Source organism: Triturus cristatus, chromosome 8, assembly GCF_964204655.1.
Source record: "Triturus cristatus chromosome 8, aTriCri1.1, whole genome shotgun sequence".
Classification (NCBI taxonomy): domain Eukaryota; kingdom Metazoa; phylum Chordata; class Amphibia; order Caudata; family Salamandridae; genus Triturus; species Triturus cristatus.
The window spans coordinates 369359142-369431230 of NC_140591.1; positions in this window are offsets into that span (position 1 = coordinate 369359142).

The window sequence follows — 72089 nt, forward strand, 5'->3', positions numbered from 1 at the left end:
CATTCATATGTATTCATTACAAATGAAAAGGCAGAGTCATGATGACCATCCCACATTTCAGTTCAGCCAGCCCACAATTATTTACCCAGCAAGGCTCAGATCCCTCATCAGATACCAGCAGACCCCAATAAACACGGGCACCTCCTGTTTGTAAAACAAGCCATAAAGCAGGAAGAGTCAGATGTGAAAGAGATTAGCCGGAGGCTTGTGTGGGATGAAAAGGCTTTATGGTGTGTCAAACCCTGATGCTAATCACAGGTGGCCGTAGGACGGGGAGCTCGTGGGACCGGACTGACCTGGGGCGGTGGAGCCAAATCGCATAGGTCACAGAGAAGTCAATAGAAGGCACGTGTTCTGAAGGCCTGTGCTTGTCCTTAATGTGCAGCCTATGTGAGGGCAACCATAAGATGGCTACCGCTCTAAAATGGAACCCACGAAGTCAATGTGTAATATCGTATACAAAGTGCATTTATCGATGAAACGTTATGCAAAACACTTGTACATACCGCATTGGCCATTCGCGGTTCGCTGATACCGAAATAGGCAGGGTAGGGCCATGCCTCCTACGTGGTCCCAAAATTTAAAGTACCACAGACCCTCCTTTTGCCCTTACATAGGCAATAACTACACTCATATTAATCCGAGTCCAGGTCTATATTCATAAGGTCATGGAGATGTTGCTGTAGCATCCTCCTATTACTTAGCTCGTCCCTCGATACAGGTTTCCTTACACATAATGTAGCACGGAGGCCACATATCGTGGGAGCACACTGTACACACAGACAGAACAGGAAAATAATGGCTAAGATCATTCCAATGACCATCAGAATCTTCCAACCCCAGGCAGATATCAGTTCCCAGAACCACCCCATCAGTGACCAATCTCCTTTATCCACGTGAATAGATTCAGATATTTTATGCAGTTTGGAGATGGCTTGATAAACTGTTGGAGCGTTATCTGGTATGAAAATGCAACAGCTAGATTGGATGACCTTACATACCCCACCACGGTCTGCAAGTATGACGTCTAGAACCATACGGTTCTGCAAAGTCATGAGGCGATCCGCTTGGAGCTCAGCTGTCAAATTACCAAGGGCACCAGCCGTTACATTAACAGTAGATTCAACCACACGAGTCAGTTGTCTCAGGTTCCTACTATTGACCATCGGTCCCCAAAACGGCAGGAAACCCAAAAAGAAGTCTCCCGCTTCCTGACCGGCAGTATCCTCCTGACTAAAAACGCCTCTCACAACTCTGGTCTTGTGATAATCAGAGGCAGCAGTAAATGTTGGCGGTAGCAAGTTTGCAATATAACATGTGCCCGAGAAATCAGGGGACAACCATGTATATGCTTGGTCATTGCAAACAAAATATGTACCCTTGGCAGCCAAAAACGCAGGGGAAAACTGTGATGGAAAAGTGTACGTTTCAGTACAGTCACTTTTCCCCAGTTGAGCTCTTGGATTCTGACCATTACCTTGTAAACAGAACCGACCTATGTAGGGTACGACCCAAATTGGGGATGAAATTTTCCGCTGCCTTTCACCCAGACTAATGCTATACCCCGTCGCGTTCCAACCTACATAAGCTCGCAATTCATCCTTGGGAATAGATGAGTATGCGTCGATATCTCTGCTCATATCAGCAACTCCTTTCATTAAGGCCTTATTGTTTGTGCTAGGTCTGATGGAACGCGGTTGTCGCGTGGAGTAGGCATCTAATGCAAAAAGAAACATGGTCTGGAATGCCCATGACGATCCATTATAGCTAAACGGCAGCACTAGATATGGGATACCCTTATTAATGGTATGTGGCATTAAACCACACACCCAGCAATTGGTTGTATTCATAACTAGTTGGTGCTGGTGCAGGAGTTGAATAAACGAGTTGTTTACGAACTCAGACCGTCTAGCTTGTTCGTGTTCAGGCAGAGGGTGGAAAGAGTGTAAGGAGACAGTAGGAGGAGGTATAGGCTGTACAGTGGGTGCAAATGGCACTTGAGAGGAGAAGAATACATAACCTACAGTAAACACCATCATACTAAATAGTATAAACAGACACAATAATAGAAAACGTTTGCTCTTCATTATTTTACATATTTTCGTCTTAAAGTTCATTTCCTCAGCGGGTCTCTCCATCTTGAAAAACTCCATCCTCTAATCGTGCCGCTCGCGGCGGGTGAGTATCTTCTGCTAAGGAGTACGCCTGTCAGTCCAGGGAACGCCCCAGACCAACCAGAACCATTGACCTAACATCTTCGGCCTGTACCCCGAAGTCTTGGCACCGCGACCCTGCAGCGGAACCCGGATGCTGGTTCGAAAAACAAAAATCAAAAAGTCCTTCAGATGGGAGAGCTATAATATCAAAAAATAGTAAGGGAAGGGAATTTTTATTTGTCCATAGGCCTTGGCCTCAAGTTATAGCGAATTCGGCCAGGTACTGTCTGGTCTTGAAACAAGAGTTCAGGCTCTGTGGTGTCTATTCGAATTGACGGTGGCACAGCTTCCTGCATAATATCGTCGCTTTCTCGTTCTGAAGTCGTTCCCTTTACACGTGCATCACTAAATGGCACAAAACGGGGGACAGTGTCAGTTTCAGAATCAGCGATACCCTCCTGGACCCACCGGTCATATGGTAGAGGCAAAGGGATCCGTTTGCAGTGGGCGCCGTGTATCCAATTCTTTTTCCCTCTCACTCGAACCGCTGATCTTGTCGATAGAAGCACGAGGTGAGGGCCGATCCAACGGGGCTCATCATTGTTCTTTCGTTGAAAATTTTTAATAAGCACCCACGAGCCAGGGTCGATAGGGTGTCCTGGAGCTTCAGAGGCCTGGGGCAGAGTATCGTGCACCTGTTGGTGTAAAACACGCAATTTAGCCGTCAATTCATACAGATAGTCAAGCAGTATTGGATGTTCGATTTCACTGAATTTTGTCGGTCTTGGCACACCCCATATGTTGGCTGGCCGGCCAAAAATGATCTCATAGGGACTAAGTCCCACTCGTGAATGCACAGTCATTCTTGTTGATAGGAGTGCTAAAGGCAGAGCGTCAGGCCATTTAAGACCGGAGCTCGCCTGGAGTTTGGCCAATTTAAGTTTCAGAGTGCCATTGTAGCACTCTACTAGCCCAGCTGATTGGGGGTGATTTGCAGCGTGGAACTTCTGTTTAATGCCTAGTCCCTCACATACTTCTTTCATCACTCGACCCACAAATTCACTCCCATTATCACTCCAGACCATTCTCGGCATTCCAAACCTAGGGAAAAATTCTTTGACAAGGGCTTTAGCTGTGGAAAAGGCAGTATTGTCTTTTAAAGGGTATGCTTCTATCCACTTTGAGAAGGCACAGACAACAACGAGTACATATTTTAAATTGTTGCACCTTTCCATGTGGATGAAATCTAGCTGCAAAACCTCGAACGGATACGTTGGAGGTGCAAAATGACCAGCTGGAGTTGGGGTTCCCCTACTAGGATTGTATTTCAGACACACCATGCAATTCTTGACCACATTCTCTGCACATTTGGGAATTCCAGCATTTTTCCATACTGGGGCCAACAACTTGCAAATCCCTTTTACACTAATATGGGCCATTCCATGAGCCATCGTCACCACTGCAAGCACATACGCATCGGGTAACAACCAACGCTGATGTTCTGACAAATCAACCCAACAACCTTTTTCATCCAATTTACCCATACTTTCTCTCCACTTGCTCAATTCTTTCTCTGTGGCTTCAGCTTGAAGGGACTTCACGCTCTCTATCGTGTCTTCACACATTCCAACATCACCAACCCATCTTGCAGGGCCTGCAACATACATTCGATTATTTACATTCTTTGCTGTTTCTTTCGCAACTTCATCAGCAAATGCATTACCACGACCAACATCATCTGTGACTTTCTTGTGTGCACTGCATTTTACAATCGCGACTTGTAGCGGCAAGGTCAGTGACTCAAGGAGATCATTCACCAACTGACCATTCTGAATTTTGGTTCCATGCGAAGTCAGGAATCCACGTTCTTTCCACAAGCGCCCAAAACTATGGGCCACGCCAAACGCATACTGACTATCGGTGTATATGTTCACCTTCATACCTTTCGACAACACACATGCTCTCGTAAGTGCAATTAGCTCTGCTGCTTGAGCCGAGTTATGTGGTATACGTGCGGTCTCAACAACCGTGTGCAAAGTCGTGACAGCATATGCAGCAGTCGTATCACCATTCGGAAGCTTGAAGCATGAACCATCCACCCATAAGGTACCATCACACTCAGTCAAGGCAGTATCTTTAAGATCCACTCTCCCTTTTGTTTCCTCTTCTGTTCTAAACAGACAATCATGCTGTTCAATCTCGTCTGTGTCTGCTGCAATCGGCAATAAAGTAGCTGGATTCAATGTGTTGCATCTTTTTATGTGTACATGACTCGCTAATAGTGTCAACTCATAACCTGACAATCGAGCACTAGTTAAGTGCTGTGTCTTGGTCCTGTTCAACAACGTGTCCACTACGTGTGGAACCATCACAATTAACGTGTTATTCATTACTAACCCAGCAGACTGTCGAATAGAGACAGCTGCTGCCGCTCTGGCTCTCAAACAACTTGGCAATGCTTTGGCCACCGAATCCAAAGTCGATGAAAAATACGCGCATGGGCGCTGTTTGTCTCCAAAAGACTGTGTCAACACTGACAATGCACAACCTTCCTTCTCGTGAACATACAATGTAAAAAGCTTGCTGTAGTCGGGAGTGCCCAACACAGGAGCTGAACATAATGCCTCATGCAATTCAGAAAAACTTTTCTGACACTCTTCAGACCATGGGACAAGATTCGGTGTATCTTTACATGTCAATGCTATTAAAGGTTTGGCCAGCAAAGAAAAACTCGGGATCCACTGCCTACAGTAGGAAGTAATACCCAAGAAAGCACGCACTTCTCTCTGTGTTCTTGGCACGCTCAATTTTGCAATGGCCTGAATTCTTTCTGGGGTCAGTTTCCTTCCCTCCTTCGAAAAGAGATGACCTAAGTAGGTCACTTCTTGTCGACAATATTGCAGTTTTGAGAGAGACACTTTGTGATGGAAGGCAGACAAATGACGCAACAATGACACCGTAGCTTCTTTATAAATCTCCTCAGTATCCGCGGCGATTAGTAAATCGTCAACATACTGGATAAGGGTGGCACCACTAGGTAAAACAATTGCATCAAGCTGTGCTTTTAAAGCTTGGCTGTATATTGATGGGCTTTCACAGTAGCCCAGAGGAGCGCGTTTAAAACGGAAGCTACGACCTCCTAAACTGAAGCCAAAAATGTCCCTGCTTTCCTCTGCAATTGGGATGCTAAAGAAAGCATTCTTTAAATCAATCACTGAGAACCAAGCAGCGGATGCTGGAATCATAGTTAACAAAGCAGTTATATCAGGGCCAACTGGAAACTGTGGCACAACAATCTTATTTACCTCTCTAAGATCGATCACAAATCTGTAAACAGGTGGCTGTGAGGGGTCAGTACGTTTTAAAACAGGCAAAACAGGGCTATTGCAAACGTTACCTCTTGTCTCTTCAATTACATCCTTTTCAATCAGATCATGGATAATCGCTAGCAACGCTTTTTTCGCCCTCATTAGAGATCGTGTACTGGGGAATGCGTGGCAATTTAACATTGGCTTTCAAAGTTACCACGTATGGCGGTATTTCCAAAAGGCCCACATCATTAAGACCAGAAGCCCAAAGAGCATCTGGAAGAGATGACAATTCAGCTGGCAGTTCATTCCTTGACAAACACATTGGAGAAACCACTTCCCTACCAAGTGTAAGTTGTACTCCAGAGGGGGAACAATATAATGTCGCATGTAATCTCTTTAACAAATCTAATCCTAACAGGTTCTCACCACAACCTGTCATTAGGATAAGGGGTGCTTTCAGTTCACAAGGTCCAACAGAAAGGGGCATAGGACTAGAGATTGGGTTCCTAACCGGGGCGCCAGAAAAACCTACTGAAACATTCGTGTCGCCAGACAAAGGTGCGCCAGGGAGTTTTGAATGCATAATTGAACTTTTTGCAGCACCAGTATCCAACAGAAAAGGTTCTGTCACACCCGCTGTAGTCACCTTGACATATGGTCCACTCTGATCCACTGGCACTGAAACAACTCCCTCTCTTTGTCTACGGCTATCCTAGTAATCATTACTTTCTACATTTTCATCCTCTGTATAATAGTCATTGTTATAGTACTGAGCTGTCCTACCAGTTGCATTTGCTTGCTGATCAAAACTATTAATCGTATTTTGAGATGGAAGAGGACGCGCGTTCTGGGGACCACTCCCGCGTCCCCTACCCCTAGGAGCTTGTCGACTACCTCTACCTCTGGTGCTAAAAGCGCCATTAGCGCGCTGTAACAGAATAGGACAACTATACTTGAAATGACCCTCTTCCTTGCAATATGAACATTGATTAGGGCCTACAGGAACGCGCGGTTGAGAATACTCGTACCTTTGCACGTTTCTCTGAAACTGTGGCGGTTGCTGATAATTACTCTGGCCACCACGTGGCGGGTAAGCTTGCTGTAACAGAACCTTCGTTTTTAATTCTTTCGTTTTCTTGTCTGCTTTATCTCTCTCATCCTTATCTCTATTTTCGTAATACTGTGCAGTAGCCAGTATTTGCACTGATGAGGAAACAGCCCAAGAACTCTCTGAATCTTTTAACTTCTTACACAACTCGGGAAGCAAATTATGCACAAATTTATCAACAAATAACCGTTGACCACCTTCAGTACTCATATCTTGACCACTGTGGTCAATAAATGTTTCTTCAAACCTTGTAAAGAAATCAGACACTGTTTCATCTTTCTTTTGTTTGCAAGCCGATAGTTTATCCCAATTCACACGCATCGCGGGCATTAAAGTTTTCATGTAGGTGATAATTCTACCAGGGAGTTCTGCTACTAGGGGCTCAGGTTTCGCACCACCAACTTGTCTAGTGTCTGCAGCAAAGATATTAGCCCATGTGTCACCTAGTTCTGCATCGTGATCTATATTACGAATTGATCCCCATAAAGGCTGTGGAACAACGTTTCCAAACAACATGTCTATGTCAGCTAGATTCATGATACATGATCCTGCCGTCTGTGACAACTCCTTATAATATCCTGCAGGGTTTTTACGGGGATCAGGCAATGTCTGTTTAAGCGCTATTACTTCAGATCGTTTCCAAGGGACATGTACCCAAACACGCTGGAAATGTGGTAGAACAGGTGGAACAGCATTCGCATCACCAGGTCTCCAAACTGGAGGAACCTCACGCATTGGATATTGTCGCACTTTTACCATTTTCCCTTCAGGGAATTCCTGTCCAAACAATGATTGCTGACAGTCCCCATTCCTGAAAGACAGCAGTGTCGCAACTGCTTTCCCAACATCAGAACCCACAATCGTACCTTTTCCAAATTCAAATCGTACTTGACACAACTCCTGCGGACTGGAGTCTAAATCATTCTCTTCCAACTCTTCACATAGGATTTCACACATTTTCTCAAAAACGTACCGCTGTTGTGGCGCTTCCCACTGATGAAAAACATTAACAACAGATTCTACATCATATCTAAAAGGATAAACAATCCATCTACGTGCCATGCTGTCTAATACTTCTCTCTCTTCGGAACCAGGCAACTGACTACGCAACTGCTTTTCGTTGTGAGCCAGGGATCACACTAGATAACCCAAGGAGAGGCGACACAAAACTAGTAACCGCACTAGTTATGCGTTGTCGTGCAGAAGGAGAATCTGACATAAGAACAGGGGAGAAAACAGAGGGAAGCACAGTAGGTGTAGATGCAGATGCAAGGACAGTATCGGGGAGAGCTCCAAGGGAGGCAATGGGTGGGGCAGGCAAAGTCGCAGAAGGCAAAGGGGATGCAGGCAGCAAAGTCGGCGGCCCTTGAGGGGGCTGCACCACAAGAGCAGGCGGCGGCTGAGGAGGAGCTGGCGGCTGCAGGAAAGCTTGCGGCGCATTAACTGGAGGCTGCACATTTACGAGCTGTGGAGGCGCTGTGGCATTTTGCGCATACGGGGGTGGCGAACTTAGCAAATGGGACATTAGGGAATCTTTCTCTTTCTCTTTTGACTCATCTTGTGGAAGGGGTGACAAAACTGGGTAACATTTATCGATCCCTAGTTTACGCTGTCTATGTAACTGCTCATTCATTTGTTCCTCCTCATTATCTTTAAATTGTACAACTGCTTGCATCATTGACATACCTTTTTTTCTCTTATTTCTTTTTGCTAGCTTAATTTCCTTCTGTTTGGCTTCCTTTCGCCATAGGCGGAAAGAATCAAACATCGCCGGCCGGGCTTTCTTTTTAAATAATTTAACTTCCAAATTGTCTAAGATATCTGTATCAAAACTACCATTTTGGGGCCATTTTGAAACACCGTCCTTTCTGGTGTATCGGATCCATACTTCATTATATGCAATGGGGCCCACGCCATATTTTACATAAAGCTCATAAGTTGGAGTTCCAATTGGAGGAACCGGACACGAATCCTCTAATTGGGAATCCCTTTTACAACCCAAACAAAACAAGTTTCCAAATATACTAGAACCAGGCATCTTTGCTCACTAGTCTAGTTTCAAACTTCAAAGGATTATCAAAACGCGATAGTCTCATGAATACACGAGTCCTTCGGCTTTGGCGCTTGCAAGCTCCAAATCAAAACGATCCCGAAGGGATACCAAAACTAAGAACCAAACTAAGAATTAGGAGACGCTCCACTTATACTTAACTGAGGTATCGATGACATCACCAGAAGACTCGGTTAATCGTTTCGCTCTACCAAATTATCAAGGGTCCAAAAACAGGGCGATAGTCAGGGCAGCAGTCCTTCGTAGCCGTCAGCAAGCGGGGAACCTCGCAGCAAAGACTTTCGGACCACGTCGACATGCAGGGGTCGATGAAGTGGCGGCCTTCCTCCAGAATTTCCACACGAAGCTCCTCACGAACCTCTGGCTTGGACCAGTACCGCTGAAATCGCCCCACGTTGGGCACCAACTGAAGTACTGAGGAATTTAGGACCCCAGCGGTGCCAGGGGTAGCACCCTATGACTTCGAGTTCTTCCTGTCTTGGACCACAGAAACACAGAGTCTTGTGGTGGCGTCAAGGATCGTTTTATTATTGACTGCAGCCAGTAACAGCAATCCTAGAAGTACACACGGGTATGTTCTCAGGAGACTGCTCAACATTACAAAACCAGTCTTCTCCTTAGATACAAAATATCATGCTTCAGGCACACATTCCTCGTTTTACGATATGGTCATCCATATGTATTCATTACAAACGAAAAGGCAGAGACATGATGACCATCCCACATTTCAGTTCAGCCAGCCCACAATTATTTACCCAGCAAGGCTCAGATCCCTCATCAGATACCAGCAGACCCCAATAAACACGGGCATCTCCTGTTTGTAAAACAAGCCATAAAGCAGGAAGAGTCAGATGTGAAAGAGATTAGCCGGAGGCTTGTGTGGGATGAAAAGGCTCTATGGTGTGTCAAACCCTGATGCTAATCACAGGTGGCTGTAGGACGGGGAGCTCGTGGGACCGGACTGACCTGGGGCGGTGGAGCCAAATCGCATAGGTCACAGAGAAGTCAATAGAAGGCACATGTGTTCTGAAGGCCTGTGCTTGTCCTTAATGTGCAGCCTATGTGAGGGCAACCATAAGATGGCTACCGCTCTAAAATGGAACCCACGAAGTCAATGTGTAATATCGTATACAAAGTGCATTTATCGATGAAACGTTATGCAAAACACTTGTACATACCGCATTGGCCATTCGCGGTTCGCTGATACCGAAATAGGCAGGGTAGGGCCATGCCTCCTACGTGGTCCCAAAATTTAAAGTACCACACGAGAGAAACTGCAGGCAGGAGGCGGCAAGGCAAGGCAGGCAGGAGCGGCAGCAGAGGGTGGAGCGACCAAGCCCTGAGGAGAGCAGAGCGGTCACAAGCTGAGGTCCCCTACGGTCCCCTTAACTAAGGAGCCGGGAGGGAGGAGCAGCTGGGTGGCGGGAGCGGGGCGGCGAATGGAGTCGCAAGGGGGCGGGGCCGCAGGGAGGCAGCGGCGGGAAATCCAAGGGTCTGCGGGCAGCGGGGATCCCAGGAGCTGCGGGCGGCGCTCGAGAGAAACTGCAGGCAGGAGGCGGCAAGGCAAGGCAGGCAGGAGCGGCAGCAGAGGGTGGAGCGACCAAGCCCTGAGGAGAGCTGAGCGGTCACAAGCTGAGGTCCCCTTAAGTAAGGAGCCGGGAGGGAGGAGCAGCTGGGTGGCGGGAGCGGGGTGGCGAATGGAGTCGCAGGGTGGCGGGGCCGCAGGGAGGCAGCGGCGGGAAATCCAAGGGTCTGCGGGCAGCGGGGATCCCAGGAGCTGCGGGCGGCGCTCAAGAGAAACTGCAGGCAGGAGGCGGCAAGGCAAGGCAGGCAGGAGCGGCAGCAGAGAGTGGAGCGACCAAGCCCTGAGGAGAGCTGAGCGGTCACAAGCTGAGGTCCCCTACGGTTCCCTTAAGTAAGGAGCCGGGAGGGAGGAGCAGCTGGGTGGCGGGAGCGGGGCGGCGAATGGAGTCGCAGGGGGGCGGGGCCGCAGGGAGGCAGCGGCGGGAAATCCAAGGGTCTGCGGGCAGCGAGGATCCCAGGAGCTGCGGGCGGCGCTCGAGAGAAACGGCAGGCAGGAGGTGGCAAGGCAAGGCAGGCAGGAGCGGCAGAAGAGGGTGGAGCGACCAAGCCCTGAGGAGAGCTGAGCAGTCACCCCCACACACACTTTAGCAGTGGTTAGCAGTGCTAAGGCCTACAAAAGTAAGATCAGCAAAAATGAAGGAGTAAAGCAAAACGTTTGGAGGAAGACCTCCCTGAGGCTGACAGATCTAACAAGAACAAAATCTGCATTATGCTTTTATTTTTGAAACTACAGCTATCATTATGCTCTGTGACCTGCCTTATACTTTGCCGCTGGCTCTGGCAGCAGGCATTGTGATGTCAGCACTCAACTGTAATGAGTTGTTACAGTTAAGTGGCTACGTCATGTTTTTTTGACAGACGACTAGGTGCGTCACAAGTCGCCTGTAGTAAGCAAATTAGAGACAGGCTTTTATATAGGGATTGCTGCTCCCTACTATTATAGTAGACAAACACATACACCATGATAACGACAGTACTACTTATACCAGGGGTCCCGCTCCTCCCCTCACAGACACACAGTACAACACCAATGTTACTCCCTGTACTAGAGTTAGAGTTCTCTATGTCCTCGAAATGCTTTTCTCAGTTACAAACTCAGACATATGGGCTGTGGTAATGCTTCTTTGCAGTGTACTCACAATTGTCTAATGTCTTATTGCAGATTCAATTCATTCTGCTTCCACATCTAGTACACTGCACATTTCTTTAAACCGTGTTTAGGGATGTGAGCATATGAGCACAAGACTCTGGCTGGTTCATCCTACTTCTGATTTGTTGGGGCTCACGAAACAAGCCTGCCATTCTGATGTATTATAATCCCTCAATTTTCCATTTTATTTTACTGTCCCCTTTTTCCTCACCCTTTGTCCCACCTCCTAACACAGTTTTCTTTATTTATGAACGCAAACATTGTCAACAACTTTTTCTGGTTCAGTCACTTGTCCATCTTTTGCTGATTCAGCAGCTTTTAGTCTAAATGTTCCTTCCTGGTCTTCATTTTGTTCTGCTCTCGATTTACACCGTCCTTCCCTTATCACACTTACTACAAATCTCCATAAACCTGTCGGTAGGACCCACCTGCATTTTGCTGAGCAGCGCGGCTCAGCAGCCTGGTGACCTTTCTCGGCAGGGATGATTTACTTCCTACATTAATCACACTTTGCTCTTGGATAAGGAATTTTATATTACATCCATCATCCCCTTCCTCATTCCTCACCACTAACAATGATGGCCCATAGAGTATAACATTTCATTTCAAGCAAGGGAAAGAATTGATAAAGCACAATTTTTGCAACCTACAAAAGATGGGGTATTTTGCAGTAATTTTCCCTTATTTAAGTTCTGTAGTTTGCAGGGCTCCAAAATTCGATTCATTCTTTATTCACAATTATTTTATACAGAGTTTTATATAGCATGAACTTGACCCGAATTGGGTATCATCAGAGCGCTTTACTTAGTACCAGTTGCATTACATGAGGACACATTCATTTTTGTTAGGCACCGGGAGATGAAGTGATTTTCCCGGAATCACAGGATGTTCAGCGTCATTGCCGAGACTTGAACCCAGTTCCACAGATTGACCGCCCTAGCCGTTAGGCCAATTGTAGAGCTTTTAACGTTCCCTTGTCTTCATTATATTAATTTCTAACGACGTTCCATTTGGTCTTTTCACTGTCTTTTGTCTGTTTATAAACTCTTCCTACATATATAGTTTTCAGATTTCCGAAATTCAAATTCAATTATTATCAATATTATTAATATTATTATATTAATTATTATTATTAGTACAAGTATTATTTTTTATTAATGAATTAGAGATGCGCAAATTTGAAAGTATAATGTGAAATGTAATAGGAAGATTTTGGAAACCGACAAGTGGCATTATTTATTATGTTAGCACTAAGGTGTAATTTGAATTGATTTATGCTGTATGCAAATGATAATGGTGATGAAGAAGACGATTAATAATGATACTTTTTAATAATATAATAATAATCATCATCATTATTTATATATATAGCATAAATCAATTCACATTACACCTTGGTGCTCACATAGCAGCACCGTAATTCATATCACTTTATAGCACCCTTATGCAATTTGGGAATCCACATAACTGAACTTACAGATGTAAATGCATGTTTGGTATTTACAGAATGGGACTATACACTTGTAATGGTATTTACTTACATATAATATTACCAAACTATCAGGCAGGTTTACCGTTTTTCACAATTGTTTTTCATGCAATTTCCTACCTGGTATTTGCTACTAAATTTATTCTTGGAAAGGGCAGAAGTAAAGTTCAGAAAGCAAAGAGATCAACCCATAATTGGCGATGGCATAGGCGAAGGGATTTATCCATGAATAAAATGTTGCCTGTGGAGAAAATAAAAATTGTAAATAACTGTAGCAATATATTTAAATGTGAAAATGTATATTTGCACAAGCACCATTACATGTTCGCTCACTAACCATCTCCCCTAATGTACCATCACAAAAAACGAAAATGGGCAACCAAAATAAGTGTAAACATGAGTCGACGAACAAGGTCGCGAAACAATTTCTGTGAAAAACAAGCATTTGCAATGCAATAGTTCTCGCATTTGAGAGGGTTTCAGCTATTGGCAATGTAAATGACAATGCCTTTTATTTAAGTGTTGGTTTAAAAAAAAAAAAGATACATTAAAGGCATTGTTATTTACAATGGCAATACCTTAAACTCTCGCAAATACGAGACCTATTAAGACGGGATTGATTTTGCAACACATTCGAGTGTTGCAAAGCATTTAACTTGTGCCCCTGCTGTAGCGCTCGCTGGGCAGTGGAAATGCGATTGTGCGTGCGCTACATTTTCATGTGTATTAGTGGCAAAGAAAGCGTGCGCCCATGTTAATGTAAAAGCGTGTGCCCATCAGCAGCGGTCCGTGGAGGGAGTTCCGTGGGGTGGAAAGGCGGGGAGGGGCAGGGTGGGGGGTACTAAACACCGGAATATGGATAATTGGAGGTAAGTAAACAATTAAATAAATAAAACAAATTTCGTAGCGTGCGCTGCACCGCATTTTGTGATGCAGGGCGCGCTACGAAATCCGCTGCTGGTGCCCATGTTGTTAATCTTAAAGTGGGCGCCTTGCTGAAACCTAAAGCTCGGCGCCCGGGGGCTGGACAGAGATGAGGGCTACGAGGGCCATTAGTGAGTTTGTGTTAATTTCGGGCAGGTCTTAACAGGCGTTGCAGGAAAGTCGTATCAGCAGTAGGAAAAAATAATTGAAGTAAATAGTGCTCACGGACTAAATAACACACCGTGTAACCACACAAGTAAAAAGTCCAGTCCTCATGGGAGGTTATAAATGATGGACAAGGCGTTGGTAAGGAGGGACTAACAAGCCTATTAAGGAATCGGAAGCAAGCCTTTAGAAAGGACAGTAAGAGGAGCCAATTAAAAAGATGGGCAGAGAGTGGGAGGAGCTTCAAGTCAGCACCAAAGTACAGCATGCCTCGCAGAGCCGCACATGCGCCACCCAGGCTCGACCTAAAAAGCAAAACACATTTCACTTTCCACAGGATGCATGTATTCTGGCCAGCAGCGGTCCGTGGAGGGAGGTCCGTGGGGCGGAAAGGCAGGGCGGGGGAGGGGCAGGGTGGGGGGTACTAAACACCGGAATATGGATAATTGGAGGTAAGTAAACAATTAAATAAATAAAACGAATTTCGTAGCGTGCGCTGCACCGCATTTTGTGATGCAGGGCGCGCTACGAAATTCGTTTTATTTATTTAATTGTTTACTTATCTCCAATTATCCATATTCCGGTGTTTAGTATCCCCCACCCTGCCCCTCCCCTGCCCCGCTGAAGAACCAGAACCATTTGGGCCTGGCGGCGCAGGGTACGCCTTAATCTCCTGGGTTCTCCTGCTCAGCTACACAGAGACACGGGACACTCTGTTAGGCGTTAGAGATCAGATTTATTAGCTGCAGCTAGTACAGTTATCCCAGAAGTACACAAGGTAGGTTCTTAGGAGACTGCCACTTCACTCCGTGGCGCACAATCTTATATACCACATAGGTGACATATACATTAACCAAATACACACCCAGAACATATCAGAAAGAGCCAATAAGAAAAGTTGGAAAACAGGACAGAACCAATAGAAAAGGTTTGAAAACAAAGTGTCAGATGACTCGAAACAACCGTGTTTGTCACCCCTCCCTCAAACTAATTCATTAACAGATTCGTAACTAACTTGCAGGTGGCGGGATACGTTTGTGTGTGTTGGAGGACAGTTGTGAAACGAGAAAATGCTAGCAGAGGACAGTGAAGGCCAGACGGTAAGATAAAGTCAGAAAAGAATAGTGTGAACCAACAGATAGTTGAGACGGGAATTAGATAAACCAGACAGGGATTAGTGTACTCGGCCAGTCCTAACACCAGCTTTGCAAATAGAGGCAGAAGGGTTATTCCAACACGAAGCTGCAGAAAAAGCAGAATAGACCTTGTTCGCCGTGCTGCCTGAGTGATGGCAACACAAAATGGCGGCGGAGCACAAAATGGCGGGTCGATTCGATCACGATCGGAAATCGAAGTTCCTCAGACCCTCCTTTTGCCAGAACTCAGGCAAGATAGACTCATGTTAATCTAAGTCAATGTCGATAGCCATGAGGTCCTCGACTGTTGCTGTAACATCATTCTTATGTTTTCTGTTCTTGGTGATTCGGGTTTAGGCATGCACATAGTAGCACAAAGGTCACAGATGGCGGGACCACAGTGCATACAAAGGCAACAAGAGAAAATAATGGTCAGAATTATTCCAAGGAATGTCAATGCTTTCCAACCACATTTGGACAGTAGTCCCCAAAACCACTCCGAAAAGGAGCATCATTAGGTATGAAAATACAGCAACTTGACCCGATCAATTTGCACACTCCACCACGATCTGCAAGAACAAAATCTAAGGCAACTCAATTTTGTAAGGTCATAAGACGGTCCGCCTGTAGTTCTGCCGTGATATTACTTAAGGCTCCTACAGTGATGTCTATTGTAGTCTCTACGACACGGACCAATTGCCTTATATTTCTGCTGTTGGCCATTGGACCCCAAAAAGGAAGAAATCCTTTGAGGAAATCTCCACCCTCTTGTCCTGCTGTGTCTTTCGAATCAATAATCCCTCTGCCATATCTGTTCCGATGATAGTTTGCAGAAGCGGTGTATGTAGGGGGAAGTAGGAAAGGGGAGGTCAGTGGCAGTGTCTCTCTACCCCGCTTGGTGCCAGGTATTACTTTCAGAGCAGAATTTTGCAGAGAGTTGTTGTATTTTATATCAGTGACTGCGATCTTTTAAAAACCATTTGCACTACATGACAAGATTTTAAACAAATGTTATTTTGCACGTTGTATTTCAATTGTAAACTACCTTATATATTCGCTTTTGATCGATCGATTCTCCTTAGACTTGTAAGGGGTACCAGGGCTGATTCCCGGTCTGTGCTTAGTGTCCAAGCCTGCCCGCCCCGGTCCGACTCGGTATCAAATACCGTTGAGCGGAGGGCGGGGCAAGTGAGAGCCAGACACGCCCAGTAATCTCGAGGCAGTCGAGCGGTTAGCGCTCTAGCACTAATTGGGAAGGACTATTTAGGCGGGAGGAGGCCTGTGCTCTCTGCGGTAAGGGGAGGTCAGTGGCAGTGTCTCCCTACCCCGCTTGGTGCCAGGTATTACTTTCAGAGCAGAATTTTGCAGAGAGTTGTTGTATTTTATATCAGTGACTGCGATCTTTTAAAAACCATTTGCACTACATGACAAGATTTTAAACAAATGTTATTTTGCACATTGTATTTCAATTGTAAACTACCTTATATATTTGCTTTTGATCGATCGATTCTCCTTAGACTTGTAAGGGGTACCAGGGCTGATTCCCGGTCTGTGCTTAGTGTCCAAGCCTGCCCGCCCCGGTCCGACTCGGTATCCAATACCGTTGAGCGGAGGGCGGGGCAGGTGAGAGCCAGACACGCCCAGTAATCTCGAGGCAGTGGAGCGGTTAGCGCTCTAGCACTAATTGGGAAGGACTATTTAGGCGGGAGGAGGCCTGTGCTCTCTGCGGTAAGGGGAGGTCAGTGGCAGTGTCTCCCTACCCCGCTTGGTGCCAGGTATTACTTTCAGAGCAGAATTTTGCAGAGAGTTGTTGTATTTTATATCAGTGACAGCGATCTTTTAAAAACCATTTGCACTGCATGACAAGATTTTAAACAAATGTTATTTTGCACGTTGCATTTCAATTGTAAACTACCTTATATATTCGCTTTTGATTGATCGATTCTCCTTAGACTTGTAAGGGGTACCAGGGCTGATTCCCGGTCTGTGCTTAGTGTCCAAGCCTGCCCGCCCCAGTCTGACTCGGTATCCAATACCGTTGAGCGGGGCAGGTGAGAGCCAGACACGCCCAGTAATCTCGAGGCAGTCGAGCGGTTAGCGCTCTAGCACTAATTGGGAAGGACTATTTAGCCGGTCGTCGGCCCAAGCGCGCAGCAGTGGCGCGCAGAGGGGCGCCCTCGACAGCGCCAAAGACTAGCCTAAGACCAGCTCGTCTGCGCCAGTCCGCGACAGGACGGGGCAAGGGGCAATGGGACCAACCATCATCGACTCACGATCTTCCCTATCTACAAGAAGAACCTATTCAGCCCAGGTACTACGTAAACTATGTGGGGAACTAATGCAAGACTGTGTAACGGGAGGGAGTCTCATAGTGGAAGGCCCATTTTCCTGCCGCCATTGTCGAACTGAGTTTACTACACAGAGTCATGAAGCGTGCATTAAAGAGGGTAATATTACTTATATTCCCTCTGTCAATGTCAGTAAGAACATAACCAAAATACCTAGGGGAAGGAAGAATTTACTCTGTAATATTAGGTCGCTACCCAATCATACCTCAGAGGTATGGGACCTAATCTCCTCCAATGAACCAGATCTATGTTTCCTCACGGAAACCTGGCTCAAACCTCACTCAACCCCGGCCATTGCTGTAGCAATTCCTACGGGCTATAAAATAATCAGGCTGGACCGCCCCACGAAAATAGGAGGCGGGATTGCTATTATTCATAAGCAAGAAATTAATTGTCTGGTTCTAACTGAACTAAGTACTCCGGATATTGAATTAATGATTTTCAAATCTTTTTCTTCTCCCAAAAATATACAGATGGGTGCGTTGGTTTATTGCCCTCCGGGCCCGTGTATGAATTTTTCTAATACACTACTTGAGATCCTTGCTCCATATATCAGTAATGATAGACACTTCCTATTGGTTGGAGATTTTAATATACATAGTGAACAGAAAGACTGCAAGGAGGCACAGTCTATACTAAACAACCTATCTATACTTGGGCTAACACAGCTAAATTCAGGGTCAACGCACAACGCAGGACACACCTTAGATCTGATATTTGCCAACTTTCCCACAGTTACTTGCTTACCCCCCACCCAAGTCAGCTGAACTGACCATTTCATTATTGAATTTTATACCTCTCATTCCAAGCATACTCCTTACAGACAGACTTCCATTTCTAGTAAACGACGCCAATGGCACAAGTCAATCAAGAAGTCTTTAAAGAGAACTTCATAGAGCCCTCTATTACCATATCGGAGAACATGGAAAGTGCTCTAAGGAAGTTTGAAAAAGCAACTGGGTTGGCTATAGATAACATAGCCCCTTTAAAAACATTTAAACCCTGTCCCGTAAATAAACAAGAAATTTGGTTCTCTGATGACCTCAGAGTTTTAAAACAAGCAGCAAGGAAGCTGGAGAAAAAATGGAGAACCTCCCACTTAGTGAAGGACAGGAGTCTCTACTGGGAAGCATTATCTACTTATCATAAAGCTATTCGTAATGCGAGAAAAACTTACATTGCATCCCAGATTACTGCTGCAGGGAATTCTCCCAGGGTTCTGTATCAGGTACTCCAATCATTTGTTAAACCTGTAGCCTGTGAAAGCTCTGAGCTGGTGTCTCGACAGCTCTGTGATAGTATATCTTCGTTTTTTTCTAACAAAATAGATACTATCTGCGAGAAAATAGTTGCCTCGAATAATGCCTTGACTACTGACACAGCTCTTATTTTTTAAGATTTGGAACATAATCCTAATACACATACTTTAGACACCTTTCCTCCCATTACCCCCAAGGATCTATTAGCACTGACTACGCAGATTAAGAGTGGCAGCCCGGATGATAAAATTCCAGCCAGATTAATGCCTATTTTACTAGAAACATTATGCCCTATGATTGAACAACTTGTCAATCTATCTCTTAATACGAGCTCCGTCCCCAGAGAATGGAAGCGTGCGTTAGTAAGGCCTATTAGGAAAAACACTGCTACCCCATGGACTGAACTGGCGAACCTTAGGCGCATCTCACTGCTACCTTTTCTGGGAAAGTTGACGGAAAAATATGTTAACAGGCTCCTATCTAGCTTTATCGAAACTGCTGGTGGCCTGGACTACTCTCAATCTGGGTTCAGGCCAAAACACAGCACTGAGTCCACCCTTTTGTCTGTTATGGATGATTTGCATATGTTTCAGGACAAAGGCCACTCTGTGATCTTAGTGTTATTAGATCTGTCGGCAGCGTTCGACACGTGTCACACAACATCCTTATTAACCGGTTGTCGAACGTAGGAATTAAGGACAAAGCCCTTGCTTGGCTGAGGAGCTTCCTTTCCGATCGTACACAGACTGTCACCATGGGTACATACTGTTCTACGGAGGTAGAAATCACGAAAGGGGTGCCACAAGGCTCCAGTTTGAGCCCAACACTCTTTAACATCTACGTGGCACCCCTGGCAAGAGTGATGCGTAAATTTGGTTTCATCCCCGTGTCATATGCTGATGACACGCAGCTCCTCTTCCCATTTAAAACCCTTACCACGGAATTAAGGAGTTCCTTCTCTGCAGGCATGAAGGCTGTAGCACAATGGATGTCCACTAACTTCCTACAGTGTAACGTCAGTAAAACTGAAGTTATGCTGTTCGGAGAAGCTAATATATTGTGGACTCCTGAGTGGTGGCCACCTGATCTTGGCATAGTACCAGAGCCCAAACAGGTCGTTAAAAACCTGGGGATTCGCCTTGATCAGGATCTGTCACTAAAACAACATACCAACAACGTTGCAGGCATATACTTCCACACCATCAGCCTATTACGTAAGGTCTTCCTCTTGCTGCCGGACCATTTCAGAAAAATTTTAGTGCAAGCCCTTATCCTGAGTCGGATCGACTATTGTAATGGCCTGCTGCTCTCTGCCAATGAGGGAGTGTTGACTAGACTCCAGGTTATACAGAATGCGGCAGCTCGCCTGGTCCTTAATGCCCCTCCTAGAACAGCATCTAAGCCTCTACTGGATAAACTACATTGGCTCCCAATCCGTCAAAGGATAAAATTCAAAATATGCTGTCTGATTCAGAAGAGCATAAATGGACAAGGTCCCTCTTACCTGGAAAAGAAATGTATTCCCTACACTCCTTCCAGATTGCTCAGATCCAGTAGTGGACATCTGCTGGTAGTACCACGTGCCAAGAAAGCTAGGCACGGGAGCAAAGCTCTATCTGTGGTGGGACCTACATTGTGGAATAGTCTCCCTTTGACTCTTCGACTATGCTCTGAACATCTGACATTTAGGAAACAACTCAAAACTCTGCTGTTTAAAAATAAGATTTAGTTCAGCTCTCTCTCGTTCTGCTGGAGGGAAGGACCAACTGGCCCAAAAGCGCAGAGATACTCCTGTTGGAGTCGATTCTAGCGCTATACAAACTTACAAATAAATAAATAAATAAATAAAGCTATATAGCAGGTACCAGAAAAACCCGTTGGTACCCACGTGTAAGGCCTATTTTGGCAGATAAAATACGTGCCTTGAGATGGCACTAGAGGAGGCGAGTTCTGAGAGGAATAAACGTATGTGTGGGAACAGTTATTTCTTTGTATGGTGTCAGAAGAGCGATCATTTATTTGCAGACAAAGTTTCCCTGATGAGGAATAGTCCAAATTGGTGGAGATTTTCTTTGTTTAAACTTATCACTAAGGCTAGTGACATAATGGGTGACGTTCCAGTTGTATACGCTTTTTTTTCATCAACGGAAATCTTACTATTTTCCATGATTTTAGCCATAGCTACCATTCCCTTAATTAATGAGCTATGACTAAAATCCGGACCACCAATATATGAACTAATGGATCGTTTGAACTTGCTTTGGTAGGCATTGGAGAAAATGACAAGATAAGCCCAAGCAGAACCCTCATAAGAGAACGGGAGAACTAAATATGGCATTCCTTTCTCTGTGGTATGTGGCATAAGTCCACACACCCAACAGTCAGTCGTATTGACCACTAACTCGTTTTGATGTAATAACTGGACAAAGGAATTGTTATAATATTCAGTTCTTCTAATGAGTTCATGTTGAGGAAGGGTATGAAATAGATGTGGAGAGACAGTAGAAGAAGACGAAGAGGTAGAAGGAGAGACAACTTTTTGCTACAGAGCATAAATAATCCAACCTATAAACGCCAAAACAATACACAATAATATAATAACACATACGGTTATATTAAAACGACTGTACATTAATTTACAGGGTTCTTTCTTCATTTCATCCTTTCTCTCTCTTTTGCCTAGTGTAGTTTCCATCTTTCTAATGGATGCTTACGGCAATCTTCCTCGATCACTCAATTATGATTATCTGCCGTCCTATGACACTGCAAGTCCTGCAGGCCTATTGCCACTACTCAGGTCACAATCAAGACTCCTACCGTGACCCTGCAACCGGGACAGAATACTACACAAGAGAGAGAAAAATCTTAAGTGTTCTTTGGTCTAGGTCTCAAAATATAATGTTCTTTATTTGGTACAGTCTGGTCTCGGAACAATGTTCGTGGATTTGTCGTATCCAAGCGACGATGTGGTGTTATTGCTTCCTGCAGAATGTCGTCGTCCTCTTTCTAAGACAGTGTCCCATTCAGGCGTGCATCACTAAATGGCACGAATCGTGGAACCTTCTCACTTTTAGAGTCACCAATGCCCCTACGCACCTATTGATCGTAAGGTAAAGGCAAAGGCACTTTCTTACAGTGCACGCCGTGAATCCAATTTTTCTTTCCTTCGACTTTGACTGCTGTTCTCATTGTCAAAAGCACCAAACAAGGCTCTCTCCACCTGGGCTCCAAATTTCTTGGTCTTTGGAAATTCTTGGTGCAGACCCAGTCACCTGGTCGGTTGGAATGACCTGGGTCTGTGGAAGCCTCCGGTAAAGCACTCTGAACCTATTGATGGTGAACACGCAATTTAGTCGTAAGATCATGCAAGTAGTCAATTAACATTGGATATGGCACGTCTGAGTATTTCTTAGGGCGAGGGACTCCCCATACATTAGCCGGGCGTCCAAAAACCACTTCGTAAGGGCTAAGTCCCAAACGAGAGTGTACTGCAGTTCTGGTGGACAGAAGAGCCAATGGTAAGGCATCGGGCCAATTGAGTCCTGTACTAGCCTGAACTTTTGCTAGTTTTAACTTTAATGTACCGTTGTAGCATTCTACTAAACCTGCTGACTGTGGATGATTTACCGCATGAAACTTTTGCTTGATACCAAGACCTGCACAAACTTTTTGCATGACTTGGCCCACAAATTCGCTCCCATTGTCACTCCAGACAATGCGCGGCAAACCAAACCTGGGGAAAAATTATTTTAGTAAAGCTTTAGCTGTGGATAAGGCTGTGTTGTCTTTTAAAGGGTATGCTTCTATCCATCTTGAAAAGGCGCATACTACCACCAGAACGTATTTGAGATTGTTGCATCGTTCCATGTGTATGTAATCGATCTGCAACACCTCAAATGGATATGTCGGAGGAGCAAAATGACCCGCTGGAGTTGGGGTTCCCTTTCCTGGATTGTACATTAGACAAACAATACAATGTTTCACTACATTGTCTGCGTATTTTGGGATTCCTTCATTTTGCCACACTGGAGCCAGAAGTTTGCATATACCTTTTGCACTTAAGTGGGCTGGACCATGCGCCATAGTAACCACTGGGCGTACATAGGCATCTGGTAACAGCCAACATTGGTGTTCAGATAATTCCACCCAACAACCCATTTCATCTAACATTCCCGTACTTTCTTTCCACCTACTTAATTCCTTCTCTGTAGCCTCTTCTTGAATCGATTTTACACTTTCTACTGTATTCTCATACATTCCTCTCTCTCTGACCCAATTCGCAGGACCTGCCACATACATTCGACTTGTAACATCTCTCGCTGTCTTTTTCGCTACTTCATCTGCAAATGCATTTCCTCGGCCAACAACATCTGTAATCTTTTTGTGCACACTACACTTCACAATCGCTATTTGGGTGGGTAAGGTAAGTGATTCAAGAAGATCAGTCACTAACTGACCATGTTGTATTTTAGTGCCATGTGAAGTGAGGTATCCCCTTTCCTTCCAAAGACGCCCAAATTTGAACGCTACACCAAAGGCATATTGACGGTCGGTGTATACGTTCACTCTTTTCCCTTTTGACAATACACATGCTCTCGTTAAAGCTATCAGTTCTGATGCTTGGGCTGAATTGTGTCTGATGCGTGCTGTTTCCACAACTGTATGTAAAGTAGTTACAGCATAGGCTGAAACTGTATCTCCATTAGGCATTTTAAAACAAGAACCATCTACCCATAGAGTTCCATCCGGATTCTCTAGCGGTGTGTCTTTCAAATCAATTCTTCCTTTTGTCTCTTCCTCAGTACGAAAGAAACAATCATGTTGCTCATCAACACTTTTCTCATCTGGAAGGGGCAACAGAGTAGCTGGATTTCGGGTATTTCATCGTTTGATGTGTACGTGACTAGTCAAAAGCGTCAGCTCGTATCCAGTTAGACGAGCACTCGTAAGATGCTGCGTTTTCGTTTTGTTTAGTAAGGTATCCACTGCATGTGGTACCATGACAATGAGAGTGTTATCCAACACCACTCCAGCAGACTGTCGAATAGAAATTGCTGCTGTTGCTGTCGCTTTGAGACAACTAGGCAATGCTTTAGCTACTGGGTCTAACGTAGCCAAAAAATAGGCACATGGCCGCTGTTTGTCTCCAAATTGCTGTGTTAGAACTGACAACGCACAACCCTCTCTCTCATGAACATAGAGCGTAAAAGGCTTACTGTAATCAGGAGTACCCAATACAGGAGCAGAACACAGAGCAGTACGTAAGTCAGTAAAACTCCTTTGGCACTCATCAGTCCAAGGAAGGGGCTGAGGTGTATCTTTCAAAGTTAATGCCAGCAAATGCTTGGCTAGCAGAGAGAAGTTATCGATCCACTGCCTACAGTAAGAGGTAATACCCAGAAAGGCACATACCTCCCTTTGTGTGGATGGCACAGACATTTGCATAATCGCCTGAATTCGTTCTGGTGTTAATCGTCGTCCCTCCTTTGATTGGAGATGACCCAAGTAGGTAACCTCTCCACGGACATATTGTAGTTTGGAAGGTGAAACCTTATGATTCAGATTAAACAAATGGCGTAACAATGCAACAGTGACATTTTTGCAAATATCTTCTGAATCAGCAGCGATCAACAAGTCATCCATGTATTGTATAAGAGCAGCACCAGACGGCAAATAAAAAGTATCAAGATGACATTTTAAAGCTTGGCTGTAAATGGAGGGACTTTCACAATAGCCCTGAGGTGCGCGCTTAAACCGGAAGCTTCGGCCTCCAAGAGAGAAGCCAAAAATGTCCCTACTCTCTTCTGCAATAGGAATACTAAAGAAGGCATTCTTTAGATCAATAACAGAGAACCAAGTTGCTGTGGAAGGTATCATTGTCAACAGAGCAGTGATATCTGGAACAACAGGAAATTGTGGTACAACAATTTTGTTTACCTCTCAAAGATCAATTACGAAACGATATACAGGTGGCTTAGAAGGATCAGTGCGTTTAAGAACAGGAAGAATAGGACTATTGCATGTGTTTCCTCTTGTTTCTTCAACCACACCCTTCTGGATCAAATCATGAATGATTTCCAAAAGCGCTTTTTCACCTTCAGTGGAAATTCTATACTGCGGGATACGCGGCAATTCAACATTGGGCTTAAGAGTGACAACATAAGGTGGAATTTCGAGACAGCCCACATCATTCGGACCCATGGCCCAAAGCGCTACTGGAAGAGAAAGCAATTCAGGTGGAAACTGATCTTTGGACAAATACATTGGAGAAATCAGTCTCTGTCCTAGAGTAGATGTACACCAGAAGGAGAACAATATATCGTAGCATGCATTCTTTTCAATAGGTCCAAACCCAACAGATTCTCACCGCAACCATTCGTCAAAAGAAGTGGAGCTTCCAAATCATAAGGGCCAATTGAAATAGGCAAAGGGCAAGAAACCGGATTACGAACAGGGACGCCAGAAAATCCTACAGAAACATTCGTTAAGCCAGACAAAGGTGCCCCAGGGAGTTTAGAATGAATGATAGAACTTCTCATCGCCCCAGTATCTAGAAGAAATGGCTCTAAAACACCCATTGTAGTGACGTTAACATAAGGACCACTCTGGTCTACTGGAACCGACACAACTCCCTTACTTTGTCCATGGCTGTCCTAGTTGGCATGAAGACTTTCATTTCCATTTTCAATATAATGATCTTCATTGTAGTACTGAGTAGACCTAACATTTTGCTGATCAAAGTAGTTCATGGAATTGGGAGAAGGAAGGGCACGCTGTTCTTGAGTCAACACACCTCTACCTCTGTTTGCTGACTGGAGGCCACCACGACCTCGTGGAGCAGATAATGCTCCATTGCGCTGCAATAAAACTGGACAATTATTCTTAAAATGACCTTCTTCTCTACAATAGACACATTGATTAGGTCCCAACAAAGGTCGCAGAATGTATGGCTCAGGTTTTTGATACAACCTCTGAAACTGCGGAGGCTGTTGAAATTGAGGCTGAGCATGGCGAGGAGGATAGGCTTGTTGCAAGAGAACCTTCATTTTTAATTCTTTCGTCTTTTTCTCTTGCTTTTCTTTTTCTTCTTTATCTCTGTTTTCGTAATATTGTGCAGTAGCCAATATCTGGGCAGAAGAAGAGACAGCCCATGAACTCTCAGAATCTTTCAATTTGTGTGACAGCTCGGGAAGCAAATTAAATACGAATTTGTCCACAAATAATCGCTATCCACCCACTGTAGCCATATCTTGACCACTGGCACTGTATCAAAAAAATGGAAACATTATTAGTGATATTGCTTATGACGCATGCACTGCTGATGGAGCGGGGTCACTTAAATGATGAAGTTAATTTTGTGACCTGTATGCGTGAATCATCAGTTGCGCTATAATGGAAGCCGCAAATATTTTTGGGTTGACCATCTAAATTTAGCGCTCTGAAGTGATGTGATGGCGCTATGTGAAACAATGAATCAAGTTGCAGGAGCGTACACAGCATATACTGTCAAACACTGGAAGCAACCCGTTTCAACAATCTTATTTTTCCTTGCTCTACAAATTTTTCATTCCTCAAAAACGTGGGGCTTCCGCATGGTACCTAAACAGATCCCTGGCTCAGGAAATGGATTTCTGCTGCTGGCAGGCGCAGCTCCCCACTGTGACCCCTCGATGGCCTACTTCCTTTACCTGCAGTGGTGGAAAGTCCAGAGGGTGGAAGTCTAGTAGGGTAGCAAGAATGGAGTGGCACCCGGACTCGGGAAATAGATTTATGCCGATTGCAGATGCAGGGCCCCACTGTGACCCCTTCAAACCCCAAGTCCTTTACCTACAGTGGCGGGAAGGTCGCCCAGCAAGAGACAGCAAAGGGCCAGGCCCGACAGGAAGAGAGGGGGGAGCCGGGCTCCGGGGGCATCAGGCGGTGCTGTGGAGGGAAGGACCAGTAACACAGACTTCAAGTGGCCGGCGGACAACGAGTCAACAAAAAGTACACGTACCGTGTAACAACTAAGTAAAGGTGCCAGTAGCCATGGGAGGATACAAATGACAAAATGGCTGTACTAAGGCGGGACTAACAAGACTCATAATGAATCAGGAGACAGCATTTACAAAGGACAAACACACAAGCCAATGAATAATAAGGGTGGGGGAGTGGGAGGGGCTTCTCTCCGTACTGAACTACCACAGATCTTCACAGAGCAGTGCTTGTTGCACGCTGGCTCACACTCGACCTAAAAATAGCCCTCACACACGAGTTTCAACATGGTTCATCGTCGAGTGTTCCCACATCCGGAACAAATATTGGTGTTTGGATGGACTATACTACTATGTGGGAACAAGGGTTTTTGTTATGTGTTCGCCAGCACCAGCAGAGCTAAAATATTCTTGGGCAATGAACCTTGCACAATTGTATTCAGGGCTCCTCTGACAGAATTAAAAGTTAGCAACTGTGATGCTACGTGGGATATATTTACCTTACATCTTTGGCGACATATTTGGTCCGATTTTATGTGCCCTAGGGGGTCAACGGCCTCCAACAAGACGTAAAGGTCTCTGGATGTATACTGTGTTCATAAATTAGAGAACTTTGGTGTTTGGATAAACAACACAAAACATAGATATGTCTAAACAAACACAACAGATAGAAAATGGAGTATATGACTCACTTAGTATAATTATTTGTCACAAGTTTTCTCTGTAGGTTCAATATAAACAATGAGCAGAGATAAGATATAATGGTCAAAGAGAGGCGTTCCCAGAGAGGGAAATAAATCATACACTATGTGTATTTATCAAAGTAAACTGTGAGGCTCTACACGCAAGGTGTGACACATAGTATAGGTGGTTTGCTCTAATTAACTATTATCTTGATGCTTACACTATTAAATAAGGGCTATTTTCTGAATATAGGGATTATAGAGAAATGTGTGCACATTCTGCAGAAAATAATAACACATATGGTTAGGTTTATAACCACAGTGATACGGCTGTATCAGATTCTGCTAAAAATGCTGACTAAATTAATTGAACATTGAAGACTTCAAACCCTAACTCACAGTCCCTTGGATTCACCTTGGACACCAACATCAATCTCAAGGAAATATTTGCAAAAAACACAAAGATTGCCGTGTACCAGCTCTCTCTTCTAAAAAAAAGTCAAACTTCTGAACTTCTGTTTGAGCTCTCATAATCTTTCTTTTCGATGGCAGACATGCCCTACTCTAGGGCCGCCCAGACTCCACATTGACGCTCATTAGGGGCATTCGGATGCAGCAAAATGTCTCATCTAGGTCCTGAAAAAATATAATCACATCACCCCCACCATAATGGAACTCTATTGGCTTCTCTTACCAACTATTATCATCTTCAAAACTATTCCCGGAAAATTCAAATTTTGCTTGAATAATCAGAGTAATTTTGTTAATTTTGCTTTACTCTTATGATGCAAAATTACCAAAATATACACAATTACACATATTTACATAATTTGGGGCACAAATGCCTACCCAATAGCACAGAAACAGAGCGTGAGTGGCTGATTGCTGCTGTTGTGTATGTTCTATTCCGTTTAGTGCTATTTACTAAGCTTAAAATATTCAGCTGTTTTATTTTGTACACAAGGGTGCATTTTTCTCTGATAAAATAGGGCATAATGCATGGTTACACTCCTTTGTAATTTCACATAGTCTTCCATAATTTTGCTATATTTTTACATAATTACTCTACAGAAATAAAAATAAGACAACCGTCCTTCTCCAGCCATAAACATAGGACCTGTATCAGTCAGTCCATCTGAAATTAATACATATTGTTTTAAAAATACACATTTTCCCAAGTTTGTAATGAAAAACAATATTTTTTGCATATACATTTGCATAAAGTTATTCATACACATTTTCATGAATATCGATGATAAAATTTGTTTGCATAAAGTTTTTGTGTTTTAAATCAATCTTTATTCTTTTCTATTTTTATGCATTCAAAAATGCTGTAGATATATTATTTTCATTTATTCAACAGTATTGTTTATATATGGATACATACAGTTTTATAATTTAAAGTTTTCTCACATTTTGTTACATTTATTTATGCTATTGGTCTGCATTTATTTTGTAGCGTGTATTCATTGTTTTTGAGTACCAGCAAATCTGCAAGTTAGTGGTTCCTGTTTGCTATCCTCTTTTAAATGTGGTAGGGATGTGGTATATTGTTAGTAAGGTTAATATTAGTATATTTATATATATTCTTTTAGCTTACAGCTATTTTGGATCTTTTCTGTAGTTGTTGGAGATGCTTGTTCTAGGCCTAATTCTGTTTATTTGTATATTCAGTTCTATTATTAGAAACTGTCTTATATTTTTAGGTATTCTGACTTGCTTGTTAGCATGTATGTTTGTTCTTAGGGTATGTTTTTCTGTGTTTTCTTTCACAGATTTATTTTAAGTCAAAATTCTTTTGAACTATTCCCTGTTTTTTAACTTTTCTTTGAGTGTTTTTTGTGTTTTTAGTGCTTTTCAAGTTTGGGATGGCTTCCATGGATTTTATTTGATCATAATGGATGGATTATACTCTTTATTTGTATTTTGATACTGTTTTGGAATTATGCATTGTTGAAGGATTTTACCATGTTATGGACATTGTATTGTCAACAGAGGACTTCAGTCACAAAATCATTAGTAATTCCATTTTTTACATTATATATTTGTTGGGTAGAAATTTTTTATTGTATTTTGTTTGTTCGTGTTTTGCTATTTTTTAATTATGTATATAGTATTGTGTTATATTATTTACTGCTTTTCAGCTATATGTGTTAATTGTATTGTATGTCCATTGTATTTGGTGAAAATGTTGGTATAAATAATAATTACTGTAATTATTCTTATTCTGAAATCATGTTTCTTTTTGTTTTAGATTTTTGTTCAGAGTGGTACATTGCTTATATTTATTTATTTATAACATTGAGTTGTTGTATTGCTGTTTAATTTATTTAAGTCATGTTTTAGTCTGATTTATTTTCTGTGGCCTATTTAGACCTTGTGCTCACTCCCCTCAAGTCCTAGCTTGCATTTCAGTGAAGTTTGGAGGGAGATTGTGTTCACTTACACTTTCAACAATATCTTCTTCATGGTTGCTCTGCCGTAACAAGCACTGGAATACTATTTAGTGCTTTTCCAATGCATCATTTTCATAATAGTGTTTTCTTTGCTGTAGGTGTACCCCTTTAACTTAATGTCAAGTGGAATGTCATTAAGTACACTGAAGTGAAGGAGAGTGTTGTGTATTATAGTGTCATAAGGTGTAGTCTCGTAGAATGTAGTAGAGTAAAGTGGAGGGGAGTGGGGTAGCGTACAGTGGACTAAAGTGTCATAGAGTGCAGTGGAGTGTTGTATAGTATATTAGCGTGGAGTGCACTAGAGTGGAACGACTTGGCACAGAGTCGGCTAAACTGTTATAAACTGGAGTGCTGTCTTGTACAGTACAGTGGAGTGATGTGTCGTAGAGTGTTGGAAAGTGTTGTGGAGTGGAGTAGAGTGTTGTACATTGGAGTGCAGGCCCATATAGTGGAGAAGTGGAATACAATGTGGTATAGTGACACAGATAGTAGTTGAGACCTGTAGGGGGCATTATATTGAGTGGAGTGGAGTGTGGTACAGTGGAGTGGTGTATATTGGAGTGTTGTACAGTTCCATAGAGTAGATTAAAGTGTTGTGCAGTGGATTACAGTGGAGTGGAGTGGCACAGTGTAGAGTAGAGTAGTGTGTTGTAGAGTAGAGTGGAATGGAATGGAATTGAGTAGAGTGGAATTCTGTAGCATTCAGTGAAGTGTTTTATGGTACAGCAGAGTGGACTGACACTTTGTAGAGTTTCAGAAAGTGTCATAGATTGGACTAGAGTAGAGTACAAGAGAGTGGATTACAGTGGTGAACAGCGGTAAGGAGTAGAATAGAGTGCAGTGCAGTATGGTAGAGTGGAGTGGCATACACTGTTGTAGAACTGAGTGGCATGGAGGAGCGTACAGCTGAGTGGCATTGAGTGAAGTTGTGGAGTATAGCAGAGTAGACTGCAGTAGTGTCTGCAGTAGTGTCTCATGGAGTAGAGTACTGTTAAACGGGATGGAACACCATATAGAGAGTTGGGTAAAGTGCCATAGAGTGGAGTAGAGTAACATAGACTGGTATGGCGTAAATTAGAATCGATCTCATTGACAGGAGTACATTTTTGTACAGTGGAGTGCTGTAGAGTAGAGTGCAGAGAGGTAGAGTGGAGGGGCACAGCCAGTCATTGAATGGATTAGAGTGTTGATGAATGGAGTACAGTGGAGTGGCATGGAGTTGAGTAGAGTGGAGTGATGTACACTAGAATAGCGTAGAGTGGAAGTGGCACAGATTGGAGTAGCGTACAGTGGAGTGGTGTAGAGTGGAGTGGCATGGAATAGAAGAACACACAATAGAGTGCCATACAATGGAATAGCATTGAGTAGAGTGGGGTCAAGTGGAATTACATACAGTGGAATAGTGCCATAGAGTGGAGTAGTGTACAGTGGAGTGATATTGACTTGAGTGGCGTAGACTGGAGTGGAATACATGGGTATAACATGCAGTTTAGTGATGTAAAGTGGAGTGGCATAGAGTGGAGTGGGGTAGATTTGAGTGGCATACAGTGGAATAGTGTACAACTGAGTGGTGTACAGGGGAATGGCATAGAGTGGAGTGGCATACAGTGGAATAGTGTGCAGTAGAGAAGCGCATACTGAAATAGTGTAGAATAGATTAGCGCAGACTGGATTGGTTAGACTGGAGTGGCATAGAGTAAAGTGGTATAGACTTGAATAGCATACAGTGGAGTGGCATAGAGTGGAGTGGCATACAGCAGAGTAGTGGAATAACATGCAGAGGAGTGGCATACAGTGGAGTGGGGTACAGTGGAGTGGTGTATATTCAAATAGTGTACCAGTGAGTGGCATTGATTGTAGTTGCATACAGTGGTAAAGCATATAGTAAAGTGGTATAAAATGGAGTGGGGCACAGTTGTGTGCCGTAGCATTGAGGGGAATACCTTGGAGTGGTGTTGAATGGAATAGCACAGAGTGGAGTGTTGTACAGTGGAGCAGTGTAGAGTGGAGTGGCATACAGTGAAATAGCGGACAATGGAGTGGCGAAGGGTGGAGTGGGGTCAAGTTGAAGAACCAGAACCTTATGGGCCTGGCGGCGCAGGGTACGCCTTAATCTCCGGGGTTCACCTGCTCAGCTACACAGAGACACGGGACACTCTGTCAGGCGTTAAAAGATCGGATTTATTAGCTGCAGCTAGTACAGTTATCCCAGAAGTACACGAGGTAGGTTGTCAGGAGACTGCCACTTCATTCCGTGGCACACAATCTTATATAGTACATATGTGAAATATACATTAACCAAAAACACACCCAAAACACATAAAAATGAGCCTATAAGAAAGGTTGGAAAACAGAACAGAACCAATAGGAAAGGTTTGAAAATAAAGTATCAAGTAACTCGAGGAAGCCTCTCCTCCAACTGTGTTTGTCACCCCTCCCCACGAACTAATTCATGAACAGGTTTTTAACCGACTCGCAGGTGGCGAGATACGTTTGTGTGTTTTGGAGGACATTTGAGAAACGAGAGAATGCTAGCAGAGGACAGCGAAGGCCAGACGATAAGATAAAGTCAGAAGAGAATAGTGTGAACCAACAGATAGTTGAGTCGGGGATTAGGAAAACCAGACGGGGATTAGTGTACTCGGCCAGTCCTAACATCAGCTTTGCAAATAGAGGCAGAAGGCTTATTTTGACACGATGCTGCAGGAAAAACAGAAAAGACTTTGTTCGCCGTGCTGCCTGAGTGACGGCAACACAAAATGGCGGCGGAGCACAAAATGGAGGGTCGATTCGATCACGATCGAAAATCGAATTTTCTCAGACCCTCCTTTTGCCAGAACTCAGGCAAGATACATAGACTCACGTTAATCTGAGTCAATGTCGATGGCCATGAGGTCATCGAGCTGTTGCTGTAGCATCATTCTAATATTCTCTGTTCTTTGTGATTTGGGTTTAGGGATGCACATAGTAGCACAAAGGTCGCAGATGGCGGGAACACAGTGCATGCAAAGGCAACAAGAGAAAATGATGGTCAAAACTACTCCAAGGAATGTCAATGCCTTCCAACCCCATTTGGACAGTAGTCCCCAGAACCACTCCAATAATGACCAATCTCCTTCGTCCTGATGAATCGACTCAGAGATTATATGTAACTTAGAGATAGCTTGGTAGACTGTCGGAGCGTCATCAGGTATGAAAATACAGCAACTTGACCCGATCAATTTGCACACTCCACCACGATCCGCAATAACAAAGTCTAAGGCAACTCGGTTTTGTAAGGTCATAAGACGATCCGCCTGTAGTTCTGCCGTGATATTACTTAAGGCTCCTACAGTGATGTCTATAGTGGATTCCACGACACAAACCAGTTGCCTTATATTTCTGCTGTTGGCCATTGGACCCCAAATAGGAAGAAATCCTTTGAGGAAATCTCCTCCCTCTTGTCCTGCTGTGTCTTTAGAATCAATAATCCCTCTGCCATATCTATTTTGATGATAATTTGCAGAAGCGGTGTATGTAGGGGGAAGAAGGAAAGCTATATAACAGGTACCAGAAAAACCAGTTGGCAACCACGTGTAAGCCCTATCGTGGCAGATAAAATACGTGCCTTGAGATGGTACTAGAGGCGGCGAGTTCTGAGAGGAGTAGACGTATGTGTGGGAACAGTTGTTTCTTTGTATGGTGTCAGAAGACTGACCATTTATTTGCAGACAGAAATTTCCCTGATGAGGAATAGTCCAAATCGGTGGAGATTTTCCTTGTTTAACCTTATCACTAAGGCTAGTGACATAATGGGTGACGTTCCAGTTGGTGTACGCTTTTCTTTCGTCAATGGAAATCTTACTATTCTCCATGATTTTAGCCATAGCTACCATTCCTTTTATCAATGAACTATGACTAAAATCCAGACCACCAATATATGAACTAACGGATCGTCTGAATTTGCTTTGATAGGCATTGGAGAAGATAACAAAATAAACCCAAGCAGAACCCTCATAAGAAAATGGAAGAACTAAATACGGCATTCCTTTTTCTGTGGTATGTGGCATAAGTCCACACACCCAACAGTCAGTTGTATTGATCACTAATTGGTGTTGATGTAATAACTGGACAAATGAATTGTTGTAATATTCAGTTCATGTTGAGGAAGGGTATGAAATAGATGTGGAGAGACAGTAGAAGAAGACGAAGAGGTAGAAGGAGAGACAACTTTTTGCTGCAGAGCATAAATAATCCAACTTATACACGCCAAAAGGATACACAATAATATAATAATACATAAGGCTATACTAAAACGACTGTACATTAATCTACAGGATTCTTTTTTTATTTTATCCTTTCTCTCTCTTTTGCCTAATGTAGTTTCCATCTTTCTAAATGGATGCTCACGGTAATCTTCCTCAATCACTTAATTATGATTATCTGCCGTCCTATCACACTGCAAGTCCTGCAGGCCTATTGCCACTACTCAGGTCACAACCAAGACTCCTAGCGTGACCCTGCAACCGGGATAGAATACTACATAGGAGAGAGAAAATTTTAAGTGTTCTTTAGTCTAGGTCTTAGGTTATAATGTTCTTTATCAGGTGCAGTTTGGTCTTGGAACAATGTTCGCGGATTTGTCGTATTCAAGCGACGATGTGGTGTTATCGCTTCCTGAAGAATGTCGTCGTCCTCTTTCTCAGACAATGTTCCATTCAGGCGTGCATCACTAAAAGGTACAAATCGTGGAACCTTCTCACTCTCAGAGTCACCAATGCCCCTACGCACCCATTGATCGAAGGGTAGAGGCAAAGGCACTTTCTTACAATGCACGCCGTGAATCCAATTTTTCTTTCCTTCAACTTTTACTGCTGTTCTCGTTACCAAGAGAACCAACCGAGGCTCCCTCCACCGGGGCTCCAAATTTTTCGTCCTTTGGAAATTCTTCATGCAAACCCAGTCACCTGGTCGGATAGAATGACCTGGGTCTGTAGAAGCCTCCAGCAAAGCACTCTGAACCTGTTGATGAAGAACACGCAATTTAGATGTAAGTTCATGCAAGTAATCAATCAACATTGGATATGGCAAGTCTGAGTATTTCTTAGGGCGAGGGACTCCCCATATATTAGCTGGGCGCCCAAAAACCACCTCGTAAGGGCTAAGTCCCAAACGAGAGTGTACAGCAGTTCTGGTGGACAGAAGAGCCAGTGGTAAAGCATCGGGCCAATTAAGTCCTGTACTAGCCTGCACTTTCGCTAGTTTGAGTTTTAAAGTTCCATTGTAGCATTCCACTAAACCCGCTGACTGTGGATGGTTTGCCGCATGGAACTTTTGTTTGATACCAAGACCTGCACAAACTTTTTGCATGACTTGGCCCACAAATTCGCTCCCATTGTCACTCCAGACAATGCGCGGCAAACCAAACCTGGGGAAAAATTATTTTAGTAGAACTTTGGCTGTGGATAAGGCTGTATTATCTTTTAGACTGTATGCTTCTATCCACCTAGAAAAGGCGCATACTACCACCAGAACATATTTGAGGTTGTTGCATCGTTCCATATGAATGTAATCGATCTGCAACACCTCAAATGGATATGTCGGAGTACCAAAGTAACCCGCTGGAGTTGGGGTTCCCTTTACCGGATTGTACATCAAACAAACAATACAATGTTTCACTACATTGTCTGCACACTTTGGGATTCCTTCATTTTGCCACACTGGAGCCAGAAGCTTGCATATACCTTTCGCACTTAAGTGGGCTGGACCCTGCGCCATTGTAACTACTGGGAGTACATAGGCATCCGGTAACAGCCAACGTTGGTGTTCAGATAATTCCACCCAACATCCCATCTCATCTAACATTCCCGTACTTTCTTTCCACTTGCTCAATTCTTTCTCTGTAGCCTCTTTCTGAATCGATCTTACACTTTCTACTGTATCCTCATACATTCCTCTTTCTCTGACCCAATTTGCAGGGCCCGCAACATACATGTGACTTGTAGCATCTCTAGCTGTTCTTTTCACTACCTCATCTGCAAATGCATTTCCTCGACCAACATCATCTGTAATCTTCTTGTGTGCACTACACTTCACAATTGCTATTTGGGTGGGCAAAGCAAGTGACTCAAGAAGATCAGTCACCAACTGACCATGTTGTATTTTAGTGCCATGTGAAGTAAGGAATCCCCTTTCTTTCCACAAACGCCCAAAATTGAACGCTACACCAAAAGCGTATTGACTGTCGGTGTACACGTTCACTCTTTTTCCTTTTGTCAACACACATGCTCTCGTTAAAGCTTTCAGTTCTGCTGCTTGAGCTGAATTGTGTCTGATACGTGCTGTTTCCACAACTGTATGTAAAGTAGTAACAGCATAGGCTGAAACTGTATCTCCATTAGGGAGCTTAAAACAAGAACCATCCATCCATAGAATTCCATCCGGATTCTCTAACGGCGTATCTTTTAAGTCAATTCTTCCTTTTGTCACTTCCTCAGTACGGAGGAAACAATCATGTTGCTCCTGAACACCTTTCTCCTCTGGAAGGGGCAACGGAGTAGCTGGATTTAAGGTATTACATCGTTTGATATGTACGTGACTAGTCAAAAGCGTCAGCTCGTATCCAGTTAAACGAGCACTCGTAAGATGCTGCGTTTTCGTTCTGTTTAGCAAAGTATCTACTGCATGTGGCACCATGACAATGAGAGTATTATCTAGCACCACTTCAGCAGACTGTCGAATAGAAATTGCTGCTGCTGCTGTCGCTTTGAGACAACTAGGCAATGCTTTAGCCTCTGGATCTAACGTAGCTGAAAAATAGGCACATGGCCGCTGTTTGTCTCGAAATCCCTGTGTTAAAACTGACAACGCACAACCCTCTCTCTCATGGACATAGAGCGTAAAAGGCTTACTGTAATCAGGAGTAGCTAGTACAGGAGCGGTACACAGAGCAGCACGTAAATCAGTAAAACTCCTCTGACACTCGTCAGTCCATGGAAGGGGCTGAGGTGTATCTTTCAAAGTGAGTGCCAACAGAGGTTTAGCTAACAAAGAAAAGTTTGGAATCCACTGCCTACAATAAGAAGTAAAACCCAGAAAGGCACGTACCTCCCTTTGTGTCGATGGCACAGACATTTGCGCAATCGCCTGAATTCGTTCTGGGGTTAATCGTCGTCCCTCCTTTGATAAGAGATGACCCAAATAGGTAACCTCTCGACGAACATATTGTAGTTTGGAAGGTGAAACCTTATGATTCAGATTAAACAAATGGCGTAACAATGCAACAGTCACATTTTTGCAAATATCTTCTGAATCAGCAGCGATTAACAAGTCGTCCATGTACTGAATAAGAGCAGCACCAGACGGCAAATAAAAAGTATCAAGATGACATTTTAAAGCTTGACTATAAATAGAGGGACTTTCACAATAGCCCTGAGGTGCGCGCTTGACCCGGAAGCTTCGGCCTCCAAGAGAGAAGCCAAAAATATCCCTACTCTCTTCTGCAATGGGAATACTAAAGAAGGCATGCTTTAGATCGATAACAGAAAACCAAGTCGCTGTGGAAGGTATCCTTGTCAACAGAGCAGTGATATCTGGGACAACAGGAAACTGTGGTACAACAATTTTGTTTACCTCCCGAAGATCAATTACGAAACGATATACAGGTGGCTGAGAAGGATCAGTGCGTTTAAGAACAGGAAGAATAGGACTATTGCATATGTTTCCTCTCGTTTCTTCAACCACACCCTTCTGAATCAAATCATGAATGATTTCCAAAAGCGCTTTTTCACCTTCAGTGGAAATTCTATACTGCGGAATTCGTGGCAATTCAACATTAGGCTTGAGAGTGACAACATAAGGTGGAATCTCAAGACAGCCCACATCGTTCGGACCCGTGGCCCAAAGCGTTGCCGGAAGAGAAAGCAATTCAGGTGGAAACTGATCTTTGGACAAATACATTGGAGAAGTCAGTTTCTGTCCTAAAGTAAGATGTACACCAGAAGGAGAACAATATATCGTAGCATGCATTCTTTTCAATAAGTCCAAACCCAACAGATTCTCACCGCAACCATTCATCAAAAGAAGCGGAGCTTCCAAATCATAAGGGCCAATTGAAATAGGCAAAGGGCAAGAAACCGGATTACGAACAGGGGCGCCAGAAAATCCTACAGATACATTCATTAAGCCAGACAAAGGTGACCCAGGGAGTTTAGAATGAATGATAGAACTTTTCATCGCCCCAGTATCTAGAAGAAATGGCTCTAAAACACCCATTGTAGTGACATTAACATAAGGTCCATTCTGATCTACTGGAACCGACACAACTCCCTTACTTTGTCCAAGGCTGTCCTAGTTAGCATGAAGACTTTCATTCTCGCCTTCAATATAATGGTCTTCATTGTAGTACTGTGTAGACCTAACATTTTGCTGATCAAAGTAATTCACGGAATTAGGAAGAGGAAAGGCACGCTGTTCTTGAGTCAACACACCTCGACCTCTACCTCTATTTGCTGACTGGAGGCCACCACGACCTCGTGGAGCAGATAATGCTCAACTACGCTACAATAAAACCGGACAACTATTCTTAAAATGACCTTCTTCTCTACAATAGGCACATTGATTAGGACCTAACAAAGGTCGCGGAATATATGGCTCAGGTTTTTGATACAACCTCTGAAACTGCGGAGGCTGTTGAAACTGAGGCTGAACATAGGGAGGAGGACAAGCTTGTTGCAAGAGAACCTTCGTTTTTAATTCCTTCGTCTTTTCCTCTTGCTTTTCTTTTTCTTCTTTATCTCTGTTCTCATAATATTGTGCAGTAGCCAATATCTGGGCAGAAGAAGAAACAGCCCATGGACGTTCAGAATCTTTTAATTTATGTGACAGCTCGGGAAGCAAATTAAATACAAATTTGTCCACAAATAATCGCTGCCCCCCCTCTGTAGCCATATCTTGACCACTGTGATCAATAAATGTCTCCTCAAAACGAGTAAAGAAATCAGAGACACTTTCATATTTCTTTTGTTTGCATGCCGCTAATTTATCCCAATTAACTCTCAAGGCGGGCATCATCATTTTCATTAATGTAATAATCCTACCAGGGAGTTCTGAAATCAAAGCATCAGGCTTCGCACCACCCACTTGGTCTCTATCTGCGGCAATAATAGTATTCCAATCAGCACCTAATTCCTGTGCGTGATTCTCCTTACGAATCCTAGCCCATGATGTTTGTGGGACTACATTTCCCATCAACATATCAATATCAGCTAGATTCATGATGCAAGCATCAACCGTCTGTGATAATTCTTTATAATAACCCGCAGGGTTTTTACGAGGATCCGGTAGAGTCTGTTTAAGTGCTAAAACTTCAGATCTCTTCCAGGGGACATGTACCCATATACGTTGAAAATGAGCGGGAATAACTGGATTATTACCTTGAGCTGCAACCCTTCCTTCCATACTGGAGGAACCTCTCTCATGGGATAATTTTTCAGTGTCAGTCTAACCGACGGATCGGAATCAAGGAAAGTCTGAGAGGACAATAAGTTTCTAAAGGAAATAAGTGTCCTTACAGCGTTTTCAAACATGGAACCCACAATAAGTCCTTTATCAAAGTCAGCCTGAACGTCTAACAGACCCTGTGGAACCGAATTCAAATTCACATCCTCCCATTCTTTAATGAGAGTATCAAACATTACATTGAAAACATATCTTTGCGTAGGCGCATTCCATTGTGAGAAGGTAGGCATAATATCGGGCACACTGTACTGGGGACCCCTTTTGATCCATTTACGTGCGAGAGAGTCCAAATTTTCTCGTTCTTCGGCAGCTGGAAATTGACTACGAGATTGTCTTCGAGCAAAAGCCGGAGATACATTTAAAGCTTCAAAGAAAGGCGATAGAATACCAGAGACAGTGTCTGTGAGTCGCCTACGCACAGACGGAGAATTGGACATGAGGATAGGGGACAAGGTATTAGGCGAACTAACAGAAGGAGAACCGGTAATTGCAGGAGGAGCAGAAGTCAAAGAAGGTCGACGATCAGGAGATGAAGGCAAAGAAGTCGAAGTTAAAGGCAAAACTGGTAGAGGCGGTAATACTGGAAGGGTCAAATGCGGAAGAGCCGGAACAGGCGGAGGTACTGCTGGCGGCTGAACAGGCTGTAACAACTGGGGTGCATTGGCACCTTGTGCATAGGGCGGAGGCAATCTCAATAAATGAGACATTAGGGAATCTTCTTCTAAATCTTTCTTGTTATCGGAAGGGGAAACAGGCAACACCGGATAGCATTTATCTATCGCCATACGATGCTGTCTCTCTGAAATTTCCATCGCATTATCAATTTTATCATCTTTAAATTGTTGGGCAGCCTGTATAATTGTCATACCCTGTGTTTTCCTATCTCGTTTTGTTTGCTTAATTTCTCTCTGTTTGGCTTCCTTACGCCAAAGGTGGAAAGAGTCAAACATTGCCGGCCGGGCTTTTCTTTTGAATAAACTGCTTCTAAATTATCTAGCACATCAGACTCAAAACTACCATTTTCTGGCCATTTTAAAACACCATCTTTCTTCGTGTATCGGGTCCATGCCTCGTTAAAGGCAATGGGGCCAATACCATGTTTTAAATAGAGCTCATATGTGGGAGTTCCAACCGAGGAATCGGACAAGAGTCCTCAAGCCGCGAATCCCTATTACAACCAAAGCAACAAAGGTTTCCAAACTTAGTCAGACCAGGCATCTCGTGATTTCACCGGACTGTTCACAAACTTCAAGGGGGTAAAACTCAGTTTACGCAGCACAAATGCACTTACCCCTCGGCTTCGGCTATTGCAATAGTCGAATCTAAGGACCAAAGAAACAAAGAAACAAAGGACCAAAATTGTGGGAGCGACCCACCAAACACTTAACTAAGGATGTCTTCTCACGCCAACAGAGGCCCGCCTATCGTCTCGCCTTACCATACATCACCAAAGGAAGGGCCAAGGCAGGGCAGCAGTCAGGGCAGCAGTCGTCAGTAGCCGTCAGGAAGGAGTAACCACGCTGAAAAAGACCTTCGGACCACTTTCGACATACAGGGGTCTCTTGACGTGGCTCGCGAATCCTCCAGAATTTTCTTGCGGGGCTCCTCACGACCTTCAGGCAGAACCACTACCACTGAAGCCGCCCTACGTTGGGCGCCAGTTGAAGAACCAGAACCTTATGGGCCTGGCGGCACAGGGTACGCCTTAATCTCCGGGGTTCACCTGCTCAGCTACACAGAGACACGGACACTCTGTCAGGCGTTAAAAGATCAGATTTATTAGCTGCAGCTAGTACAGTTATCCCAGAAGTACACGAGGTAGGTTGTCAGGAGACTGCCACTTCATTCCGTGGTGCACAATCTTATATAGTACATATGTGAAATATACATTAACCAAAAACACACCCAAAACACATAAAAAGGAGCTAATAAGAAAGGTTGGAAAACAGAACAGAACCAATAGGAAAGGTTTGAAAATAAAGTATCAAGTAACTCGAGGAAGCCTCTCCTCCAACTGTGTTTCTCACCCCTCCCCACGAACTAATTCATTAACAGGTTTGTAACCGACTCGCAGGTGGCGAGATACGTTTGTGTGTTTTGGAGGACAGTTGTGAAACGAGAGAATGCTAACAGAGGACAGCGAAGGCCAGACGATAAGATAAAGTCAGAAGAGAATAGTGTGAACCAACAGATTGTTGAGTCAGGGATTAGGAAAACCAGACGGGGATTAGTGTACTCGGCCAGTCCTAACATCAGCTTTGCAAATAGAGGCAGAAGGCTTATTTCGACACGATGCTGCAGGAAAAACAGAAAAGACTTTGTTCGCCGTGCTGCCTGAGTGAGGGCAACACAAAATGGCGGCGGAGCACAAAATGGAGGGTCGATTCGATCTCGATCGAAAATCGCATTTTCTCAAAGTGGAGTGGGTTAGAGTGTAATAGCGTGCAGTGGAGTAGCGTAGAGTGGAGTGGCATACAGTAGAGTGGGCTATATTGAAGTAGCGTACAGTGGATTAGTGTAGAGTGGAGTGGCACAGAGTGGAGTGGGGTAGAGTGGAACAGGGTATAGTGGAGTGGTGGATAGTGGAATGGCATAGACTGGAGAAGTATAGAGTGGAATAGTTTAGAGTGGAGAGGTGTAGAGTGGAGGAGCGTACAGTTGAATAGCATAGAGTGGAGTAGCGTAGAGGGGAGTGGGGAAGGGTAAAGTGGTGTAGAGTGGAGTGGTGTAGAGTGAAGTGACTTTCAGTAGTGTATAGTGGAGTGGCGTACAATGGAGTGGTGGATATTGAAGTGACATAGAGTGGAATAGCATAGAGTTTGGTGGCAAACAGTGGAGTTGCGTATAGTGGAATAGCGAAGAGTGGAGTGGTGTGCAGTGAGGTGGCATAGAGCGGAGTGTGGTACAGTAGAGTAGCATACAGTGGAACAGCATACAGTGGAGAGGCAAAGAGTGGAGTGATGTAGAGTGGAATGGCGGAGTGGTGTATAGTGTAAGAGTGTAGAGGGGAGTGTCGCAGAGTGGAGCGTCTTAGATTGGAGTAGCATATAGTGGAGTGGCGTAGACTAGAGTGGCATAGCATGGAGATGTGTACAGTTAAATACCAAACAGTGCAGTGGTGTAAACTAGGGTGGCATAGAGTGGAGCACTGTACAGTGGAGTGTTGTAGAGTTGTGTTACGTACAGTGGACTAGACAAAAGTGGTGTAGCACAGAGTGAAGGGACGTACATTGGAGTGACATGGACTGGAGTGTTGTGGAATGGAGTAGCATTGACCGTAATAGCATACAGTGGCACAGAGTGGTGTGGGGTAGAGTGGAGTGACGTACAGTGAATTATGAGGCCGCTGTGCATGGAAGCAAAGTAATCAGCATTAGGTCCAGGCCCCACTGGACTAAACGCCGATAACAACACCACAATACAGCAGTTTAATAACTGGATTCTGGGAGCAGCAGACAAGGTTGCACCAGTAAAACTAGTAAAAATACAGAAAGGAAGCTATCCTCCCCGTGGTATACTACTGAACTCAAAAGCTTAAAGATTGTTTGCAGAAAGGCGGAGCGCCTCTGGAGGATCAACTATGATAACTCAAAGAAAACATTATACAATCTTGCAATTTGTGAATATAAGGAGGCAATAGTGGCGGCCCAAAAATACTTTTTTTCAGTTAAAATTAAGGAGGCGGGTAATGTCAGGAACCCAAGATTACAGATAGGGTTAATTGCGCATCGAAGACTCAAAGTTTGTACACCCCGAGCAATGGAAGGTACATGGGTGGAGCTGACTGGGAAATGGCGCCAGAAAAGGCCACCAGAACCAAGTAGCTGTTAGCGTTCTAGTGTTTGGGAGAGAACGCGCTGGAATCCTAGGTGAGGCTCGCGCTGCCTAGGAACTGCGCACTTCACCAAGAATTCTAGAGAGTCAGGTGGGCATTCCAGTGGTGCGCTGACTAGAAGTTTTTTCAGCTTTCGCTCGAAGGCCTTTCAGAATCTTCCCTGAAGGGCTTTCGGAAGTCAGTAGATACAAGTTCGAAATCCGAGTTTCATGAAGTAAAGTGACTTTTGAGGAGAACAGCAAATCTTAGTTTGTGAAGATTTCGCATCGAGTCGTCAAGGAGAAGAAGCAGCGTCAGCAGGAGCATCTGAAGGAAGAACAAGAAAAATGAAGCTAAGTTAACGAGTGTATATTTGTCACGTCAGAGAACTGAAGTAAATTACTGAAGGTAATAGAGTCTAGAACTTACTGTGAGGAAAGTGGCTTACTGTAGTTCTTCACAGAGGTAACGAGGAGTAGCGACAAGTCCTGAAAAAATCGAAGAAAGAATTGCGATATAGGTTAGAACTCTTGAGCAACTACAAATAATAGAACAAGATAAAACCATACTTACCACAGAAATAAGTCGTCGAACAGTAGCTAAGTACAGAGAATAAAATACCACCACGAAAAGAGAAGAAAGCATTAAACACACAGATGAATAATTACCAATAGGAAAAGACCTCAAACTCAGTAAGTAGAATACCAAATTAAAATAGATAACATCTAATTTAATAGGAAGCAGAAGTTCTTAACAGGTAAATGTAACTATATTACAGGTGTGCAAAAAAAGAAAGAAAAAGGAAGCTGTGAATTAAGGCAGATACAAAGGAAGATAAAAATAGGAAAGTAAGTAAGAGGCTCAGAGAGAAAGATTTATATGAGGCAGATAAACCTTGGGTTCTAGCTATTTCCTTTTAATTGCAGACGAAGAATATAGTGAAGGAAATTAAAGCACACACAGAAAAGAAATAGAAGAGAAGCAGAGTTCTGAAATTGGCATGGTAAGGAAATAAGGCAATAGGGGTTAAGAGATAAAAGAGGTTGAGAACTAAAAGTTTACGATAACAATAACTCTTGTCTACAGGTTATCTCTTCAGCAAAAGAAGTCTGCTGGACGGACTCCTGAAGGAAGCCGCAGAACAGTCTCTTCTCTCTTTTGTTATTTTATCCACTTTCCCCCTTCCCCCCAGATAGCCACTCTAGAGACTTGTCACACTAAGCTCTGGATTGCTGTCGGGGTGGATTTGGGAACTAGCATCTCTGTTCCTGTGTAAGTTTGAGTACCGTAATTAGAGTCTGACAGAGTGAAGTGCCCACGTTGCATTTAACACCCAAACAGAGATGGCTGAGGGAATAGACGTACAAGGTTTAGGAACAATATTAGATACCATACAAAAAGAGTTAAGTGCAGTCCGAGAAGAAAACCAGAACCTCAGATTAGAAGTAGTAAATTCTAGAAAAGAAACCGCAGAATTGGCGCAAAGACTTAGACAACCTTTTGGTTCAGGGTCGGACGCTCAAGCTTCATTGACAGAAGGGACTAATAGGATGACAACTCAGGTGATTCACTCCCTCTCACCTGTCATTCCATTAGCGGCACCCGAGCGTTTTAGCGGGGATCCGCAGAAGGCTCAAATATTCATTACGCAGTGCTCATTACATTTCATGTGCCGCCCTTCCATTTTTCCAGATGGTCTTTGCCTCTGATTTCAAAAGACGATCCCATATTGCGGAATTATGAGAACTTCAAAGAAGAATTCCTTCGAATATTTGACAGAAGGCGGATATCCCAAGCCGTAGACAACGAACTACTGGACCTGAAACAGGGCGACCGCGATGTGGTCTCTTATTTAGCTCAATTCAATAAACTAGTGGTGGAAACCAACTGGCCGAGAGTAACAGAGCAGCGGTGTTTTATCGAGGTTTAAGAGATGAGCTAAAAGATGCATTGGCCGGAATACCCAATAGACCCACAGAAATCTCCGCGTTGGTGGATTTAGTGCTGGAAATCGATTTCCGTCATGGGGAAAGATAAGGTGAAAAAAGGAAAGATTTCAAGTCAGTGATTCCACGATTTGATCGAGTAAGGTCGGAAGGAGGACGAAGCAATGAAGGTCAGCAGGGCATCGAACCAATGCAGATTGGTACAATACGGGGTCCTCTTTCCAAAGAAGAGAAGGAAAAGAGAAGAACCAATAACCTATGCATGTACTGTGGATCGGGAGGTCATTTTGTACGTGCGTGTCCAAAGAAACCCAAGGGAAGTTTCAAGCCGAAGGAAAACTAAAGGCACCATCTGTTGGAGGAGTTGAACAGGTGGATGCGATTTTCGATCAGACTCCAAAAGAACATAGGTTGGCCAATACTCTACAGTCTGCAGCACCACATTTAACTTTATCAATGGAAATCAGGTTTCGACACGTGACGCTGAAGGAAGTCTCAGTGATGATCGACTCAGGAGCCACCGGAAACTTTTGCGATCTAAAGTTTGCGAGCAAGGTGGGAATCGAAGCCATCAAAAAGTTAAAAGCAGAGCCCGTTAGGGCAGTGGATGGAACCAACCTGTCCTCTGGTCCAATAATCAGTCACACAGAATTAATTCATCTGATCTCGAATGACAGGCATGAGGAGAAGATCCAGTTTAACTTGATCGATGCCCCCCAATTCCAGTTGATCCTTGGGTTTCCCTGGCTTACTGAACATAATCCAACAATCAACTGGAGTACCAGAGCCATTAAGATGGAATCAGATTATTGTTTGGGAAATTGTTTCAAGGGCCAGCTGCAGGAGCAAGAGGTGAATCCTGCACATTCATTGTGTCAGACGGGAGGATCAATTTGTGTAATCCATATGCAAGACATACCAGGGGAATATCGAGATTTTGAAGACGTATTCAATGAAGTGGAGGCAGAACAATTACCACCCCACAGACCTTATGATTGTAAGATTGAGATAGAACCCGGTTCAAATCTACCTTGCAGCCGTGTGTATGCCCTTACGGAAAAGGAACACCATCACCTAAAAGAGTATTTAGATAAGTATCTAGCAAACGGCTTCATTCGTCCCTCACAGTCCCCAGTCTCCTCGCCCCTATTTTTTGTGCCAAAGAAACAAGGAGATTTGAGGACCTGCATCGACTACAGAGCCATCAATAGGATTACAAAAAAGAACCGCTATCCATTGCCGCTAATATCTGTTTTGCTAGATCAAGTGAAAGGAGCAACAATTTACACGAAGTTGGATCTGAGGGGAGCGTATCATCTGGTGAGAATGAAGGAGGGCGATGAGTGGAAGACAGCTTTCAGAACGAGGTTCGGCCTATTTGAATATCAGGTTATGCCCTATGGGCTATGTAACGCTCCCGCAGCCTTTCAACACTTCATTAATGATGTATTGAAGGAATTCATCGACCAGTGTGCACTGGTGTACATCGATGACATCCTTATCTACTCAGAGAACAAGGAAGAACATCAGGATCAGGTTAGAAGGGTCTTACAGAAGCTGAGAGAAAACAGACTGTTTGTAAAGCTAGAGAAGTGTGCCTTCAGTGTCCCTCAGGTTGAATATTTGGGCTTTGTAATTTCACCAACAGGCATTCTTATGGACCGCAAGAAGATCGAAGCGGTGATAAATTGGAAGTCCCCCGAGAGCGTCAAAGAAGTACAAAGCTTTATTGGTTTTGCCAATTTTTACCGGAGATTCATTGGTGAATTTTCACATAAGATTTTGCCACTCACCCGTCTATTGAAAAAAGGGGTCAAATTTGAATGGACAACTGAAGCTGAAGAAGCCTTCCAATCCCTAAAGAGAAGTTTTACGTCAGCCCCAATCCTACAACATGCAGATCCGACTGAACCATTTTATGTGGAGATCGATGCCTCAGATCAGGCAGTGGGAGGAATTTTGTCCCAACGAAGCAAGCAAACGGGGCAGCTGCATCCAGTCGCTTATAGGTCAAGAAAATTAACTCCGGCAGAAATAAACTATACCATCACAGAGAAGGAGCTATTGGCCATAAAAGACGCATTCAAAGATTGGAGACATCATTTAATGGGGGCACAGCATCAAGTCACAGTATATACAGACCATAGAAATTTAAAATTTCTAAAAACAGCCAGAACCTTAACGCCAAGACAATTGCGATGGTCGCTCTACTTTGCTGATTACGATTTCGTCATTACTTATCGACCAGGGGCCCAGAACAGAAAAGCAGATGCCTTGTCTAGGATAGACACAGAAAATCAAAAGACACCTCTAGGAAATCAATCCATTATCCCAAGTGAGAAGATTATTGGAGCAATCACTTCAGTTGATCTTGAACAGGGTATCACTGACGCAATGGATGAAAAGACCTTGAAAGAGTGGGCGAAGGAGGAAGGAAGAGAAGTTCGTAACCAGTTGCCCTACTTCCAAGGAGCTCTGTATATTCCCACTAAAGAGTTGCAGCAACAGATTATCAAGGAATGCCATGATGCAAAGTTGGCAGGACATAAGGGAGAGGCAAAGACCAGAGAACTGATCCAGCGACACTACTGGTGGCCTGAAATGTCGAAGAGTATTGAGCAATATGTTAAGACTTGTGAGATCTGTGCTCAGGGAAAATCCGAAAGGCAGGCCCCAAAAGGTTTACTTATGCCCTTACCCACTCCACCTTATCCTTGGCACACAGTTACATTGGACCTCATAACTGACTTACCCCTTAGTCAGGGCTACAATACCATCTTAGTGGTAGTAGATTCCCTTTCTAAAATGGCTCATTTTACAGCTTTAAAGGGAGTGCCAACAGCTAAGCAGTTGGCGACTCATTTTAGTGCTCAAATAGTGAAAATACATGGAATCCCTAAAATAGTAATCACAGATAGGGGTCCACAGTTCATTTCCCACTTTTGGAAATCTTTCATGGAAGGGTTGGGTACAGAAGTCCGTTTTTCCACCAGTTACCACCCAGAAACTGACGGTCAAACCGAGAGGGTGAACCAGGAACTTGAACAATATCTGAGATTGTTTCTTTTGAACCAAGAAGGAAATTGGTCGGATTATTTGTGGGCAGCAGAGTTCGCCCATTATAATGCAAAGAATGTTTCCACTGGGTACTCCCCGTTCTTTATGAATTATGGAAGACATCCCAACTCGACCCTCAGGCAAACCGAGATCTCAGTTCCGGCGGTGGAGGAGATTGTAACACAGTTAGATCAGGTACATAAGAGGGCAATAGAAAATCTTGAACTAGCTAAAGAAAAATATAAGAGTTATGCAGACAGAAAGAGACGAGTAGGCCCCTCATTGGAAATAGGAGACAAGGTTTGGTTAAGTACTAAGAATTTGAGATTGAAAGGTAATCGGAAGTTTCAACCGAGATTTATTGGTCCATATCTGGTAGAGGAGAAAATAAATCCGGTGACTTACCGAGTTCAATTGCCACCAAAGTTGAAAATACATCCAGTTTTCCACATATCCCTGTTGAAGAAGGCTCCAGAAGATCTGCGGAAAAACCTGCCTCCAAGGCCTCTTCAGCTAGAGACTGGTACTGAATTTGAAGTCAAGGAAATTCTAGACTCCAAAATACAAAAAGGGAAGTTATACTATTTGTTGGACTGGAAGGGTTATGGGCCCGAGGAAAGGTCTTGGGAACGAGAGGAAGATGTCCATGCTCCAAGATTAGTTAAGGCCTTTCACCTACGGTCACCAACTAAACCCCAGAGGAGAGAGCCTACCTTGTTGGAGGGTACTGTCAGGAACCCAAGATTACAGATAGGGTTAATTGCGCATCGAAGACTCAAAATTTGTACACCCCGAGCAATGGAAGGTACATGGGTGGAGCTGACTCGGAAATGGCACCAGAAAAGGCCACCAGAACCGAGTAGCTGTTAGCGTTCTAGTGTTTGGGAGAGAACGCGCTGGAATCCTAGGTGAGGCTCGCGCTGCCTAGGAACTGCGCACTTCACCAAGAATTCTAGAGAGTCAGGTGCGCATTCCAGTGTGCGCTGACTAGAAGTTTTTTCAGCTTTCGCTCAAAGGCCTTTCAGAATCTTCCCTGAAGGGCTTTCGGAAGTCAGTAGATACAAGTTCGAAATCCGAGTTCCATGAAGTACAGTGACTTTTGAGGAGAACAGCAAATCTTAGTTTGTGAAGATTTCGCATCGAGTCGTCAGGGAGAAGAAGCAGCGTCAGCAGGAGCATCTGAAGGAAGAACAAGAAAAATGAAGCTAAGTTAACAAGTGTATATTTGTCACGCCAGAGAACTGAAGTAAATTACTGAAGGTAATAGAGTCTAGAACTTACTGTGAGGAAAGTGGCTGTAGTTCTTCACAGAGGTAACGAGGAGTAGCGACAAGACAAGTCCTGAAAAAATCGAAGAAAGAATTGCGATATAGATTAGAACTCTTGAGCAACTACAAATAATAGAACAAGATAAAACCATACTTACCACAGAAATAAGTCGTCGAACAGTAGCTAAGTACAGAGAATAAAATACCACCACGAAAAGAGAAGAAAGCATTAAACACACAGATGAATAATTACCAATAGCAAAAGACCTCAAACTCAGTAAGTAGAATACCAAATTAAAATAGATAACATCTACTTTAATAGGAAGCAGAAGTTCTTAACAGATAAATGTAACTATATTACAGGTGTGCAAAAAAAGAAAGAAAAAGGAACCTGTGAATTAAGGCAGATACAAAGGAAGATAAAAATAGGAAAGTAAATAAGAGGCTCAGAGAGAAAGATTTATATGAGGCAGATAAACCTTGGGTTCCAGCTATTTCCTTTTAATTGCAGACGAAGAATATAGTGAAGGAAATTAAAGCACACACAGAAAAGAAATAGAAGAGAAGCAGAGTTCTGAAATTGGCATGGTAAGGAAATAAGGCAATAGGGGTTAAGAGATAAAAGAGGTTGGGAACTAAAAGTTTACGATAACAATAACTCTTGTCTACAGGTTATCTCTTCAGCAAAAGAAGTCTGCTGGACGGACTCCTGAAGGAAGCCGCAGAACAGTCTCTTCTCTCTTTTGTTATTTTATCCACTTTCCCCCTTCCCCCCAGATAGCCACTCTAGAGACTTGTCACACTAAGCTCTGGATTGCTGTCGGGGTGGATTTGGGAACTAGCATCTCTGTTCCTGTGTAAGTTTGAGTACCGTAATTAGAGTCTGACAGAGTGAAGTGCCCACGTTGCATTTAACACCCAAACAGAGATGGCTGAGGGAATAGACGTACAAGGTTTAGGAACAATATTAGATACCATACAAAAAGAGTTAAGTGCAGTCCGAGAAGAAAACCAGAACCTCAGATTAGAAGTAGTAAATTCTAGAAAAGAAACCGCAGAATTGGCGCAAAGGCTTAGACAACCTTTTGGTTCAGGGTCGGACGCTCAAGCTTCATTGACAGAAGGGACTAATAGGATGACAACTCGGGTGATTCACTCCCTCTCACCTATCATTCCATTAGCGGCACCCGAGCGTTTTAGCAGGGTTCCGCAGAAGGCTCAAATACTCATTACGCAGTGCTCATTACATTTCATGTGCCGCCCTTCCATTTTTCCAGATGCTCAGTGTTGACTGGCCTTTGTGTTGTCATACTTAAGTGGGGATACAGCATCCTGGTCTTTGCCTCTGATTTCAAAAGACGATCCCATATTGCGGAATTATGAGAACTTCAAAGAAGAATTCCTTCGAATATTTGACAGAAGGCGGATATCCCAAGCCGTAGACAACGAACTACTCGACCTGAAACAGGGCAACCGCGATGTGGTCTCTTATTTAGCTCAATTCAATAAACTAGTGGTGGAAACCAACTGGCCTGAGAGTAAGAGAGCAGCGGTGTTTTATCGAGGTTTAAGAGATGAGCTAAAAGATGCATTGGCCGGAATACCCAATAGACCCACAGAAATCTCCGCGTTGGTGGATTTAGTGCTGGAAATCGATTTCCATCATGGGGAAAGATAAGGTGAAAAAAGGAAAGATTTCAAGTCAGTGATTCCACGATTTGATCGAGTAAGGTCGGAAGGAGGACGAAGCAATGAAGGTCAGCAGGGCATCGAACCAATGCAGATTGGTACAATACGGGGTCCTCTTTCCAAAGAAGAGAAGGAAAATAGAAGAACCAACAACCTATGCATGTACTGTGGATCGGGAGGTCATTTTGTACGTGCGTGTCCAAAGAAACCCAAGGGAAGTTTCAAGCCGAAGGAAAACTAAAGGCACCATCTGTTGGAGGAGTTGAACAGGTGGATGCGATTTTCGATCAGACTCCAAAAGAACATAGGTTGGCCAATACTCTACAGTCTGCAGCACCACATTTAACTTTATCAATGGAAATCAGGTTTCGACACGTGACGCTGAAGGAAGTCTCAGTGATGATCGACTCAGGAGCCACCGGAAACTTTTGCGATCTAAAGTTTGCGAGCAAGGTGGGAATCGAAGCCATCAAAAAGTTAAAAGCAGAGCCCGTTAGGGCAGTGGATGGAACCAACCTGTCCTCTGGTCCAATAATCAGTCACACAGAATTAATTCATCTGATCTCGAATGACAGGCATGAGGAGAAGATCCAGTTTAACTTGATCGATGCCCCCCAATTCCAGTTGATCCTTGGGCTTCCCTGGCTTACTGAACATAATCCAACAATCAACTGGAGTACCAGAGCCATTAAGATGGAATCAGATTATTGTTTGGGAAATTGTTTCAAGGGCCAGCTGCAGGAGCAAGAGGTGAATCCTGCACATTCATTGTGTCAGACGGGAGGATCAATTTGTGTAATCCATATGCAAGACATACCAGGGGAATATCGAGATTTTGAAGACGTATTCAATGAAGTGGAGGCAGAACAATTACCACCCCACAGACCTTATGACTGTAAGATTGAGATAGAACCCGGTTCAAATCTACCTTGCAGCCGTGTGTACGCCCTTACGGAAAAGGAACAACATCACCTAAAAGAGTATTTAGATAAGTATCTAGCAAACGGCTTCATTCGTCCCTCGCAGTCCCCAGTCTCCTCGCCCCTATTTTTTGTGCCAAAGAAAGAAGGAGACTTGAGGACCTGCATCGACTACAGAGCCATCAATAGGATTACAAAAAAGAACCGCTATCCATTGCCGCTAATATCTGTTTCGCTAGATCAAGTGAAAGGAGCAACAATTTACACGAAGTTGGATCTGAGGGGAGCGTATCATCTGGTGAGAATGAAGGAGGGCGATGAGTGGAAGACAGCTTTCAGAACGAGGTTCAGCCTATTTGAATATCAGGTTATGCCCTATGGGCTATGTAACGCTCCCGCAGCCTTTCAACACTTCATTAACGATGTATTGAAGGAATTCATCGACCAGTGTGCACTGGTGTACATCGATGACATCCTTATCTACTCAGAGAACAAGGAAGAACATCAGGATCAGGTTAGAAGGGTCTTACAGAAGCTGAGAGAAAACAGACTGTTTGTAACGCTAGAGAAGTGTGCCTTCAGTGTCCCTCAGGTTGAATTTTTGGGCTTTGTAATTTCACCAACAGGCATTCTTATGGACCTCAAGAAGATCGAAGCGGTGATAAATTGGAAGTCCCCCGAGAGCGTCAAAGAAGTACAAAGCTTTATTGGTTTTGCCAATTTTTACCGGAGATTCATTGGAGAATTTTCACATAAGATTTTGCCACTCACCCGTCTATTGAAAAAAGGGGTCAAATTTGAATGGACAACTGAAGCTGAAGAAGCCTTCCAATCCCTAAAGAGAAGTTTTATGTCAGCCCCAATCCTACAACATGCAGATCCGACTGAACCATTTTATGTGGAGATCGATGCCTCAGATCAGGCAGTGGGAGGAATTTTGTCCCAACGAAGCAAGCAAACGGGGCAGCTGCATCCAGTCGCTTATAGGTCAAGAAAATTAACTCCGGCAGAAATAAACTATACCATCACAGAGAAGGAGCTATTGGCCATAAAAGACGCATTCAAAGATTGGAGACATCATTTAATGGGGGCACAGCATCAAGTCACAGTATATACAGACCATAGAAATTTAAAATTTCTAAAAACAGCCAGAACCTTAACACCAAGACAATTGCGATGGTCGCTCTACTTTGCTGATTACGATTTCGTCATTACTTATCGACCAGGGGCCCAGAACAGAGAAGCAGATGCCTTGTCTAGGATAGACACAGAAAATCAAAAGACACCTCTAGGAAATCAATCCATTATCCCAAGTGAGAAGATTATTGGAGCAATCACTTCAGTTGATCTTGAACAGGGTATCACTGACGCAATGGATGAAAAGACCTTGAAAGAGTGGGCGAAGGAGGAAGGAAGAGAAGTTCGTAACCAGTTGCCCTACTTCCAAGGAGCTCTGTATATTCCCACTAAAGAGTTGCAGCAACAGATTATCAAGGAATGCCATGATGCAAAGTTGGCAGGACATAAGGGAGAGGCAAAGACCAGAGAACTGATCCAGCGACACTACTGGTGGCCTGAAATGTCGAAGAGTATTGAGCAATATGTTAAGACTTGTGAGATCTGTGCTCAGGGAAAATCCGAAAGGCAGGCCCCAAAAGGTTTACTTATGCCCTTACCCACTCCACCTTATCCTTGGCACACAGTTACATTGGACCTCATAACTGACTTACCCCTTAGTCAGGGCTACAATACCATCTTAGTGGTAGTAGATTCCCTTTCTAAAATGGCTCATTTTACAGCTTTAAAGGGAGTGCCAACAGCTAAGCAGTTGGCGACTCATTTTAGTGCTCAAATAGTGAAAATACATGGAATCCCTAAAATAGTAATCACAGATAGGGGTCCACAGTTCATTTCCCACTTTTGGAAATCTTTCATGGAAGGGTTGGGTACAGAAGTCCGTTTTTCCACCAGTTACCACCCAGAAACTGACGGTCAAACCGAGAGGGTGAACCAGGAACTTGAACAATATCTGAGATTGTTTCTTTTGAACCAAGAAGGAAATTGGTCGGATTATTTGTGGGCAGCAGAGTTCGCCCATAATAATGCAAAGAATGTTTCCACTGGGTACTCCCCGTTCTTTATGAATTATGGAAGACATCCCAACTCGACCCTCAGGCAAACCGAGATCTCAGTTCCGGCGGTGGAGGAGATTGTAACACAGTTAGATCAGGTACATAAGAGGGCAATAGAAAATCTTGAACTAGCTAAAGAAAAATATAAGAGTTATGCAGACAGAAAGAGACGAGTAGGCCCCTCATTGGAAATAGGAGACAAGGTTTGGTTAAGTACTAAGAATTTGAGATTGAAAGGTAATCGGAAGTTTCAACCGAGATTTATTGGTCCATATCTGGTAGAGGAGAAAATAAATCCGGAGACTTACCGAGTTCAATTGCCACCAAAGTTGAAAATACATCCAGTTTTCCACATATCCCTGTTGAAGAAGGCTCCAGAAGATCTGCGGAAAAACCTGCCTCCAAGGCCTCTTCAGCTAGAGACTGGTACTGAATTTGAAGTCAAGGAAATTCTAGACTCCAAAATACAAAAAGGGAAGTTATACTATTTGGTGAACTGGAAGGGTTATGGGCCCGAGGAAAGGTCTTGGGAACGAGAGGAAGATGTCCATGCTCCAAGATTAGTTAAGGCCTTTCACCTACGGTCACCAACTAAACCCCAGAGGAGAGAGCCTACCTTGTTGGAGGGTACTGTCAGGAACCCAAGATTACAGATAGGGTTAATTGCGCATCGAAGACTCAAAGTTTGTACACCCCGAGCAATGGAAGGTACATGGGTGGAGCTGACTCGGAAATGGCGCCAGAAAAGGCCACCAGAACCGAGTAGCTGTTAGCGTTCTAGTGTTTGGGAGAGAACGCGCTGGAATCCTAGGTGAGGCTCGCGCTGCCTAGGAACTGCGCACTTCACCAAGAATTCTAGAGAGTCAGGTGCGCATTCCAGTGTGCGCTGACTAGAAGTTTTTTCAGCTTTCGCTCGAAGGCCTTTCAGAATCTTCCCTGAAAGGCTTTCGGAAGTCAGTAGATACAAGTTCGAAATCCGAGTTCCATGAAGTAAAGTGACTTTTGAGGAGAACAGCAAATCTTAGTTTGTGAAGATTTCGCATCGAGTCGTCAGGGAGAAGAAGCAGCGTCAGCAGGAGCATCAGAAGGAAGAACAAGAAAAATGAAGCTAAGTTAACAAGTGTATATTTGTCACGTCAGAGAACTGAAGTAAATTACTGAAGGTAATAGAGTCTAGAACTTACTGTGAGGAAAGTGGCTGTAGTTCTTCACAGAGGTAACGAGGAGTAGCGACAAGTCCTGAAAAAATCGAAGAAAGAATTGCGATATAGGTTAGAACTCTTGAGCAACTACAAATAATAGAACAAGATAAAACCATACTTACCACAGAAATAAGTCGTCGAACAGTAGCTAAGTGCAGAGAATAAAATACCACCACGAAAAGAGAAGAAAGCATTAAACACACAGATGAATAATTACCAATAGGAAAAGACCTCAAACTCAGTAAGTAGAATACCAAATTAAAATAGATAACATCTAGTTTAATAGGAAGCAGAAGTTCTTAACAGATAAATGTAACTATATTACAGGTGTGCAAAAAAAGAAAGAAAAAGGAAGCTGTGAATTAAGGCAGATACAAAGGAAGATAAAAATAGGAAAGTAAGTAAGAGGCTCAGAGAGAAAGATTTATATGAGGCAGATAAACCTTGGGTTCCAGCTATTTCCTTTTAATTGCAGATGAAGAATATAGTGAAGGAAATTAAAGCACACACAGAAAAGAAATAGAAGAGAAGCAGAGTTCTGAAATTGGCATGGTAAGGAAATAAGGCAATAGGGGTTAAGAGATAAAAGAGGTTGAGAACTAAAAGTTTACGATAACAATAACTCTTGTCTACAGGTTATCTCTTCAGCAAAAGATGTCTGCTGGACGGACTCCTGAAGGAAGCCGCAGAACAGTCTCTTCTCTCTTTTGTTATTTTATCCACTTTCCCCCTTCCCCCCAGATAGCCACTCTAGAGACTTGTCACACTAAGCTCTGGATTGCTGTCGGGGTGGATTTGGGAACTAGCATCTCTGTTCCTGTGTAAGTTTGAGTACCGTAATTAGAGTCTGACAGAGTGAAGTGCCCATGTTGCATTTAACACCCGAACAGAGATGGCTAAGGGAACAGACGTACAAGGTTTAGGAACAATATTAGATACCATACAAAAAGAGTTAAGTGCAGTCCGAGAAGAAAACCAGAACCTCAGATTAGAAGTAGTAAATTCATGAAAAGAAACCGCAGAATTGGCGCAAAGGCTTAGACAACCTTTTGGTTCAGGGTCGGACGCTCAAGCTTCATTGACAGAAGGGACTAATAGGATGACAACTCAGGTGATTCACTCCCTCTCACCTGTCATTCAATTAGCGGCACCCGAGCGTTTTAGCAGGGTTCCGCAGAAGGCTCAAATACTCATTACGCAGTGCTCATTACATTTCATGTGCCGCCCTTCCATTTTTCCAGATGCTCAGTCTCGAGTGGCCTTTGTGTTGTCATACTTAAGTGGGGATGCAGCATCCTGGTCTTTGCCTCTGATTTCAAAAGACGATCCCATATTGCGGAATTATGAGAACTTCAAAGAAGAGTTCCTTCGAATATTTGACAGAAGGCGGATATCCCAAGCCGTAGACAACGAACTACTCGACCTGAAACAGGGCAACCGCGATGTGGTCTCTTATTTAGCTCAATTCAATAAACTAGTGGTGGAAACCAACTGGCCTGAGAGTAAGAGTGCAGCGGTGTTTTATCGAGGTTTAAGAGATGAGCTAAAAGATGCATTGGCCGGAATACCCAATAGACCCACAGAAATCTCCGCGTTGGTGGATTTAGTGCTGGAAATCAATTTCCGTCATGGGGAAAGATAAGGTGAAAAAAGGAAAGATTTCAAGTCAGTGATTCCACGATTTGATCGAGTAAGGTCGGAAGGAGGACGAAGCAATGAAGGTCAGCAGGGCATCGAACCAATGCAGATTGGTACAATACGGGGTCCTCTTTCCAAAGAAGAGAAGGAAAAGAGAAGAACCAACAACCTATGCATGTACTGTGGATCGGGAGGTCATTTTGTACGTGCGTGTCCAAAGAAACCCAAGGGAAGTTTCAAGCCGAAGGAAAACTAAAGGCACCATCTGTTGGAGGAGTTGAACAGGTGGATGCGATTTTCGATCAGACTCCAAAAGAACATAGGTTGGCCAATACTCTACAGTCTGCAGCACCACATTTAACTTTATCAATGGAAATCAGGTTTCGACACGTGACGCTGAAGGAAGTCTCAGTGATGATCGACTCAGGAGCCACCGGAAACTTTTGCGATCTAAAGTTTGCGAGCAAGGTGGGAATCGAAGCCATCAAAAAGTTAAAAGCAGAGCCCGTTAGGGCAGTGGATGGAACCAACCTGTCCTCTGGTCCAATAATCAGTCACACAGAATTAATTAATCTGATCTCGAATGACAGGCATGAGGAGAAGATCCAGTTTAACTTGATCGATGCCCCCCAATTCCAGTTGATCCTTGGGCTTCCCTGGCTTACTGAACATAATCCAACAATCAACTGGAGTACCAGAGCCATTAAGATGGAATCAGATTATTGTTTGGGAAATTGTTTCAAGGGCCAGCTGCAGGAGCAAGAGGTGAATCCTGCACATTCATTGTGTCAGACGGGAGGATCAATTTGTGTAATCCATATGCAAGACATACCAGGGGAATATCGAGATTTTGAAGACGTATTCAATGAAGTGGAGGCAGAACAATTACCACCCCACAGACCTTATGATTGTAAGATTGAGATAGAACCCGGTTCAAATCTATCTTGCAGCCGTGTGTATGCCCTTACAGAAAAGGAACACCATCACCTAAAAGAGTATTTAGATAAGTATCTAGCAAACAGCTTCATTCGTCCCTCGCAGTCCACAGTCTCCTCCCCCCTATTTTTTGTGCCAAAGAAAGAAGGAGATTTGAGGACCTGCATCGACTACAGAGCCATCAATAGGATTACAAAAAAGAACCGCTATCCATTGCCGCTAATATCTGTTTTGCTAGATCAAGTGAAAGGAGCAACAATTTACACGAAGTTGGATCTAAGGGGAGCGTATCATCTGGTGAGAATGAAGGAGGGCGATGAGTGGAAGACAGCTTTCAGAACGAGGTTCGGCCTATTTGAATTTCAGGTTATGCCCTATGGGCTATGTAACGCTCCCGCAGCCTTTCAACACTTCATTAATGATGTATTGAAGGAATTCATCGACCAGTGTGCACTGGTGTACATCGATGACATCCTTATCTACTCAGAGAACAAGGAAGAACATCAGGATCAGGTTAGAAGGGTCTTACAGAAGCTGAGAGAAAACAGACTGTTTGTAAAGCTAGAGAAGTGTGCCTTCAGTGTCCCTCAGGTTGAATTTTTGGGCTTTGTAATTTCACCAACAGGCATTCTTATGGACCGCAAGAAGATCGAAGCGGTGATAAATTGGAAGTCCCCCGAGAGCGTCAAAGAAGTACAAAGCTTTATTGGTTTTGCCAATTTTTACCGGAGATTCATTGGAGAATTTTCACATAAGATTTTGCCACTCACCCGTCTATTGAAAAAAGGGGTCAAATTTGAATGGACAACTGAAGCTGAAGAAGCCTTCCAATCCCTAAAGAGAAGTTTTACGTCAGCCCCAATACTACAACATGCAGATCCGACTGAACCATTTTATGTGGAGATCGATGCCTCAGATCAGGCAGTGGGAGGAATTTTGCCCCAACGAAGCAAGCAAACGGGGCAGCTGCATCCAGTCGCTTATAGGTCAAGAAAATTAACTCCGGCAGAAATAAACTATACCATCACAGAGAAGGAGCTATTGGCCATAAAAGACGCATTCAAAGATTGGAGACATCATTTAATGGGGGCACAGCATCAAGTCACAGTATATACAGACCATAGAAATTTAAAATTTCTAAAAACAGCCAGAACCTTAACACCAAGACAATTGCGATGGTCGCTCTACTTTGCTGATTACGATTTCGTCATTACTTATCGACCAGGGGCCCAGAACAGAAAAGCAGATGCCTTGTCTAGGATAGACACAGAAAATCAAAAGACACCTCTAGGAAATCAATCCATTATCCCAAGTGAGAAGATTATTGGAGCAATCACTTCAGTTGATCTTGAACAGGGTATCACTGACGCAATGGATGAAAAGACCTTGAAAGACTGGGCGAAGGAGGAAGGAAGAGAAGTTCATAACCAGTTGCCCTACTTCCAAGGAGCTCTGTATATTCCCACTAAAGAGTTGCAGCAACAGATTATCAAGGAATGCCATGATGCAAAGTTGGCAGGACATAAGGGAGAGGCAAAGACCAGAGAACTGATCCAGCGACACTACTGGTGGCCTGAAATGTCGAAGAGTATTGAGCAATATGTTAAGACTTGTGAGATCTGTGCTCAGGGAAAATCCGAAAGGCAGGCCCCAAAAGGTTTACTTATGCCCTTACCCACTCCACCTTATCCTTGGCACACAGTTATATTGGACCTCATAACTGACTTACCCCTTAGTCAGGGCTACAATACCATCTTAGTGGTAGTAGATTCCCTTTCTAAAATGGCTCATTTTACAGCTTTAAAGGGAGTGCCAACAGCTAAGCAGTTGGCGACTCATTTTAGTGCTCAAATAGTGAAAATACATGGAATCCCTAAAATAGTAATCACAGATAGGGGTCCACAGTTCATTTCCCACTTTTGGAAATCTTTCATGGAAGGGTTGGGTACAGAAGTCCGTTTTTCCACCAGTTACCACCCAGAAACTGACGGTCAAACCGAGAGGGTGAACCAGGAACTTGAACAATATCTGAGATTGTTTCTTTTGAAACAAGAAGGAAATTGGTCGGATTATTTGTGGGCAGCAGAGTTCGCCCATAATAATGCAAAGAATGTTTCCACTGGGTACTCCCCGTTCTTTATGAATTATGGAAGACATCCCAACTCGACCCTCAGGCAAACCGAGATCTCAGTTCCGGCGGTGGAGGAGATTGTAACACAGTTAGATCAGGTACATAAGAGGGCAATAGAAAATCTTGAACTAGCTAAAGAAAAATATAAGAGTTATGCAGACAGAAAGAGACGAGTAGGCCCCTCATTGGAAATAGGAGACAAGGTTTGGTTAAGTACTAAGAATTTGAGATTGAAATGTAATCGGAAGTTTCAACCGAGATTTATTGGTCCATATCTAGTAGAGGAGAAAATAAATCCGGTGACTTACCGAGTTCAATTGCCACCAAAGTTGAAAATACATCCAGTTTTCCACATATCCCTGTTGAAGAAGGCTCCAGAAGATCTGCGGAAAAACCTGCCTCCAAGGCCTCTTCAGCTAGAGACTGGTACTGAATTTGAAGTCAAGGAAATTCTAGACTCCAAAATACAAAAAGGGAAGTTATACTATTTGGTGGACTGGAAGGGTTATGGGCCCGAGGAAAGGTCTTGGGAACGAGAGGAAGATGTCCATGCTCCAAGATTAGTTAAGGCCTTTCACCTACGGTCACCAACTAAACCCCAGAGGAGAGAGCCTACCTTGTTGGAGGGTACTGTCAGGAACCCAAGATTACAGATAGGGTTAATTGCGCATCGAAGACTCAAAGTTTGTACACCCCGAGCAATGGAAGGTACATGGGTGGAGCTGACTCGGAAATGGCGCCAGAAAAGGCCACCAGAACCGAGTAGCTGTTAGCGTTCTAGTGTTTGGGAGAGAACGCGCTGGAATCCTAGGTGAGGCTCACACTGCCTAGGAACTGCGCACTTCACCAAGAATTCTAGAGAGTCAGGTGCGCATTCCAGTGTGCGCTGACTAGAAGTTTTTTCAGCTTTCGCTCGAAGGCCTTTCAGAATCTTCCCTGAAGGGCTTTCGGAAGTCAGTAGATACAAGTTTGAAATCCGAGTTCCATGAAGTAAAGTGACTTTTGAGGAGAACAGCAAATCTTAGTTTGTGAAGATTTCGCATCAAGTCGTCAGGGAGAAGAAGCAGCGTCAGCAGGAGCATCTGAAGGAAGAACAAGAAAAATGAAGCTAAGTTAACGAGTGTATATTTGTCACGTCAGAGAACTGAAGTAAATTACTGAAGGTAATAGAGTCTAGTACTGTGAGGAAAGTGGCTGTAGTTCTTCACAGAGGTAACGAGAAGTAGCGACAAGTCCTGAAAAAATCGAAGAAAGAATTGCGATATAGGTTAGAACTCTTGAGCAACTACAAATAATAGAACAAGATAAAACCATACTTACCACAGAAATAAATCGTCGAACAGTAGCTAAGTACAGAGAATAAAATACCACCACGAAAAGAGAAGAAAGCATTAAACACACAGATGAATAATTACCAATAGGAAAAGACCTCAAACTCAGTAAGTAGAATACCAAATTAAAATAGATAACATCTAGTTTAATAGGAAGCAGAAGTTCGTAACAGATAAATGTAACTATATTACAGGTGTGCAAAAAAAGAAAGAAAAAGGAAGCTGTGAATTAAGGCAGATACAAAGGAAGATAAAAATAGGAAAGTAAGTAAGAGGCTCAGAGAGAAAGATTTATATGAGGCAGATAAACCTTGGGTTCTAGCTATTTCCTTTTAATTGCAGACGAAGAATATAGTGAAGGAAATTAAAGAACACACAGAAAAGAAATAGAAGAGAAGCAGAGTTCTGAAATTGGCATGGTAAGGAAATAAGGCAATAGGGGTTAAGAGATAAAAGAGGTTGAGAACTAAAAGTTTACGATAACAATAACTCTTGTCTACAGGTTATCTCTTCAGCAAAAGAAGTCTGCTGGACGGACTCCTGAAGGAAGCCGCAGAACAGTCTCTTCTCTCTTTTGTTATTTTATCCACTTTCCCCCTTCCCCCCAGATAGCCACTCTAGAGACTTGTCACACTAAGCTCTGGATTGCTGTCGGGGTGGATTTGGGAACTAGCATCTCTGTTCCTGTGTAAGTTTGAGTACCGTAATTAGAGTCTGACAGGTAACTCCTCCAGAGAATTATTTAAAACAGTTAACTCACTGATGAAGCCTCAGCAAATCAATACTTTTTAGCCAGACCAGACTTTCTGTAATGCCCTTGTAGAACACTTTCAAGAGAAGGTCAAGGGAATTTATGGTAAATTTTCCAATGCCACACAAGTTCAGAATACGCCAGTGTCCCTCACACAGCTCTCATGTAGGCTGAATAGTTTTCAGCCGATGGGCAAAGATGAGGTTAATGGCATTTTGCTTTCTCTGAAATTCGGAGCTCCAACTGACCCATGTCCCCCCTCTTTCATGCATCGTACAGCCGATCCGATCTGCAAATATCTCACTCCGATTCTGAATCAAACTATAACATCAGGTCAGTACCCTGCCATTTGGAAACGCGCTGCCATCACTCTCCTTTTAAAAAAACCTAGTCTGGATCCAGCCAATGTTAATAATTATCGCCCCATTGCCGGCCTTCCTTTTGCAGCTAAGGTCTTGGAGAAACATCTAAATAAAGCGCTTACAGCCTATCTAGACTCTAATAGTCTGTTAGACTCGTCCCAACATGGCTTTCGGCCACGTCATTCGACTGAGTCAGCGCTGGTTAGGGCAGCTGAAGAGATACGTAGGGCAGTCGACAGTGGTGGAAAGGCAATTCTGGTACTTCTTGATCTGTCGGCTGCCTTTGATACCGTTAATCACTTGGCCCTTGCACAGGGGCTGAGGGAAATTTGGATAGGAGGAACTGCCCTTACCCTTCTGGTATCTTTTCTCAGTAGCAGGGAGCAGAAGCTGTTCTGGGAAGGCATGACCTCAGATTATTTTTTCCTTCCCTGCGGAGTTCCACAGGGGTCAGCCCTGTCTCCCACTCTCTTCAATGTATATATGACACCTCTGGCTGATCTTGTCAGGAAACATGGCTTTGTCAAAGTTTCGTATGCCGATGACTCCCAACTTGTCCTAACCACCAACAATCAGTGTGGAGCTATATCAGGCAGATTCCACTCTTGCCTTACAGAGATCATGTCCTGGATGGGTCAGAACTATCTAAAGATAAACATGGATAAGACCGAGGTGATGGGGTTGGGGCCGGGTTTGCCCCTGTGGAACACATCATGGTGGCCGTCAGGGGCGGGTACATGTCCGACTCCAGCAGGAAAATTTAGAAATCTGGCTGTCTTTTTTGACAATAAACCAATCTGGGAGCCCAGGTTAACAGCCTTGTATCCTCATGCTACTATCTTTTGAAAACTCTGAGAAAGGTGCTCCCTTTCATACCACTAGAACTCCAAAAAACTGTGATGGTGGCCCTGTTTCTTTCGAAGCTGGACTATTCCAATGCCCTATTTTTGGGGATTGTTAAGTGCCAGCTGATGAAGCTGCAGTCGCTACAGAATGCAGCAGCTAGGCTGCTGCTGGGTCTTAACAGTGGACAACCAACCTCAGCAGCATTGAGATCTCTGCACTGGTTGCCCATCAAACAACGTGTGGAATTTAAGGCGCTCACTTATGTGCACAAGGCAATATATGGTGGTGCTACAGAAGATCTAGAGAACTTTTTTATATCCTATATCCCTGAACGCCCCCTTAGATCAGCTACGCAGGGTCTTGTTAGAGTCCCAAAAATCAAAAAGTCCCGCTGGTGGGGGGGGGGGGGGGGGAGGGGGGTCAGTCGATAACATATTGTGCGGCTAGACTGTGGAACAACCTGCCTCTAACCATGAGACTGCAACCCGACCTCCAGGCCTTCAGGAGAGGACTAAAAACTCGCCTTTTCGACACCATATGAGTGACTCTCTGATGCTCCCTACTATCACACCTCAGCGCCTAGACGCCTCGGCATTCGAGCGCTATACAAACCTATAAACATAAACATAAACATAAACATAGTTCATGCAGTGTGGCTAGAGAGTTACAACACTGTGTACAGAGGTGTGAAAGTTATAGTACTTTGAAGGTGATGGTAAACTATAAATTTAAGGGATAACTATAACTTCAGAATTTCTAATGCTTGTGTAATGTCCATGGGGCACGCCGGTGGCGATAGTCCAACCACCCTATTAGGACCAGGGCAGTCGGCCGGCCGTGGGATCACCACAACCAACAGGAATCAGAGATCCTGGCAGTGGCACAGTGATTCTGCGGCCCCACCAAGCATATTACGAGTTTCCTCACCACACTTTTCATGGCAGTGCAACTGCCATGAAAAGTGTGGCTGTGAGAAAACAAAAGGGACCCTACAGGGCCCGCTGGTGTCTCACGCCATGTGGATGCACCAGTACCTGCACGGCATGGACTGCTGCAGGTGCTGCCTTTGACATTCCCATTGTGGTGCCTATTTCATAGGCACCGTCCTGGGAACACCAATGAACCTCCCACCAGACCAGGAGAAAACTCCTGACCTGGAGGGCAGTAACTACATAGGTTTGACTGTGCAGGAGCGGGGTGGTCCCGCTCTCACACCGCCAACCTCATTCACTATGCTTCAACCATTGTTTTTTTCATTGAACTTGTATGTTTTTGATTTAAAATTTTTTACATATCACAAAGTAAATCTGTAACCAGTGAATTGGGGTAACATGCAGTAGAGTGTCACAGAGAAGAGTTGCATGCAGTGAAGTGAGGTAGAATGAAGTGGGGTTGAGTAAAGTCGGGTATAGTAGAGTGGCATGGAGTACAGTGGCATAGAATAAAGTTGCGTCAAGTGGAGTGGCATAGAAATGAGAGGTGTAGATAGGAATGTGGTACTTGAAACAGATGCAGGGTGAATGTGGGTGAGTGGATGTAAATGTAATGTGGCAGGAAAATAGATTATGAGCTGTAAATAGTAATTTATGGTAGAAGTTGTAAATAGAGTATGTAGTGTTAAAGCTATGTTTTAAAATCTGTAGTTATATATTGTGCCATGGTGCACATCAATAACTTCATGGTATGCCGTGGTACATGCTGATGAGAAGGCAGTAAGTAATTGGCTAATGGCTGTTTTACAAAACATAAAAGGAAGCCATATTGTTTTTTAGCACCCTTTTGACGTGTTCTGAGTTAGGGACTTACATGTATGTAAGTATTAGGTTGTATTGCTGTTCCCTACCTATTACCACTTTATTTAAGTGCTAAGGTAGAGTAATTAATTTATATTTTTTATATATTTTTACAGTACTTTTCACCAAACCGCGCTTTTAAAAAACACATATTAAGTAGCATGGTGCTTTGTAGGTATTACTGCATCCTTTTTTTGGTAAATAACTAAATATGTAAACAATTGGAAGTACACTGTAGCACACTATATTTGTAGAACATAGTGTAGTACAGGTATTTTTTTTACTTATTTATTTATTTATTATTATAAGTACCACAGTACACTTTAACTTTGTAAAGGCAGTCATTAGCCAAGCACATAATCTCTTGTCATTTCAATTTACTTCAGTACTTTGGTGAAATACTGCAAATTTTGGTGAACAACAACAACAGATATGCCAAAGTTAAAATGCCTTATAACTTAAAAAATACTTACCCTTTTTTTGGATTCGAACCTGTCGAATGAGTGTACCCTTGCATTCTACCCGAAGGCGTCAGTTTCTTGGTATTCACCAGTAATTCGAACACAGTCTGCCGAAAGGAATCCAGAAGGGGAGGCGTAACCTTTAGCCTCCACGGAGAAGCGAGGCGTGGCAGCGTTTCAGCCGTCTCCTTCAGCCGCCGCCGGGAACTCTGTCCGGGCGCTCCATTCGGACACACCAGTGCCTGAAGAAAAGAGTGCGCCCAACCCTTTGCAGTTACGGCGCTCCAAGGAACGACGTGGGACTAACCAGTTGACTTTCTTGCCTTTCCCGGCCCAACAACTCGCCGGACCCGCTGCGCGGGTCCCGCAGCGTCCAGTGAACACCGTAAGAGCGCCTGGACGGGGTTGCCTTCACCGGGGTGAGCGCATCTGTACAGGGCTGCGAGCAGCAGGGGACTCCATTGCCCAGGAGTCCCTGCGAGCCCCATTGCCTACACCTGGGCTGCTCTCCCTGCACGACACGCCCCCCTCACCTACCTAATTTCCAAACTTAAGCAGCCACTCATCCGCAGCGCGGGAGCGCGCGGGAGCGCCCGGGGCTAAGCCCGGGCAAAGGGCGGGCCGTCTAAGGCCGTCCAAGGACGTACAGGGACGGGCCGGGCCCTTTCTCTTACTCTCGGGATTCGAGGACTCAAAGTATGTTTTAGTTATCAATGTGATAAGATGTTGAATGTAGTTATAATGTGTAATTGAAGTTTTAAACTTTTATCTAATTTATATTTTAAATTGTACACATTATTCCTTATTTTTAGTCTTATGATGTCCTCATCACTAAGAAAGGGTAGGCGGGTTACAGTAAAGTCAAGTAGTGTTAAAGCCACTGGAACCTTAGATGATTTTATCACCCGTGCCACGGGGATATTAGATAAGGAAATTGCTCTTACTGAAAAGCGTTTGTCTCTGGACTTAGTTACGGGGAAGCGTTCATCTTTGGGTCGGTTTGCATCTGTGGTCACTCCTGAAAAGAGCATAATAAACGACTTGGAAGCCAGCCCAGACTTAGCCGTTACTTCAGATAATCAAGAAATATCTATGGGCGATGTAGTGAACGGTCCAATAGAAGATTGTTCTGTATTGAGCAATATTGAGGATGGGATCCAACACCCTAATTTGACCCTGTCGGGCCCCATTTCCCTACAATCCAAAGCTTCGGCCTCTGTTCCAGAAGTCACAAAAACTAGTAAACGTAAAAGAGGGGGAGGTCACTTGAAGGGAAGGGTCATACGTATGGGAGACCCTGGTGATCTGACTCATTGCTGCCAAAACAACAACAAAGCTTTGTTAACACATATTGAGAAGCTGGTAAAAAATCTCTTGTTACCCCTTATTGAGAGAACACAAATAGTTAACCTAAAATTGGACCAATTAGAGCACTTAATATCAGTTAACACACATTCGCTGGAAATTTTGGCTAACAACAGCAAATTTCCACAGGCCCAGGGGAATTGTATTGAAATAAAGAAGGGGGCTCATAAAACCTCTATTCAAAAACCAAGTAATCCGCCCCAGCCTATTGCATCTGTTGATTCCCAGCGAACCCCTGTACGATCAGTCCCAACTAGACCTGCACTGGTGGCTGATGGGGACTCTCAGTCAATACCGATTATGGCTATAGCAGCAGCACCGAGCTCAATTACATCTAAGCCAGTAGCCTCATCTCAAGTTAAACAAACTCCACTGAGCGGCCCATTAGTTCTGGATGAAATGGCACCTCCAAGTAAACCAATATGTGTGAATATACCCCCCGAATCTGCACCTTTTATGGCCATCCTGACAGGTGTCCCGGTGGTCGCACCAAATAAACATGAATCAAATCAGGACCTATCAAATAAAGTCATATTCTGGCTCAACAACAATAGACCACTCCCCCCAGCCTCTAGTACAAAAATATTAAACGTACGAAGGGTCCCTTGGGTTGGCCCAAGCAAGAAGGATTTAGAGGGGGATTGTATCCTAATTAATTTTAGGGACAGGTGGGTCAAGGACTTAATCTGTAACAAAGCAAGGTTTGCTAGAATGGGGGATATTCAATGTATAGGTCTTGAATATTTTTATCCCAACTTGCATCATCTTCCCCCTAACCCTCGCTTTCCTGGGTCGAGAGTGCAGGGTAATAATTACTCTGGATGGACTCAGATTAATACTATATCTCGACCCCCTCAAAATCATCCTGGTTTGTGGTTCCAGGGTGATGGATCTTTCATGGGGCCAACAAGTTTCAAAAATTTTGGGCAAACCCCCTATGACCAATCAAGAAGGAGATTCCAGGGGGAGGAATACCTAGGGTGGATGCCAAATAACAATATTCCATTAAGAAACCGATTTGACCCACTGGTGGGAATGGAGGGTTTAGATTGACCATTAGACAAGAAAAAGGAAAGCATTTTATCTACCACAGATTTGGTCATGGGGGAAAACGGGGGGATAAGGCAGGAGGATAACCAGGTGGTGGACGCTTTCGACCACAATGCTCAACCTAATATGCGTTCGGATAGTCAAACTGTTAGCAACTTAGCCTGTGAGCTAAACCCACCAATTACTGGGCCTGACCTGGAAACTCCAATAAAGTTTGTGGACAATAGCCTAGGGGAACCTGGGCTGTGTCTAATCTCATGGAATATTGCAGGTCTTGCGGGTAGAATGGAGGATGAAGCTTGGCTGGAGCATGTGGGTGGTCAGGATATCCTGTGCTTTCAGGAGACATGGAGCAGAGTGGGTGGGGAAATTGATGGTTTTCAATCTTTTAATGTTTTGGCGGTCCCATCACTAGCTGGGAGGGCAAGGGGTGGGTTAATGACAGCTCTATCCATCAAACTAAAGAACCTGATAACCTCAAAAATAGTGGATACTCCTTGGTACCAGTTGCTCTTGTTGGAAAATTTGTTCCCAGAGCCCGTGTTGTTAATTAATTGGTACCATAATGTCTTTGATAGAAATGATGTATCTACAATCCAGAGTTTGGAGGAAGCAATATGTAAGGCTCGTAGTGATCGAGCTTTATTAGTAGTTATTTGGGTTGGTGATTTTAATTGTACACTGTGCAAATTTGGTGGCTGCAATGTCTGTGGTATCAATGATCTAAATGAACAGCCCTTGATGCATTTTAAACACACGCCCCAGGGGGACGCTTTAAATAATATCATTATTCTAAATGACTTATGTATGGTAGAGCCCTGGGCTGCCCCAAATATATCGCCAATACCAACCTTTCAGGGAACAAGAGGTGCAATGAGTACTATTGATTTTGTATTTGTGTCTAGTAACTTTCTTCATTATGTTAATAGGCTTGAGGTAATCGCAAGTGCCGTAAGCGATCATAATCCTTTAATGCTATCCTTGAGTGCCCCTGCTAGTAGAAAACATTTGGTTTGGGAGCAACCCATAACATATAATAAAAATCAGGGAGTTACCATGAAGTGGGGGAAAATAAATGCTGAAGGCCTTGAGGTAGAGATTCTGAATGTTTGTAAAACTGAGATCGAATCATGCCTGTCTCTGACGTCTGATCCAGACAAGGTCATTGGGAGTTTTGAAAAATTATGTGGGCACGTGGCTGAGCACCTTAGAAAACCAGTGGGGAAAAAGAATTTAAGGTGTTTTAAATGGTTTGACTCTGCATGCTCTGCCTCACATAAATCCTTAAAAGCTGCCCTTACACAAAAACCAAGAAATAAGGAACTGATAAGATCGACCAGAAGGGCTTATAAAGAGGCCATCACAAAGAGGAAGCAGGAATTGAAAAATCGAGCCTGGGACGATCTAGAGAAGGCCTCTGAGCTAAAAGATAGTAGGCTCTTCTGGGAAGTAGTAAATCGTCCCTTGTTTAAAAATGACACCAAAGAAAGTATACTGACGCAGATTACTGGTGAATCTTGGGAAGTTCACTTTGGTAAAATCTTTAATCCCAAAGCATTATTACTTTCGGATTTGTTGGATGATGTAGGGGATTTGGTGGTACCATCTTCAGCTTTGCTTCTTAGCTCTTCACTTACACTGGAAGAGGTTGAAGTAGCTTTGAGGAAGGGCATATCATTAAAAGCCCCGGGCCCTGATGCCGTCCCTTTAGACTTTTTTAAACATAATATTGAAGCTTGGGCACCTTTATTACTGAATGTTTTTAGGGCTGTTGTTCTTGGTCGCATCCCTGTATCGTGGAAGGTGGCAGTGGTGGTGCCGATTTTCAAGAAGGGCGATAGGTGTGATCCCCGATGCTATCGCCCTATATCCTTGATCGATGCATCATGTAAACTATTGGGGAGGGTTATTTTGGCCAGATTAGAAACATGGGCTGACTCTGTTGGTCTAATTGTGAACTCCCAGTATGGATTCAGAAGTGGGAAGGGGACAGTTGAGCAGTGCCTGAATTTGGCGCTAATTATTGGCAAGTACATGAAGGCAAGGAGTTCTGCAATTTACCTTGCCTTCATGGACTTGTCAAGCGCCTTTGACACTGTTTGTAGAAGCAGGCTGTGGCAGATGATGGACGATATGGGCTTCGAAGAACCCCTGGTGACACTTCTCCGCAGACTACACGCAGCAACGTCCGTGGCTATAAGATTTGGACCTGGGGGGGAAACAACTAAACCTATTCCCTCAACTGAGGGGGTGCGTCAAGGTTGCATTTTGGCGCCTTTCTTGTTCCTAGTATACACAAATGGACTAGAAAAGTACTTGTTGGACCACTGTTGTGATTTTCCTAAGGTAAACGGTAGGAGTATTCCTATACTCTCATATGCAGACGATACTGTTTTAATGACCCTCACTGGAAACAGTTTGCAGTTGTGCCTAGATGCCTTTAACACCTTCATGCTGGATCTTGACCTGAAGGTAAATTTTGGAAAATCTTTTGCAATGGTCTGTGGTCCTAAAGGAACAAAACCTAGAAAATTTGTGGTGAATCACTCTACTATTGAAAGGGTGGAGAATTTTAATTACCTTGGAAATCTTTTCAATAGCAAACTAAGTTGGGCTCCTTTAATGAAGGCTCGAGCCCAGAGTGCTACCCGCTCCATAGAAGGTCTTTTTCGCTTCTGTGGTAAGTTGGGTCAAAAACCTGTTGCGCACCTTAAAACTCTTTATATATCTAAATGTTTATCTGTGGCTACCTACGGGGCAGGAGTATGGGGGACCGAAAACCCCTCAGTGGTACAAGTGATGGAAAATAAATTCCTAAAACGGGTATTACTGATTCCATCGGGTTCATCGAATAGCTTCTGTCATAATGAAATGGGAATGACCAAAGTGACTGACATCATTCGTCTGTCACCCCTATTATTATGGGGCAAAATATGGTTATCTGACGATTTGCAGCTCTCGAGAGAAATTCTCTCAGACTGCTTGAGCCTGGATAATGCAAACAAGATCCCCTGGTTGTCATACGTCAGGGACATGTTGAATAAGATAGGTTTGGGTCATGTTTATGAAAATCCTGCAAACATCCAGGGAAACATAAAAACCCAAATTAAGTCAAATTACTGGAAGTTTTTAGGCTCACGGTGTCTGGGAGGCCTTATTGGCTATGTACCTAAGTTACAGCATCAATTTTATTTAACTTTTACAACTAATGTCCAATGGCGGTTTTATCTCACGAGGTTTAGGCTAAATACCCTCCATTTTCTTTTCGCCTTTCCTAAACAAGGGGGTTGGTGTGAGCAGCTACCCCCTTGTCCCTGTAATGACAGAGTTAGCCAAAGTACTATACATGTTGTCCTGTTTTGCTCCTTATATCAAGATCCTAGGATTAGATTTATTAAACCTGTCCTGAAGGGGCGGCAACCATGCACTTATAAAGAAGGCTATGATTATTTGCTGTCATTATCTTCTGTTGATACTTGCTGTGCCATGTTAAATTTTATAAGAGTTTCACTTCAGATTAGGAAACGCTATGGATAAATTAGCTGTAGAACTGTGCTTTGCCATTGGATTTGTATTTATGCTGTATGATGGATTTTTTTTGAATTGTAATTTTTATTTTATGGATGGATCACCTTATTTGTGTATTATGTTTTTTAACTTTGTGCTTTTATGATTCATTGTATGAATCGAATAAAGATTTTTGAACCGAACCGAACTTACCCTTTTTACCCGAAGGGCCCAACCAAATCGTCTCCACACCATAACGTATAGTCCTGCCAAATTTCATGAAAATCTAGTCAGCCATCTTTTCACTACATCCGATAGAAAATTCTATAGAAAATCCAGTGCTGGAAAAACGTGTTTTAGGACTTATCTTTTATCTTTGCACCCCCTTGACTAATCAATACAAAACTTTCCATCCTCTGCCAATGTAGAACAAGCATTTGCAATGCAATAGGTCTCGCATTTACGCGAGTTTGAGTTATTGACATTGCAAATAACAATGCCTTTTATTTTTAAAACATAAATAAAAGGCATTGTTATTAAGAATGCCAATAGCTTAAACTCGCATAAATGCGAGACCTA